Here is a 72,089-nt window from a genome sequence, read left to right on the forward strand (position 1 = left end):
ACAACAATTCATGGCTGCGGCAGATACCAAAAGCAACTAGAACAAAAGGGACCAAAGGAAGAAGCAAAGTAAGCCTCTTTCCTTCCCTTATATTATAAGCAGGCTTCCTGCCCCAGGGCGGGTACAGCGCTCACCATCAGTTGTAGCACTAGACAATGAACCAATCACAAACTCTAGATTGAGCCACCTTGGAAAGTAACCCCCAGGACCATCAGGTGAGGTCCAAGCTTTTAATTCATGAACTTTTGGGGGACATTTAATTGTGCAAGATAGAGAACTATACTACTAATTCTCTGTTAGTTCATCAGAAAGAACAGTTTGTGCTGTCATTGCTTGTTTGATCATTTTTTTATGCCTAGATCTTGTAATCTGAACAACTATTTCTAGAATAACAATATGCAATATATTAACTAGTGTCAATTTCTTTCTGGTTGTTTAAAAATTCTGTATTATTTCTATCTTTTTTTCTGTTTTGCTTTTTTAAAATAAAAAAAAAATTTTAAAGATTCAAACTATAAGAGAGTTACATGGTGATGTTCCTATAGCGAGGAGGTGTTTATTCAGTACACACGGAGGCTGCTGCCCCAGTAACTACATACAAGTTTATTGCTCGCCTTTGTCTTTAAGTGGTATTTAATCTCAACTGCCTTTTGTTCCTCCGACATCTGTTTTCTTAGTAAAAAATGATTCTTTGGAATTACCTAGTGCCAAAAACAAAAATGCTAAAACAAGGCATCAGGTATCAGGTGCCTATTCTTTTAGAAAAATAATGTTATGGAAGCCAGGGCAGCCTTAGTGCCTCTGAGCATTAGAGCAAGGGCCACATCTTCAGCGACCCAACAAGCTGGGTAAAGAGATAACGGCCAATTATGCTATTACTTCTTTTCTCAGGTGAGAGTGGATGGATGCTAGGGTGTGTCGCTAAGAATTGCCTTACCAAACTGTGTACAAAAAGTTAGAGGCTCTGACTGTGGCTTTTATGTAAAAGTTAGTAAGTTATACAGAACAGTGTATGGACACATGTGAAAGGTTTGCCTTTATGATTCTACACCTACATGAACTTGGTAGACTAAACTGCTCTTTAAAACAATTGTCACCAGTTGGATTTCAGCATTGTATACAATAATATTGAAAGTTTCCTCCATGAAAATGCCTCAAATCTCAATATACAGAGAGTTTTAATCATTTGTGAAGAGATCTCACATCAGTGTTGAAATTCTTTTTTTTTTAATTTAAGGAAAAAAAGAAAAAAATAGAAAAAGGGTACAAGTTATACAGAATTTCAGAAAAAATAGACAGTAGGAAATCACTAGTTGATAGATTACATATTGTCATCTTAGAAATAGTTGTTCACGTTACAAAATTAAAGCATATAAAGTAGACATTCAAACAGTGAGACTATAAACAGTTCTGTTCAATGATCCATCAAAACTCAGTAATATGGTTATCTATCTTATACACTTAAATATACATGCACTTATATCCTATAGAGCACTTTCTTTTCCTTTCTTTTGTACAATGACAATTACACATTTTGGGTTTTATTATTCCCACAGTTCTTATTACTTTTTTTGAAGAGAGTAAAACCAAATGTGACATAACAAAGCAGAGTCAGTCAAATCAAAAGGATGGACTTAATATATAATGTAATAACAGAATACAAGGTGATCAACAATGGTTACCATAATGCCTGTTGCTATCCTAAAAAGAATTACCTACATCATCAGTTATAATAAAATTGAACAAAACAGTAAAGAACAAAACCAATAAAACCAAAACATTGGAGACATTAGAGGACTTCAAAAGAAGGTAATAGTTGAACCAGAATGGGTGTCATAGTGAATCTTATTGTCTTCACAGTTGTTGCCTATACTTTCGAACTTGGTACTATCAAGCAAAACAGAATAGAGGAAAATCAGTCAAAACAAGATGGTGAGAGCAATACAGGATTTCAAATCAATTTAATAGGAAATCAAAGTGGGTTACTATAATATATCCTGCTATTTTTTATTTATTTTTCCCTTAAAAAGATAAAAATAAAAAAGTAAATAATAGAAAAATGAGGCAGAGAAGATTGGGTGGTAAAAACAGCTATTTTGGAGAAAATAAGACATCATAATAGCAAGTACTGATTTAATATCATCTTGTTTTGAAGTCCCATCAAGCTTTTGCTCTTCTGTCCCCCTTGGTCTTAACATGTTGTATCTTATTGGATTTTATTAAATGTGATAATATAAACAAAAAATGTATAGACAAGGAGATTATACAGAAACCATTGTTCATTTTCTGTTAGTTGATTCTAAATGCCCTGTAATCCTATCACTCTCTTGAATGGTTTTACATTGTCTTGATATGTTTGATGCTACAGTACACAAAGTAGTATTCAAAGATTTCAAGGAAAGAGATACTATGGTAACTACTTTTATGTTGGGATATCTTGTGGTGAAACACTATTTTGCTCAAATGGTTATGTTTTGACATGCGCTGTTTTGTTGTTATGCCCTCTTTTATCTCAATCTCCTTTTTTATTACTTTTTTATTTTTGTCTTTTTAATTAAGGGAAATTCTTCATAGAAGTATTTGTTCCTGTTTTCTCAGATCTTGTAATTTCTTAAGCCTTCATTTCTTATTATTCACTTGGAAGTAGTATATTTAAGATGTTCCACAGTTAATTATCCTTAGAAAATTCTCTCATTTCTTTCTTATTCCTTTGGAATATGTTTAACATAGCTTATACTATTTTTTTCAAATTAATTTAGAATTCAATGCATATGCTTAATTTTTATTGACTAATCTGCACTTTGTGTCATTGAACTTTTGGTCTCATCACTTTGTAAGACTAATTGGCTATTCTAATAAAGAGCTTCTAACAGTCTTTTCCCAATAGGTCTTATGTTTTTGAGGTTAGGCACAGTAATCACTGTTTTGATTCTTCACAGAGCAGTTGTTCACAGAGCAAACTGACTCCTCAACTCCACTGGTGGGTGAACTCTGGCAGCCACTTCAACCAGGAACCAAATGCCTTTCTGCTTTCCTGCCTTTAGGGCTCTGGATCTCTGAAACCTGTTCTCTACTTTGATGTCTGCCTCCTCCCTGCTGCAAAGGGAAGAACAGGGTTGCCTCTTCCCTTGTTCTGAATGAAAAACTAGTTTTTAAAAAGGCTAAAAAAGAACAAGAAGTCAACAAGAATCAAGCCCTCCCTGAGAGTCAGCACCATGCCCAGGCTGCTCAGGGGAGAGCCAGATGCCAGCCTTTTTCCCATGAGTCAGCACCAGCCCTTTCTGACATGTAGGATGGGAGACAAAAAGAACCAACCACCCCTACCCCAAGCAACTGGCTGGGCAGAGAAACACAGGTTGCCATGATAGTTATAGAAGTAAAATATAATTTAATGCTTGTAGTGTTTAGTGTTTTACTGACTTTGCAGATCTAAAAGTGTTAATCTGAGCATCTATTCAGAGGATAACAATACATAATGTAGTATATATGGGAAATCTTCTGAAGGTGGTAGTCATTGTTAGTCCCCTATTACCTTCTTTTGAAGTCTTGTATCATTTTTATTGTTTTGTTGGATTGGGTTGTACTCTGTTTTGTCTTGTTTGATTTTATTGTATCTGATGGCATGGACAGCTATTTCAAAGATAACAGGATATATTATGATAGCCATTTGGGATTTACTATTATCTTGTTTTGAAGTCCTTTATCGCATTCGTTGTTTTGTTTTTATTGGTTCTATTCTGTTGTCTTTTGATTTTTACTATATCTGAAGGTATGAGCAGCTATTTTGAAGACAACTAGAGGCACTATGGTAACCATTGTTGGTTTCCTATTATCTTGTTCTGAAGTCCTGTATCACTTATACTGTTTTATTTTGATTGGCTTTATTTTGTTTCATTTTGCTTAGTTTTATTCTCTTTAAAATAAAAAGGTACAAATTAAAGGGCTAAAAAATGATAGTAAAAATCTAAGTATAAATTATGCAGTAAGTGAAACCTATGTAATTCAATTAAAAGCTGATGGGAAGGAAAAGAAAGAAAAAAGCTAGAAAAAAATAATTCAAATGATCTATTGTTGGAAAAGCAATATCAGAGAAAATAGAGATTGTTCATAGTTATGTATATTCCTGTGTAAACAAATATATAGAGAAATCTGATCTGAATTTCTCTGAGAAAAGAGAACAATGGATAAAATTAAAGGGAGGTTTAAAGAAATGCAAAACTGTAGCAGGCACTGTGTCTTTTGCAATGATTGCCCATTTCCTCCAACTAAGTGTTCAAAGCTCCGTTTTAATATAATTAAGATTACAGAGAAATTGAGAGGACAGAAGGAGAGAGAAAGCACATAATTCACTGACTGAACACTCTGGATTTCTTAATACATACTATGCAGAATCACAGATGTCCTAGATGGAAGAGAAGAAATCTCTTCTGTTAAAAAAGAAGCGTGCTATGACACATGATTTAAAATCTACCTCAACCCATTTCCATCAGTTTAAATTCTTCCTGGAGTTGTACAAAAAAGCATCATAATCATAGGAAATGTTATTTGAATTTCTACTATAGAGAGAGATATAAAATTCTAAAATTAAACCAGGCATGGTGGCACAGGCCTGTGATTCCCAGCACTCAGGAGGCTAAGGCAAGAGAAGCACTCCAAGTTCAAGATCAGCCTGGGCTGCAAAGTGAGTTCAAGGTCAGCCTGAACTGCCCAGTGAGACTCTGTCTCAAAAATACAAAAAGACAAAAAACAATTTTTTAATGTATTATAAAGCTAAAATAATCATAACAAGTACATATAAGTAGACTAATGGATCAATGAGACAGATGTCTAAGAAAGTGGACTTGAAAACGCATAAAATAATTTAATGAAAACTAAAAGGTGGCATGGTGAACTAGTGGGGGAAAATTGATCATGCAGTAACTGGTATTGAGATAACCTCATAGTCACTGGGGAAAGAATAAGCTTATTTTTTTTGGTCTAATTTCTCTTACTAAATGAATTAGAGATAGCTAAAATATTTCTGTGCATATTAAATATATTTTTATAAAATTTAAACTATGTTCTGATGCCAGCTATGCCACTAATCAAATAAAAATTCTGATCTATAGGTCAAACCCAGTTTTCAAGGTATTTTTATCTTAAAAATAACTGTACTCTTTAACACACTTTTCATTGACCCCTGAAGGAGCAATAACAAAGGACTTGGTTTATCAATGGATAAACTCTATCTCCTCGGATCAATGTAGCATCCATTTATATTTAAAAATAAAAGCTGGGGACTTAGCTCAGTGGTGTAAGTGCCTGCCTGGCAAGTACAAGGTCGTGGGTTTGATCTTTCGCACCAAAAAATTTAATTAGTTAATTAATTAGAAATAAAAATAAATGGCCTTGTTAAAGCTAAATCTTACAAGTGAAGTACCAGGAACCTGGTAGTTCTTTGCTTAAGGAACTACAGTTAAAGTTGATCTATTTCTGACATCCATTAACAGCAAACAAAATCAGTAGACTATATCTACATAAAGACTTTTATGATTAATTTTATTTTCTTGAACAAACATATATACAGGAAAATATGCATAAGTTATAGGCAAATACTGTGCCACCTTATATAAGTGACTTGAGCATCTGTGAATTTTGGTATCCAGAGTGGGTCCTGGAACCAGTCCCTTAAAGGGATGACTGCATTAATTCATTTCATCCTCAGAGCAACCTTACAAACCAGGCATGTGATCCTCTCAGTTTTGTAGATAATGGACTCAAATAGGCTGAGCAACTGACCCAGCTTCACAGCAAGGATTTGAACCTAGCTATTGGATCCCGATCCCAAGCAATATTGCTGTTGTCAGAATTGGGCTACAAATCTAATTCTACATTTTCCAGCTGAAAAAGTGAGAGAATGTGATTACAAGTCACTTTACCAAGGCAGAGAAAGACAGCTTCGTGATGAACATAGCCCACAGTACCTGTATGTGTCTCCCTTCATTCCAGGTGGCCTGAATTAGTCTGTTTTTCATTACTGTACCAAAACACCTGAGGGAGGCTAACTTTATAAAGAGAGAGGTTTATTTAACTCATTAGTTTAGATACTTAAAGGCCTGGCATTGGTTCAGCTCTGGTAAAATGATGTCACAGTGCCAAGAGCATTTGTAGGAGAAAGAAATCCTTTCTCCAAATAGGGAGCCAGAGAGCTGAATGGGACCAGGCTCACAATAGCAATCCTCATGCAAGAACAGAACTCCATGAGAAACATCTTAATCCCTTCTTAGTACACACCCCCAAATGATCTGAGGACTTCCTGATAAGCTCCGCCTCTTACTGATTCACTTCTTCCCACCACATGCAGGACCAACTTTCCAACCCATGATCCCTGCGGGCACACTTAGACATATCCAAGCCATGGTGTGGTCAGGGCATTTGTGCTCTAATTGCTCACAGAATAAAAATGCCTGGTGTTCCGACTTTATTTTTCAGAACTTTTTAGATTTACAGACAGATTGAGAATATAGTACAGAGAGTTTTCATTTATCTCACACACAGTTTCTGTGGTTATTACTCTTGTACACATTATAAATAGTGAGCCAATATTGATACACTGCTGTTGCTGACACTGAGCCTATATTTATATTTCCTTAGTTGTTACCTAATGTCATTTTTCTGTTCTAGGAACCCATCTTGGATTTCATGTTACATTTAATTTTCATGTCTCTACTGGCTTCGCTTGGCTAACACTGAGTTCTAATCTACTTTATGCAAAGCCTGAGGACTTTAGCATAGCTTTCTTTGAAACTATAGTTCAGTATTTTCAAGCACTTGCATGAGTATCTTAATGTTATAATGGCTCCTAACAGTGTTTCAAGGTTATAAACATCTCTGTCTTCTGTGTGACTGGGTACACAAGAACATTCCTCTAAGTAAAGCATATTTCATAAACTACAGCATTATATACAGTAATTGTCCAATTACAATCACATTTTAGGCGCTCTTTTTTCACTGTGTATCAACTTTTGAAAAGTAGACTTTAACCATTCAAAATTTTTAACCCGAGTAATTTTTTCACCATCACTTTCCTTTCTATTGGCTTTTTTCTCTTGCCCTATTGTCTATAAGCATGCTCAGGATTCTCTTAGGCTTAAAAAAAAAAAATGAAAGAAAAGGTTTATTTTAATCTAGTTAGCATCCTGTTCCCTTTCTAAAGCCTGGCTACATTTATCGTTATTTCCTTTTCTTAATCATCCTTTTGTTTCTTCCTCTAGGATAATCAGACCTCCTTTCTTACTGTTTGACACTGATCTTTTGAAGGTAACTGGTAAATACCAAACATGATGACTTTTTCTTAGTTCTCTTCTTTCTTATGCTACTGACCACATGGGTTGTTCCCCTCCTTTAAAGTGTCTCTCACTGGTATTTATGACATAAAATGATTGTGGTTTTCTTTCTCTTCTCTAAACATTGTTACCTTTTCAGCCTCCCCTCTGCCTCCCTTCCTCTCAATGTCCTTGCTTTCCAGAACTGCCTCACCTCACTGACTTCCCTGTCATCTTACCCATGTGCCTTAATTACATTATTATAACTGCCAATAACTAGTCTTTCTCTTTACTTGTAGCCTCCCATTTCCAAGTATCATTTACAACTTAGTCTGCAATGTATTTAACTTGCTAAGTAACACAAGATTTCCCCATTCCCTCAGTTTCTCTTGACCTTTTTCACTTCCTGTTATTTTCCCCAATTTCTCCCACTTTTTTGAAATCTTGAATTTTTTTAATCATAACCCTCTTTTTTGCCTCCCATAATCACTCAGTGACAAGTGTTATTTATTATTCTTTGATGACACCTCTTTATTTCTTGTTGTAGGACTATTGTTTAATCAGCAAACACTTACCACCTGCCTACCATTTAGCCAGTGCTTCCTTCTGCTTTCCTGTCTCTTGACTGTTCCTGCCAGTGATTCCTCCAAGAGTGATGCCGAGTGATTCTCTTGAATATTCTATTCTAATTTTGTTATCTCCATGCTTAGAAATTTTTAATGGTTCACTTTGCCTCCTGGAAAATATATGTCTTAACAGAGCACTCTACAGAGTCCTCAGGGTTCTATGAAACTCCTTAAAGGAAGCTCATAAATAACTTAGGAAGAAATGGTTTCCTATCTCATTGAGCCAAGAATGCTCTGTTCCCATTTCATAATCTTTAAAAACAAAGCTACAAGTTTTGAAAACTAATACTATAAACTTAACCTGGCATCTAGTGTCATCTTCAGCCAAACCTTAATTGACTTTCTACCCTAACCAGCTAATAGCCTAACTAGACTACTAGTTGTTTCCTGTGGAAATCAAGTATGTCACCCTGCTATACATCTGCTCACACCATTATCTCTTTCTGCAAAGTTCTATACTCATTTTTCCATGTTGAGTTCTGTCTCCAGCTGTAAAAAGCTACTTCATCGAGAGACTGAGACAGGAGAATTGCTGAGTTCGAGGTCAGTCTGAGTGACATAGTGGGTTCAAGGCTGGACTAAACTATGTAATGAGATCCTGTCTCAGAAAACAAAACAACAACAACAACAATAAACCTCAAAACAAAAGCTACTTCAAATTTCACCACTTCCATTCAGTTTCAAAAAAAGCTTTCCTCTTTATGGAATCTATAAACTTTCATTTCATGAATCTTTCAGCACTCCTTGTATATTCACCTAATTTTGCTACTTGAATCCATGCCTTGTATATTTGTAGACTCCTTCAAGGCAAAATTGATGCTGTAAACATCTTTCTACCTTCTATTACTGTACCTAACAAAGTCCTTTATCTATGGAAAGCAGTGGATAGACATGTGTTGAATAGAAACCAAATACGTTTTCCTGTGTTCTTGCCCTGGAATAGTCAGTATAAGTTCCTGTTGAAAAGAGAAAAAAATTACATGGATAAGAGAAAAGAACAAGGAATCATGAAAAGGAAAGGTTCAAGAACAGTACTTTGGGGAGAAAATCATGCTTTGTTACTTATCTATTATTACTGAAGAAGGTAGAAAAGGTAAATGTAGAGAATTGCTTTCTCTTCCTGTTGCCTTTCCTTCTCTTCTTTGCAACACTTTTTAATGGACTCACACAGAAGAAGTCCACTCATTCAGGCTGCCAGTACCCATGGAGACAATAAGAACTGCTGTATTTGTTATGGAGACAAGAAAGCTTGTATCTAACCAATTTAAACAAGCAGGCATGGAAAGAAATAGAGCTAAGATGCCAGGTGCCAGCTGCAGGAATTTCATTCCCACTTTTGTAAAACTTCACTTTTTGTGACTTTCCCTACTATTAAGATCTTTAGGGTGTGTATAAAAAATCATACTGACTTCCCATTAAGCCTCTTTATACATCTGACAACATCAGTGGTAGGTGTTCTTTGAGTACTCATGAGTGAATATTGCATAGCACCCACAGATCCCAGCAAGGACCAGCTGAAGCAGGAGGAATGAGCAGCAAAGGGCTGCAGTGCTGACCTTCAGAGCTCAGGGGATGCAAGCTATTCCTTTCATCGTGATTTTTGCTGACTTCTCTATTTTGTGCATGGAGGGGCGCTACTGCACCCACATTGTATAAGTGTAATGTTGGACTGTCAAGCATCTCTCGGCTATTTCCCAGTGGAACTTGTAGCCGATGACAAGCTGTTGCTGAGAAAATGGATGTTTTTCTGAATTCAGTTCTGCATGGAAACAGTTGACCAATTTCCATTCCTCTTATATGCCCCTTTTTCTCTTGGTTGATTTTTGAGTAATAGCTTCATGTCTATAAAAAGGAAATTTTATTTGAAGCCTATTCAGTGATTTGGTTCAACAAAGTATACTATAGGTTTCAGAAAATCTCTTTCGCACCTTCAAATTTTCTCATCTGTTATTAGTGAAACACTCTGACTTTCACACCTAAACGTGTAGCTAGTTTTGTTTTTTGATGTATTCTGTTTGCCATTTGGACCTGTTTTTTCAACTTGGGATATAAATAGAAAAAAAAATCTCTCATTTTTCTAATTGCTTGAATTGCTACTTTCCTTCATTAGCAGGAAGTACAGTGTCTTGCTGAGAACTTCCTCCTCTCAGTAATCTTTGTCCATAGGTATCAGTCTTACTTCTAAATATGAGGAAGAGATTGATCTAGAGCCACGTGACATCACCTTTAGAAACTGGTCCTTGGTAAATCTGTGGTTTCTTCTTTTAGTCCATTCTGCTGCTATAACAACGTTCCATAAACTTGATAGAGTATTAGCAATAGAAATTAGTTTTTCACAGCTCTGGCAACCAGGAAGTCCAAAGATAAAGACTTTAGTAGATGTGGCATCTACTAATGGTTCTTCTCCTCATAGATCAATGGCTTTGGGTTGTGTTCTCACTTGATAGAAAGGACAGTATAGTAACCATTGTTAACTACCTACTATTTCATTTTGAAATTCTGTACCATCATTTTAATTAAAAAAATTTTTTGAAATAAAGAATTTGGTGACTACATGCAGGGTTTCAGCAGCTGCAACTGGCTGCATCCCTGGTTTCTCCCTGTGGCCTCATGGGCCAGTCTGTCCTTCTTCAGCTGCTGGCCTCAGGACAGAGGGCTCACTGCACGGTGGCTTCATAGGTGAGTATTCCCACAAGCAGAGTGGCAGCCGTGGTGTCTCATGTGGGACCTAACTTTGTAGCATCTCTTTCATGTGCTCTAGTGGATTAGATGGTTATAAAACCCACCTCATGTCAAAAGGTATATAGGTCTCCCCTCTCAGTTACAGGGGGAGTCACAGTCACATTCTAATGAGCCCACTAGATGTTGCCAGGTAAGAAAAGCATTTACTATCCCTGGTTCTCTTTCTCTGGAGCACTCATCATCACCTCTATAAGGAGCACATCTATTATTTTCTATGCTGTTTGTCTTCTGCACTAAAATGTCGGCCTGGTTTTTCCGTGTTGTATCATGAGAGCCTCCCACAGAGCCTGGCACGTAGTGATATTCAGTATAACTTTGTTGAACTTTGTCTTTTAATCCTAGCTATAAGTTCCTAGGTTTGATATTAATATAATCATTTCACTGATGAAAGAAATGGAGCTCAGGAAGGCTCTTAACTTACATGGGATCCCAGGCTACACATGGAGGAGCCAGGTCTGAAACTCACATCTGCTTTTTCTTCTCTTCTAGGCTGCACCTCCGTCCCTACACAGAGGCTCATGCTGGCTCAGTCCACTAGCAGGCAAGATTCAATTTTTCTCCAGTTGGTTGCACTCAAGCTGAAAGCAAAGCAATTGCATTTTAAATCCCCTTATAGCAAATATTTCAGAGCATGTTCAGGAATAGCCGTCAAGCTTGGCGTTTAGATCTTTTTTCTGGTGTGTTACAAAAAGGCAATTAAATGAAAGGTTAGGCAGCTTTTCAAGTGGCCAACTAAAATTTTTGGCATATGTTATTGCCTTGCTGTCTTTGTAGGCATTTCACCAATATTTATCACTGTTTTCCCTAGGGACCCCTCAGGTCTGTGGTATTTGAAATAATAATTCCTCAGCTCTGTGATATTTGAAATCATAAAGCCTCTCTATTGGTTCTTTAAAAGGCCATGGTAAACTGTACCATTAACATTCACAGTGGCTCATTTAGGAGGCCTGATTGTACTTATTTCCATATTCTCCACTGTTTCCCCAAAGAGATCACACATAATAGTGTTTGAAGGCTAAAGACTTCAAAGCAGATTCTTTACCATTTTTATCTTGAAAAATATTCATTATTTGTATAATTAAAGTGTAGTCTTCTTGGAGAAAATGACAAGTCAAATAATTTTAAATGTACCTCCAAGGAGAAAGCTGTCAAGATGACATTTAGTTGTAGAGTCACATTCTCTAAGGCCTTTGCTTCTCCCTCAGATTTCTTGTAATCTTTGAAGGTTATGTCATGGCTGACTTCAAATCACTTTTTAAATTATTATGGCCTCTTTAAATGTGAATTCTAAGGGTAAGAGGATCTATTTTTACTTTGACCCAGATTTTGTCTACTGCAATGTAACCAAGGATTTTAAACAATAAAAGCTGACAACAAAATCTTCCTTGACCCTGGTTTTCCTGCTAGCTAACGTCCTATATTTTACTTTTTCACTAAAGGCTTAAAAGCATCTTTTATGCCCTCTCTCTCACTTTTCTCATTCTGCTAAATTGTGTGACATAGATGAACAATACCACCCAGTTTAATTGGCAAATCTAAGAGAATTTGTGAAGTTCTTTAATTGGCCACCTCCAGTCTACCTCCCCAGCCTTGACACTAGGCCTCTCACTTTGCCTCTCACGTTCATCAGTATTCAAGCAGTATTCTTACCTAGGCTTCTGAATTAGTATAATACTTTATCCATCTTTGTACATAGGGCTTCCTGGGACCTCAAGGGAGAGGGAACAGCTACAAGTGTTGGAGACCAGAGCTAAAAGAACTGACCCATTTCCAGTCCTCAGCTCTACAGGGGCATAGCTCATGACTCACCATGTAGAATCCACAAAGGCTTGGACAACTTGTGCTGGACCAATACCAACCAGTCCGTAGTTCCAATCCAGTGTTTGTGGGATTTTGCAGAAAATGGCTACCTTCATTCAGTAAAAAGTTTCCATGGGTCAGCTCTGTGTTGGGCATCGTGCAAGGCACTGAGGCTACTCATATGATTAAAACACTGTTGTTTTCTCTAAGTTGCTCACTGGCTCAGTAGACGGATTGGTGACATATAGGTGAACAGAAAAGTACAAGTGTAAATCTATAATTCAGTAACAGTGTTCATATAGGCCATGGAGATACATATCATTGACTTTGTTTAATCAGTTTTTCTTCTAAGGGTTTAACAAGGCTTAATTAGGTATTATATTGGAGAAGCAGGTAATTGCTTCCCACAATTAACCATGTGAATAAATGAATAAAATTCATTAGTAAATGCATTTTCCAAATAGCTGTTAAACACTACTAGAAAATCTAGGAACTCTTAAATCTTTATCAAACTGTGTCCTCTCAAGCCTTTTATTTTGTAGTATCTTGCACATGTCCTTGCCTCCACAAACACTGTTTTTTTTTTCATTTGTTGGTTCTTTATACTTCTGATCCTTTCATTTCTAGTTATTTCCCCCATCCATTACTTCTCCCACCCAGAGTGAAACAATAATGGCAAAATATATAATTAGGAAGAGTAGATTTTTGACAGGCAATATTGAGAAGTGGAAAGAAGTAGCCAGGACCTATGACAAATAACAACAAAACAATAATTTTATACTATAACAACTTCCAGCCATTTGTTTTTAAAAATATCAGTATCAACCAGAAAATCTTATTGGCAACATTTTTGGACGTTTAAAGCAAAGATTTTAATCTGAGAAGGGGCCCATTTGGGTCATTTGGATCCTAAAAACAGAAACTGCTCTGTTAATTCTGTTTCCTGGCTTTGGGGTATAGAGGAGACATGAATTCAATTAGCACCTTGGCGTTTTCTTTATCCCTGGTTTTGGAAGAGGAGGCTTTTCACATGCACAGTGGTGTCAGGTCACATCAAAATAAGGGGGAAACAATTTCTTGGTTTTTAATGCTTTGCCCAAAACAGAAAGGCAGCTATTTTGTTTCCAATGGCTGGTACATGATGTAGGGGACAGCCTGGAGGTTTAAAGACTGACACAGCTCTCTGTCAATCTCTGAGCAGGACCTTCTCTTCTCCTGTGTCTCTGCTGGAGTAAATAGCTCAGAAGGTAGCAGTCTCAAAGTCCTAGCCAGCCTAAGGCAGGTGGTGAGAAAAACAACATTGTCAGACTCTCCTACCAGCTTCTACATCAGAAATACAAAGTTGACTATTTAAGTTGGTATTTTGGAAATTTTCAGTTTTTATCAGTACATGTTTGAATAATGATTACATTTATTGTGAGGCATTAGTACGTATAATAACACCTCTTATTTCTTTTTTCTTCCCCTACGTCTTCTACGCCTACCTGTTCCTTCCATATCTTAGTCTTCTTCCCATTTGCAGTTCTATTTTCATTTTAATTCTTTTTTTTCCGTCTCCTCTCTCTCCCCTTCTTAAAATTACTTTAACACCACTAACAGTCTTAATTATAAAGACAGCCACTAGAAGGTGCTGGAATAACTAGTTTACAAATGCTTCTCTTGGAGGAACCCAGGATGGGTTGTGTCACTGATGAATGTTTCCTCTAACAACAAACTCTTGTTTTCTAGTGAAGAAACTGAGGCCTTCAGTGGTAAACTATCTTAACAAGGGTGAAATAACTTAGCACTATAGGCCTTTATTAAGCATTGAATTCTCCATCCATTAATAAATCCAATAAAGGAGGATCCCTGATGTACCAGCTCTTTTCTCACTTTTTTATTTTTTAAAATTAATTGACAATTCAAAGTCTTTGCTTTTAGAACTACCAAAAGAGCACCCATGGATACATTGAACAGGCTCAAAATGTCCATCTCCACCACTAAATACAAAAGCTTTCTCCCATTACTGAGTCTTGTCCCATTGGTACTATCCAGAAGCTATGTGAATGTTTATGGAGTACATGTGTAGGACATTTGCTCAACGGGAAGTCACAAGTTTTGTGCCCCTTGTCACAGTGATCCTAGATTCCCGTTGGGTGTGTTGTAAACAGAGAAGCCATTCTTCAGGCCACTTGCTCTGAGTACACCCCTTGATGTACCAGTTCTAACCTGTCCTCTTCAAAAGAGCCTGTGTCTTATTCAACATCTAGAGGAGCCTTCTCTACCACCACTAAGATAGCTGAGCCTAAACCAAAACATTGTTGGGCTCATGTCCAAGGATCTGTGTGTCTGAGTATAAGCAAAGCCACTCAGGTTGTACATCTGCCCAGATGTTTAACTCCACTTCACAGATGGCACTTCATCCTGGTTAAGTGAACAGCTACTTAGTATATGACCCTATGGGGGTTCCGAGATGAATAGAGCAATGATATTACACTGCATACCAGTGAAGTCATAGTTCAGTTTATGGCCTCAGGTGTATTTTAGTAGGAGATTTGCAAATAACTAATCTGAGAGTATTATTCAGTTCTCCTTCCTGCTGATTGGCTGCTGCCCTGTAACCTATCTCTGACAGATGTACAGTGTCCCCTTTTCCCCCGTCCTAACAGGTTAACACTTGGCTAATTCCAGTGTTCATGATTTTGTTCTCCTTTGAGCCCTAAGATCTCTAAGATGCCACCAAAATGCCCTGCACCTTCTAAGGCTTTAATAATACAGTATTTTATTTTATTAAATCAAATTACATAACTACTGGAGATATAGCATATTTAAGGTTTAAACTATAAAAATGGGCATTTATAGGCATTTTTCTGAATGTATCTGACATTCCCAGTTTTTCACAATTTATGAGTGCTTTAGGAACATACTCCTGTGAATTTCAGGGGTATGCTGTACACTGATCCTATAAATCATCACTTTGGAAAACTTTTAAAATGTGGGTAAGCTCTGGAGTTTTTTTCAGGCCAGAAGTCACAAAAGCAAATGACTGCAGAAGCCTGGCTAACAGCATAGAGTGATTCTGGTTGGGAATAAACCAGCTATGGCTGGGGTCGGAGCACTGTTTCCGCCTGGAGACTGCACACATGCCTGTTTTGAAGGGGGCAGCTGCTACTCATTTCCAGCTAATTGCGTTCGAATGAAGAAATGTGGGCCCAGTGTGGCCAGTACTAAAGATTTCTCAGGAAAAGCCAGAAATCTCAATTTTTGTATAAAGTCTCTCAAATTTCCAAAAGTATTGCAGAAGCTAAATGCTTCCAGCTCAGTTTGCAATCCCTCACTCAGCGAGAGTGAGCTGTCGCAGAGAATACTGCAAGGTGCCCTTCATGGTGATTCCTTTTCATTTCCTTCCGTAACTTCCTACTTCCTGCCTGTCTTTCACCTTCTTCTCCCCCTTCTCTGCCCCAGTTTGTGAAGGAGCACAGAATGTCCGTTACGGGTGAATTACAGATGACCTTGAGAGATGTTCCTCTTGTGATAAATACCTACTTTAGTGCAGATATTTAACTTTTAAACAAGGTAATATTTATAATTTTCTTTTTTCAGGGAAGAGCTTTATTAGGTTTAGTCAACATTTGAAGGCTGAACTACATTAAGATCGTTGTGTGCATTGCACAGTAAAGAATTCCATTTTAAAGGGAGTGAAAAAGCCTCAAGAACACATGAAAGTTGCTGCCTGGAGGGTTGAATTAATATTAAAACTGGGTTGGAAAAGGGACCAAGTAGGTTAGCGACTAAATGGACTCCATACAATTTTCTCCTTCCCTCACTAAGAGATAATGCAAATATGTGTGCAATAAATAGAGAGCAGCCTGTTGTATTTAAAACATTGCTTCCTATACAAGCATCAGGAGCTGAAAATAAATTTCAACGGTGGAAAGTGCATTGGGAGTTGATGAGAGATGGATAACAGGAAGAATAAATGAGTAACAGGTAAGGAGGAAGAGGTCTGAGGTTATCCATAAGAAGCCAAAACAGGAAAACCAGTAGACCATGGCATGCAGCTGAGGGGCAATTTTATACTCCTGCTGTACTTTGTGTCCACAACATTTATGTGTTAGAAACTTAATTCCCAGTGCAACAGTCCTGGATCTTAAGAGATGATTAGGTTATAAGGGCTCCACCACCATGGAAGATGAGAGTGGGATAGTCACGGTTGGAGTAGATTTCTGATGAAAGGATCATTTCAGCCACTTCTCCCTTGTGTGTGCGTGTGCTCTTGCCTTTTTGCCTTCTGCTGCAGAATGTCACAGTAAGAAAATGCCCACCAAATGCAGGCCCCTTTCCTTGAAGTTCCTACTCTCTAGACCATAAGAAAACAACAACAACAGATGGTAAGAAATAAACTTTCTTTCTAAATTATCCTGTCTCAGGTATTCTGTTGTAACAGCAGTAAACAGAAGAAGACAATGTATTGTTATAAGAACTCACTTTGGAGTACAAAGTAAGAGAGTAAAATTAATAAGGAATTATGGAGGGCTTATGGGAAGATGGTGCATGGTAAATAGCAACAAATCGACCCCTCTGAGATTCAGATATCAGATACTGGAAAATAACAACTTGGAAAAGAAAAAGGGGGCGGAAGTGGATCCCTGGGACCCAGGACGGATCTAAAGGGAAAAATTGGGGCCCACAGAGAAAGTAAAGAGTCAGACCACAGTGCAAAACAAAGAGAGGGCCAACTGTACTTTCTCCCCACCTCCCAGGTCACAGGGAGAGAGGAGGGTCAAATCTACAGAGGGTCAAATCTGCAGAGACACAGTGAGGGTGTTCAGAGACTTCCAGGTAGAAATGTACCAGTGGAGTGGAGCAGTGGATTCTGTGTGCTGTAATAGCTGGTGAGTAAGAGGATACTTGGCCAAAGGTCATTTTAGGGAGAGGCCAACAATGCCCAGGACTTGTAGCAACTCTAGGTTGGCTCCATCTCAGGGTTCCTAGTATTTAAAATCCCATAGTAGCTGGGTGAGAGACAACCATGAGAGACATCCAGAGTCAGGGAGCTAAGGTCAAGTAGGCAAGAGACACTCAGAATGTTATAGGCTGAACAATTCAAGCCCCAGCCCCACAACCAGAGCCCATGATCAGCCTGAACTTCTGTATAACTGAAAACATTGGATTGGCACTCCACCCTTTTCCTACTTCAGGCTTGGTGGGATTATCATGCAACCCACTCAACCCACCAGAATCATCCAGCCTGGATCTGGGCTCTAACTGCCTCCTTTGTCTATCAGTGACAGCAGAGACATACCCTGAATTGCATACTAGCACAAAACTGTAGACCCCAGAAGATAATCACAGCCTTGAAATCACAGAAAAATCTTTTTAAAAAAATTTTTAAAGATAATACAATCCAACAAAATGAAACAGAACAAAGCCAGCCAAAACAAAGCAGCAAAACTTGTGCAGAACTTCAAAGCAGGATACTAGGGAAGCAACAGTATCTTCCATAACGTATCTTGTTAGATTCACAACAGTTGTCCATTTCATCAGGTATAGCAAAATCAAACCAAAAATGAAACAATAAAACCAATCAAAACAGAATTTTGAATAAAGCAAAATAATCAGAACAAAGCAAAACGGTAAGAACAATATTGGATTTCAAAGGCAAGATAGAAGGGAATCCTCCATATTTGCTTTAGTGCACGCTGTCATCTTCCTAGTAGATACTCATACTGCTGGCGCTAGGCCTGCATAATCAATCAAACAATACAAGCATTTACTTACTTTTTGTACCTTAGTTGCTGTCAACATAGCCTGTCCATCGAACCAGCTGGTTGCTTCCAGCTGGTTGCTCAGAGTGGGGTGGGGGAGAAGGGAGGGTTTGATTCTCAGCCCACATACTTCTAGGCTCACAGGAGGTGCCATCTGAATTTCTACTTCCTGGAACCCACACAGCTTGCGTGGTTTACAAGAAAGGCTGGCTAGTTGGCTTTTTGGTCAGTTCCTCCCAGTCTCAGCGTAGAAAAATCTTGTTTTTGTTTGCTTTTGTTTTTCTTCTTGCTTGTTTTTTCTTAAGTGTGAACACTGTTTTTAGCTTTAGTGTTTTGTTTTGTTCCTTTGCTTGTTTTTTGCTTCTTACTTTCCCTCTTTTCTTTACCAGTTTCCCAAAGCTTGAATAATCTTCTTTTGTCCTTCAGTCTCTTTCTCTTCTTCCATTTCTTTTTTTCCCACTTACCTGTTTTAACTTTTCTCCCCTGAGGATAAAACCACTTTATTGAGAGAATATTTCTTGTTTATAATTTTCTGATTTGTTTTAGATCTTTTAATATGACTATAAATCTTGTGCCTATGGTTAAAGGTAAGAAATTAAAGTTATCAGAGGGCCAAAGATTTAGCTCAGTTGTATAACACCTGCCTGGCAAGCATGAGTTCCGGAGTTCAATTCCTGGTATCCAAAACTAAATTAAACAAATAAATAAATAAATTTATTACAGTTTGTTATTTTTTAGACTGATGTCATTATTATTATTGACTGTACCATTTTTGCCAATGTAACAGAGTTGTGATCAGTTGCTGTTATGGCTTGTGTTCTAGGTATTCCTCCAAAGCCTCATGCAGTCCTGGGTGGGACTTTTTCAGAGGTGGCTGAATCTAGAGTGTGTGACTGATTCATGATGCAACGCTAAGATTAACAGTGCTAGTATTAAATGTAGGTGATTGCTAAATCAATGCACCAATTGGTTTGGCGCTACCCTAATCTCAGTAGCTTGGATACAGTATTCGGGCCAGAAAGAGATTTGTCTTATACCTGGCTTGCTTTGCTACCTTCTGCCTACCATGATGTACTTCTCTGTGATGCTTGTCTGTTATGCTACCTACCTTGGAGCCAATTATGGACTAAAATAAACCTTTTCAAACTGGGAGCCAAATAAACCATCCTTTATTATAACTTTGAGTATTAGGTATTTTGTCTCAGTGGTGAGAGAAAAGTAACTAACACAGTTGTTCTTTAATATATGCCAATACTGAGATTGTCTGGGGGTCATACATACCATGGACCAGTACCAACGAACAGGATACTAGGCCAAGCAGGCAGCAAACCTTCACCCCCACAACTGGTTGAAGAGGTGAAAGTTTGGGGCAGACTCAGAAGCCAAAAGGGAGCTATACCTGGAAGATATTTCTGAAAATTAGTCATTTCCTAAAAAGGACTTACTAGTCGTAATAAAACTACTTATGGTAAGCAGTTTAGAAGCATCACAACAAATAATGCATCATATTAATAGAGCCAAGGACAAAAACCATATGATCATCTCAATAGATGCAGAAAAAGCATTTGAGAAAGTTCAGCACTCATTCATGGTAAGAACCAAAATAGAAGGTCTTGATTTCAGTCTAAAAAAAGTCATCTATGACAAACTAATAGCCAGTGTCACACTAAGTGGTCAAAAACTGAAAGCTTTCACTCTATAATCAGGAATAAGACAGACTGCTCACTATCACCACTTAGTATTGTTCTGGAAACAGAGCAATTAAATAAGAGAAATAAATAAAATTATTAAAGATAGGAGTGAAAGATATTGTTATCATTCTCTGCAGATGACATATAGTCTACATGAGATCTCTAAAATTCAACCAAAAGACTTCTTGATTTAATAACCAAATTCAGTAGCATAGCAGGGTCCAAATTCACTAGCATTCTTGTACACAAATAACAAACTTACTGAGAGAATAACTAGGGAAACCATACTTTTCAAGAAAAAGGAAATACTTAGGAATTCATCTAATGAAGGATGTACAAGAACTTTACATTGAAAAGCACAGTGCTCGGGTGGCAAACTGCAGCCTTTCCAGGGGGAGAACCAGCAGTGTCTCCTGAGATCCACGCCATGTTGGAACTGAGGACGCTGTGAAAACAAATGACTCTAGGCCATGTAGCAATAGTGAACCTACTGCTACATGGCCTAGAGTCAAATATCCCACTTCCCTATCCTCCTTCACCTCCCCACCCCACCCATTAGCAAATGGGAACCAGAAATGTGAGCATCTCCTGGGAGGTTGGCCATAGCAAATAAGGGGGACTTCCTTCTACCATTTCTTTGAAGGCAAATATTTTTACTACTGTTTTGCTCTTTTCTGATTAATGGTACTGCTCTATTCAATATTCTGTTTTGATAAGTTCTATATTTCATCTCATTTTGATATACGTGATTGAAAGAACAACTATTACAAAGATACCAAAATATACTGTGATACCTATTACTGTTATCCTGGTAACATGCTGTGAAGTTCCGTACCAATTTCACTGTACAATCTTAGTTGGCTTTATTCTGACTTTTTCTGTTGTATACTTTCAAAATAAAAAAAAAAAAAAGAAAGAAAGAAAAGCACAGTGCTCAGAAAAAGGAGATTGAAGAGAATATTAGAAAATGGAAAGATACCCATTGTTCTTGAATAGGCATAATGACTTCAGTGAAAATGACCATACTTCCAAAACTGTTATGCAGATTTAATGCAATCCTGACCAGAATATCAATAGAATACCTCACAGAACTAGAAAAACTACTAAAATTCATTTGGAACCAACAGAGATCTAGAATAGCAAAAGCAATCCTGGGCAACAAAGACAAAGCAGAGGGCATCACAATTCCTGACTTGAAATTATACTACAAAGCTACTGTGATAAAAACAAAACAACAAAAAAAGCATGATACTGGCAAATGAACAGACCTGAGGCTGAGTAGAACAGAAGAGACGATATGGAAGCAACTCCAAATATACTCAGCTACTTTATCTTTGAGAAAGAAGCCAAACATCTTGACTTAAAAGATAGCCTCTTTAATAAATGCTGGCTTCCCACCTGGTGAAGATTAAATCTAGAGCCGAATCTCTCACTGTGCACTAAACTAAAATCAAAGTAAATTAAAGCCATAAACATTGAAACATAAATAATATGGAAGACAGAATAGGTAAAATTTTTGAAAACATAGCTATAGGCAAAAACTTTTGAAAACATAGCTGTAGGTAAAAACTTTATGAACAAAATCTCAATTGCACAGGAAATATTATAAAGAATAAACAGCCACCCCCCCCAAAAAAAAAGAAGAATAAAGAGCTGGGAGCATATCATAATTAAAAAGCTTTTGCACAGTGAAAGAAACCACCAGCAGAGTAAAGAGATAACCTACGGAATGGCAAAGAACATTTGCTAGCTATTCAATAATAGCTATTGCAAGTTTGTTATTTGTGTACAAGAATGTTAGTGAATTTGGATCATGCTATGCTACTGAATTTGGTTATTAAATCTAGACAGACAAAAGATTAATGTATAGAATATATAAAAACTAAAAAAGAGAGAGAGAGAGAGACCCCTTCCAAATGTAAAGACTGCATCCTGAAATGGGTAAGTGAAATAGTAAACGTGTTGCAGATGAAGAAATACAAATAGCAAAAAATATATGTAAAAAGTTCAACATAACTGATCACTCAAGAAATGTAAAATAAAACAATGCTGAGATTCTATCTCTCCAGAAAGAATAGCTATCGTCAAGAAATCAACCAGAAACAAAGGCTAGCAGGGCTGTGGGGAAAAAGGAGCCCTTCTCCATTGTTAATGGGAGTGTAAACTGTAAATTTCCACTAATATGGAAATCAGTGCGGAGATTCCTTTATAAACTAAAACTAGAGGTTCTGTTCAACCCAGCTATTCCCCTTCTTGGTGTCTTCCCAAAGGAGTTAAAAGTATCACACCACAGTGATATATGCATGCCCACATTTATAGCACCACAATTTGTAATGGTTAAATCTTAGAAACAACCCAGATGCCCATGAATGAATGCATATGAAAAATGTGATTTTTTAGATACAATGGAGTACTATGCTGTATAAACAAGAACAAATTTTAGACATTTTTAGGTAAACTGATGTACTTTGAGAATATAATTTTAAATGAAATAAATCAGGCATACATGTTTGAATATCATATTGTTCTCTTATGTGAGAAACTCAAAGGGTAAATAAGGAAAAAATGGGAAGGAGAATAAGGGACCTAGTGTAAAAAGGGAAGGAATAACAAAACAAATACAATGGAAGGAAAAAACAATAGAAACAAAGTTTTGTAAAGAGAGAGGGGAAGAAGGATTGAAGGGAAGGGAGGGGAATGAGAAAAAAGAAGAATTGAAATATATTATGTACAGATGCAAAGTCCCTGTGACGAGTGTGATTATTATGTGTGTCAAAAGTGTACCAATAAAATTAATTTTAAGAAATAGGAAAATGCTGAGGAATAATTATGTGCAGTTGATGAGGGCTTATGACATAAATAGATGTAATATATGCAGTGTTGAACTGGAAAACGGCTAATTAGTTCTCTTGGAGGTGAAGAGAAGCCTTCACTTGTAGCATTTGCTTACTTCCTTGATGGAAACACTCCCACCACAACTGGTTTCAAGCTGACAACCTGAAGTTGCTGAAAGCAGAGTTGCCCACACTTATGGTTAGGTAAAAGAAAGGTAAATTCAACAAGGTCAAGGAAACTCAGGACCTTCAGGTGCTTAAAATCTGAGGAATGAGGAAGTGTACCAAGGTGACTATGCTGGGGTGGCTGAATTAGACTGACCACAGAAGTCATGAGACTGAAAAAAAAAAAACAGATTAGAAACCTCCCTTTGTAATCTAGGAAGGTGACCGAAGAGAGAAGGGTGGAAGTTAGAGGTCAGGTCCCAAAGCCACGGAGGCAAGTGTGCCAGGGCGATGGAAGTTAGCACATGTCAGAATGAGATGCCACATGACATGTGGAGAGTCATGTAAGGGCAGTTATAGGAGACCTGTCCTGAGTATGAAGATGTATAGGGCAACATTCTTGCCCAGTTAGTAGGGGAGCAAGGCCTGTACATACATGGGACATAGAATGCCACGTGACTGGTACAGGCCAAGTGTGCTAGACATGAAAAGATGAAGCTCTTAATAGTAATGATAGACGCCATGTAGTTGAGCCCTTACCATGTGCCTGCCGTTGTGTCCAGTGCTTTGTCTGCATTCTATTTAATCTTTAGAACATCCATTTTACAACCAAGGAAACTGAGTTGGAAAATTTAAAGAACGTATTCAAGGTCACACAACTGGCTGTGACAGCGCCAAACCTGGCACGTAGGTCTCTCCAGCACAAAACCCTGTGCCCTATCCATAGTACTATACTGATTCCTCTAGAAGATGATACTCTCCTGGAGATGAGGAATAGCATAATAAAAGATTTCTTTTTTAAAAAATTATTCAGCTTGCATATTCCTAAAGAGTAAATTCATGTTTTAAAAATTTTCCCTTGTGCTTGCATGTGACATGTATTTTTAGGATGTGCAGTTAGCGAGTGTATTTTTGTGTGCTTGGGTGGGAGAGTGGGAAAAGTTTTGCAGAGCTGTTTAAACAGAATGCAGAGGGCACAGCAAAGACTGTAAAAATCTCTGCCATCTAACATTTTGGATAAGCCACAGAGACCTGTTCTTGATTTATTATTCTATGTACATCCCTGGATGAATGACTAGTTAAAGGTATTGTTAAAGCATTTTAAATGACCTACTTCCAGCCGTGAACAAAATCACTTACTGTGCCAAGCCAACTGGCGTTTCTGAGATTATAAAACCACAAAGTGAGGAAAACATTAAAACAGCTAAAGCAAAACAATACACAATACAGAGAAGGAGAAAAATGCAGCTTTATTGTCTGCCCAGGCAGATGGCTGACCACTAGGAGAGCCTCAATGATACCCAAGGTAATTGGTTGCTGGGGTTTTTCTGGCCAGGATGATTTAGGCGTCAGCTTTATCCACAAGATCCTAGCTTGTTCTTTTCTAGCCCCTGCTCTCTGCCTCCTCCCTATGACTAGATCAGGCGGTTGATCTGAGCAAGCAATTGGAAAAAAAATGTTACCTTTACCTTAAAATGATTTTTCTTGGAAATAAGGACATGAAAAGTAATTAAGAACCGGATTTCCTAACAGTCTTTCTCTCCTGCATGTACAATTATCTGCAGATATAAAATTGCCTGCTTTGATAATTATACCCTTCAAATGAGGGGCAAGTGGCTAATTATGCCCACATGTGGCCAATTGCACTCTCCATTAGCCAATTATGTGCACAATTATTTGTGCACATAAATAATTGCACTCATGGAAAATAGCAGTCCTCCTTTGAAATCGTGCTGCTTGGTGTGGCTGATGGAGTAACTGTCATATTGGAATTGTATTTTGTGAGGAATGAAAGAGAGTTAGATACCAGGAAATGTGTAAGTGAGCAGAACTCACAGATGTGCCCTGCAGCAAATGGCATTAGGAGTCAAAGAGAACAGGGGACCCTGGGACCAAGCAGGGCTAGTCTGACATTAGGAAGCCTGCTGTTCAGGTTGGCTGGGCTGCAGTGACCTTGGGCAGGTCATTAACCTTACTTCAGGGTCTTCTGGCTCTGCATACACAATGAGGATGATAATAACATCCAATCCTCAGCACTGTTGTGGGATGGATCAGACAATTCAAAAGGATTCAGTCTCCTTCCAGTTATAGCAGTTACATAAATATGAGGCATTATCATGTCAATTGGCACATTTCCAACTGTGAAGGAATGGTAATTACCCTCAGTAGCAAAGCAGGGGCACTAGTTTAGAGGGAAAGAGAACAAGAGGCTTGTGGTACTGTGTCTGATGTTTTTGCTCATAATAGACCAGAAAGTGACATATGGTCATTCAGAATTAATTCATTCAACAAACATCTAGCAACTCTTACACTGTCCTGGGTGTTTGGAAACATGACAAACAATTCAACCCTACCTTAGGATATCCCTGGAACACTGACCTGGGCCACTGTCCAGCAGGTCAGCCTTGTACTTTGATTTGTTTCAATTAGCAAATGAGGGGAAGTTTCACCTCACATCTAGGAAAACTGGCCTGGATTTTCACGGCTTAATTGCCATTTCAATGATAGTGAATCTTGTGTGTTAGGGTTATTTTTAGTAACCTCAGAACTGTGATATTAAGCACTCTGCTGACAAGTGGACTGTGTCAGTATTGGGGGAGATTCAGGGACACGGCTTAGGTGTCCCCATTCTTACCTGACTAACACAACAGTTTCTGGGGAGCCACCACACTTTTTTCCTCCTCTGGTTCATCCTCTGTGCCTGGCCCTTTTTGCCTCTCCAGCTTACTGCCTTCCTCTGGCTCCATCCCCCCTTTACATATAATAGAAAGAGGCTTTCTACTTCGAGATGCAGAGAGAGGTGTCACAGAGACAGACACGTTAAATTAGTCATGAAAGATAAGGAGATGTTTGTTACATGAACAGGACATCAGAACTGGGGCCACAGTATAGGAAGCCAAGGTATGCACTAGCCTGGTGGAGGGTTTAGAGCATGGAATCAAACTAGACTTCGCCTGGGTTTACGTCATGGCTGTGTGATGTTGGGCCACGTAGTTAATTTCTCTGTGTGCTTTGGCTCAACCATCTATGAAATGGAACTGTAATGAACCTGCCTTAGGGAGTGATTATAAAAGTCAAATTAGTAAATATAGAAATAGAAGTATGTGGAATGATAACTAGCATGTAATGAACATTGATTTTTTTTTGCCCTTATTTTTATTGCTTAAGTGAAAATACACAAAATGTCTAAGAAAAGCAATACAAGTATTTTTCAAATTTTAGCATGTCTAATAAAGGAAATACTTGGACCTTAGAGATTCTCATGTAGGAAGTCAGACCACTGCTCAGGCATCTTTACCTTAAAGAACCCCCTCACCTCCCACCTCATAAGATTCTGGTGCAGGTGACCTGAGGACCTCACTTTGCAAATTGGAATCACACAGAAGCGTCTTTGATTACATTTTATGTCTGGCCTGGTATATGTAACACTGGATAAGAAGGTTCCAAGGTCTTTTTGTCAAAGGTCTTTTGCTAGATTTGCCACTTGACATGTCTTCTGTGATACTGAGATCCCTGACCTGCCTCAGCAGTGTCCCTTGCACAGGGCTGTGTCTTCGCAGTCCTGGTCAGATGTGTATGTATTGGGCATGCTTGGCAACCTCCTTAACTCTTTCATTTTTCTAAGAGATTATGTTTTTTAAAATTTAACATTTTTTACTAAGAGATGAATCCTATCTGATTCTGTAAATAAAAAAATCATAAGCACTTGCACTTAGAGAACAAGCTACCAAGCTCCAGGAGATTCACAGCAGCAGAATGGAGCTGGACTTCAGCCACAGTGCAAGCATATTGATCTGTTGCTGGATGCTCTACATTTTCCAAAGAGAACTGGTTGTGCCCGCTATGCTTCAATGCTTAAGGGAAGCGATTCTTCAAAATGCTGGATTTTAAAGCCCAATTTCCTTAAGTAAGCATGTTCTAATTGCATCAGAAATTAAAATTGCCACTGGATTACAAAGGGACCCAGCACACAAGGGCTGCCACATACCTTTCTTCTCAGGTGATGGGTAAATGAGGGGACTTGCGTATTTCATAGTATCCTACAGGGTCCAAATGCTAAAGCAATTGCTGAAAATATGGCATGCCTATCAAACACTTTCAGATGTATTTTTTAGCATTACAAAAAGCAGTCATTTATAATAAAAATTGTTCCATTTTGATACTACTGAGAAAAGAAATTTGCTTTCCCCACATCTACATCCTGATCTTCATGAAGACAAATTCCCCTGAATACCCACTATCACCATCACATCTGCTGTCCCTTAAACACACCCTGAGGGGGACCTCTACCTGCTGCTGAGGGCACATTTGTTCCAATCAGAATTGAAACCCATAGCTATCAAATAGGACCATCATGACAACGAAAAGAGCTCAGGCTAGAGGGAGGGAGTGGACCTAACAAGATAAAGCATGGTCAGACAAGCATGAAGCTAAACTCTAGGTCCAGAGACTCCAGTCTGATGCTTAGGAGAGTGGGGACAAACTTAGGTGGATGGAAACTTGTCTGTCTGCCAAAGCAACACTTTCTGCTTGAGTTTCTCAAACTGTTGGTAAGTTCTCCACAAAGCAAAGATAGACCTTCCACACATTCATACTGTGCTCTGAAGGCTCCAGGTTTGCATGTCCTTGTTCCTGCTTGCTATAGCTTGGGTTTTAAATAGCTCCCAAAGGCCCATGTGTTATAGGCTTAAGCAGCAGCCTGTGGTGCTATGGGAGTGGGTGGAGGTGTAGGATCTTTGAGAGGTGGGCCACTGGGAGGAGGGTACTGGGTCCCTGGGATTTGCCTTCTAAGTAGATTGGGGGACCCTGTCTCCCACCCCTCTTTACTTTTATTAGTATATGGCTACAGTCCATAATGTTATATTCCTTGTGTAGAGTTGGTACATGTGCGTACATTTCTTTTTTATCCCCTTTCCTCCATCTCTCATCCCCTTCACATTAAAGAAAGATCATCTGCCTCTTTCCTACTGTCATGGTTTATGTCAGTGACGCTCAAGCCTCATGCAATTATGCATTTATGATTGGTTCATTGTCTAGTGCTCGGATTGGTTGTATGAGTGCTACACCCACCTAGGAGTAGAGCCAGGATACGATGTAATGGCAGGAAGAAAGTTTGTCTCTTCCTTTTGCCGGTTTTCACCTTGCTGTTTGCAGCTGCCATGAATGATGGCCTGCCATGCCACCCTACCACTTGGAGCCAGCTGAGTATGGACTGAAACCTCCAAGAACTCTCAAGAAATAAACCTTTCTTTCCCTAACTTTGGGCATCAGGTATTTTGTCTCAGAGACGAGTAAAAAGTAACTAAGATACCTAGTATCTATATTTAATTTCACTCTTTAGTTATTCCCCTCTCTCTTTCTGCTTCCCAGCTGCCTAAAGGTAAGCAGATTCCTCTGCTGTGCTTCTGCTGTGATGTTTTGCCTTCCCACAGGCCCAAAAGCAAAAGAGACAACAGACTAGAAACTAGAACCTCTGGCACCATGAGCCAAAGTTAACCCCACCTCCTTAAAATCCACTATGGTGAGGAATTCCTCAGAGATGGAAAGTGCACTAACATACTCCTTTTTGTGCCACTTTCTGTCTTCCCTCCTTTTCCCTGAATACCGAATTCTAGCGGTACTGCTCTTCCCTGTTCATAACCAGCAATGCCTTTCCTGCCTCTATTTCCTACACCTGCTGGTCCTCTTTCTCTGAGTGGCATCCATACCATCTTCCCAAAGCTGGCTTCTTCTGCTCCCTCACGACTCAGGTATCTTTTCCTTAAGTGACCTTTCCCAGTTCTCACTATTGGCACTCTTTAAATTTGATTCATAGCACTTTCCTTGATTTACATTTATTTTGATTTCTTCATTGTGTTGCTATTTGCTTACTGACTCCATGTTATTTGCTCACTGCATGACTTTGTATAACAGTAATTTAATCTGATATTATATACTGAACATGTTCCTCCAGATGACTGTGCATAGTTTTGGTTCATCCTGAGTAAGTGAATGTATTTTAACTGTATTATTGTATAAGAAGGGCAAGAGTACTTGTTTACCTATTTTTAGTCATTGCTGTATGTGTGTGATTCAAAGAATTTATTTGGGGAATTCAATACGTGGACTCTTCAGAGTTGGCAAGGTGGATTAGGATTCACCAGTTTAAGCTTTACATATTTAAGCTATGCATGCACACCTATAATCCCAGTACTTGGGAGATTGAGGGGAGCCTGGGCCACACAGTGGGTTCAAGGCCAGCCTGAACTACACAGCAAGACCCCGTCTCAAAAAGCCTAAACCAAGAAAAAAATTTTGCCTATTCATCTTTACACTGAAGTAGCCAGTTCCATCTGCCTTGGTCAGTTGGCCAGAATTACCAGGAGCCAACAGAAGTGCGTAGTGGCTGCTCTGAACTCCTCTTAGAAAGACTGCCAAGTAGCCTTCAGACAGTGTTAATGACTTTTGATTTAAGTGTGAACAGAGTAGTCCCTTAGGTCACTTACCGTGCTGCATGGTCTTCTTTGGAAAATATTCTTCAAGCAACTGCTGAGCACACAAAGTTTCACTACTCAGAGCACAATATACAGATCTGAGCTAGGTTGGGGAAGAATGCTGAAATTTTCTGTAGTCATTACAGGGAGCACCCACTTATTCCTCACTTCCCTCTGCTACCTGCTTGTTCTGGTCTGTCACTGTCTTTCTGTACACACACATGCACACGCACACGCACACACACATACACAAACACACAACTATTCACTGCCAATAATGATAGAGTTGCCTCTCTACCTCTTTTTTTCCAGATCCTGATTCTTTTTTTTATTTAAAGAGATTTAAAAAAAAAAAGAAAAAAGGGTATAAATAATACAGAATTTCAGAAAAATAATCAGTAAGAAATCACTAGTTGATAAGTTACATATTGTCATCTTAGAAATAGTTGTTCAAGTTACAAAATTAAAGCATACAAAGTGACATTCAAATAATGACACTGCAAATGATCCAACAAAAACTTAGTAATATGTTTATCAGTCCTACACACTTGTTTTTTATCTTAAAGAAGGTAAGATTAAACATGACAATATGGAACAGAACAGTTCATTAGGAAAAAATTTAAAGAAACATAGATTTCAAAGCAATTCTACTGGAGATCTTCACTGTCTATCTTACTGTCTATAGTTTTTTTCCAGATAGTTATCTCCATCTTCACACACATTGAATATATACTGAGCATTATAGAACTAATCAAGTCATTACAGGATGATGAAGGCTTTTTAGGTCTTCAAGATCTAATTTTGAGGAAGTCAATAATGGCTACCATGATGTCTCTCATTCTCTTTGCAGTAGCTATCTTTATCTTTACGTGCGCTGAAACAGAACATAAGAGACTAGACTAATATCACTGAACAGTGAATAATAGTTTTGCTAGATTTTATCATAATGCTACAGAATTAGCACTGGGTATCTTAGTGTCTCCTCTTCTTCAGAGTATCTGTTCATTACATTGTGCATTATATATGATCTGTTCCCATGAACTGTTTAGAAATTCTCCCCATGTGTGAATCTTTACATGTATATCTATCCTTTCTGTATTATAGGGAAAAACAGATCAAAACAAGACAACAAAACAAATTCCTAGAAAAACATGTAATGAAAGACATATAAAACCACAATATTAGGTGATCTACAGTACTTAATATGCTTTCTCTTGTTATTTTCAATAGAACTGTCCACATCATCAGGCATCATATAGTTAAGCATAGCATTACATAGCTATTTTTATAAAAACTCAACTTTGAAGACATTGTAGGACTTGAAAGCAGTTAATAATCAAAACTGGGATGGATATCTTTTACATCTTGTCATCTTCAGAGTAGTTGCCTCTACTCTTAGACTTGATACCATCAAGCATATCAAATTTGAATAAAATCAATCAAGGCAAAATAGTGGTCTAATAAGCCAGCTTCAAATAAGATCAGTCATAGTAAGACAATGTAAGTAATACAGGGTTTCAGTTTAAGTTAGTAGGAAATTAAGGATAGTTACCGTGGTATAACCTGCTATTTTTGAGTTAGCTGTCTGTGCCCTCAAATCTCATATGAGTAGACAGACCAGAACAAAATATAATCAAACTAAACAAAGCAATAAGACTACTATGACTTTTAAATCCTGATATACTTTTAACAATGTTCTCTGCCTTCTTTTTTTAGGCAATTCTTCACCCTTTCCCTTTCTCAGGATGCTTTGTATATTTTGAGTCCCACTAGCTCCTTTAGTTTTTAGACTAAGGGATGAACCTATTATCTATTTGAGTGTTGCTGAACCTTTTTACTCCTGAGCTTAATCTTGAGCTGTACCCCTTTACTTACTGAAGCCACAAGGTTTTCCTTCCTTCCAGCTGTATATTTCTACACTGCACGAAAGAGTCATAACTTTCCAATCTATCTGAGGCTGCTGGACGAGTTGTCCCTATTTCTCTCTGGTTTCCTGACACATACAGCATTGTTTTCTCATCTTTGACTCTCAGTTTATTAACCCTCTTTCAGGTTGAGTGTATTTCCTATTCAGAGCATCTCGATGGATCCTGCTTCCTAATCTACTCTGCCTGTGTTTCTTTTTTGTTAGTGTATCAAGGCTATCTATATTAAAGGTTATAGCTTACCATCTCTGCCTCATCTCTGCTATTGTATTCTCCTGCTATTATTTGTCCACTTTACTCCTTCATTCCACTGTATTCCCTGTTCATTGAGGCCTCTCTACCACTGTTACTGGAATCCTGGTATTTTTTTCCTCTCTCTCTCTGGAATGTCCTTCAGTATTTTTTTGGGTTGATGGCCATGAACTCCCACAGTTCCTCCTTGTCTTGGAAATATCTTACTTCTCCATTAATTTTGAGAGAGAGTTTTTCCAGGTTTATCAGTCTTGGTTGGAAGTTATTTTCTTTCAGGGCTTGGACTATTTCCCCCCAAGCTCTTCTCGATTTGAGAGTTTGTGTTGATAAGTCTGTCGTTATTTTGATGATTTGTCCTTTGTAGGTGATTTGCTTCTTTTCTCTGGCCACTTTTAAATATTCTGTTCTTATGGTGGATTTCTGGAATCTTGATTGTTATATGTATGGGTGTAGATCTGTTTTGGTTGTAGGTGGCTGGAGTTCTGTATGCCTCATTTATCTGGATATCATTTCTTTTTCCTATGCTTGGGAAGTTTTCCTTAATTATATCTGTGAATAGTCTTTATAGTTCATTTGTAGTTACTCCTGCTTCTTCCCTCACATTTTTTATTCTTAAATTATAAATCCTCTTGTCATCTTCTAGCCTTTGAATTGTTTCTTCCTGGTTCCTTGTTATTTTTAAGAGATCTTTTCTTTCACAATCACACATCATAAATCTCTCTTCAAGTTTCGAAAGGCTAACTTTAGTTTCTGTCAAGGCATTTTGCCAACTTTCAATGGAGTTTTTAGTTTCCTAGTAATCTCTTTGGATCTGTTTCATGTATTCTAGATTTTGTTTATATTCTTCATCAAAGGTTTCTCTTCCTTTTCTGAGTTTCTCTGTTCTTCCATCTATGTTCTCTTGGGAGGGGCTTCTCATTTCTTTAATTAATCTTTTTATATCTTGCCTCACTTGGATCAGAAGTACAGTTTTAAATTCATCTATGAGGTCACAAAGGTATTTCTTTATGTCCGCTGATGCTGTGTCTAATATTGCGTGATTACTACACTGTTTCTCTTCTGTATTTACCTCTCCTGGGCTTATTTGCCCAGGGTCAGAGGCTGGAGGTTTTTTTTTTTTTTTTTTTTCTATCTCTTGTCATGTTCCTGGTTTCTTTCAGACTGATGTGCCCTGGGGGTCTCTGGCCATATTGCTTAGGGTCTTTGCGAAGCATGCTGACTGAGGTTTTGCTGCCCTCCCATGAGGTACACACAGGGATGCAGGGACAGTGCAGGCTAGCCTCCAGCCTCTGAGCCAGTCGACCCACAATTTCCTTCAGGGACTTAGGCTGTATCTTGTGGACATCACAGAGTTTGACCTTTTAGTCCCTGGCTACTGGGTCCCAACCAGAGGCATAGCTCAGCCCCAGCAGAGCCCACCAGTCCTTTCTGCGCCAGAGGGATGGCTGACTGACACCGCCATGGCACCAGGTTCTACCCAACTCCAGGATGTCCTCCAGCCAGCAACAGCAGCTGTGGGACCCAATCCACAGCACTCACTGGGAATCAATGCAGTTCTCCATCTTGACTCCAGTCCACGCTCCGCCAGGTCTTCCTGCCAAGGGCTCGGGACTCAACAATTCCCATTATCGGCAGCTGTGGCTTCAGCTCGACCTTGAATTGCCTGACTCCACAGCGCTCCCAGCAGAGTGCAGGCCGGTCTCAGTGAGTGCACAGGGTTCCAGCCCTCCACTCACATATTTCTTTCCTTTGCAGAGGTAGATTGTAGCTTGATGTGGTTTTTCCGTGTCTAGATATGCATCCTGCCTCTTCGGAAAACTGCGCGGCACCCAGGCGCATGGTCCTCTTGGCAGCCTCCTCTGGCATAGCCAGGCAGCTCCGACTGCCCTGCGGGACCCCATGGCCCAATTTCTAGTACTCACCGAGAGCCAATAAAACTCTCCACCTTGGCTCCACTTCACACTGCGTCGCATCTTCCTGTCAAGGGCCCAGGACTCATCGATTCCCATTATCGGTAGCTGCAGCTTTAGCATGACTTTGGATCATCCAACTCCATGGTGCGCCCAGCACAGCGCAGAATGGGTCTCAGTGAGCATGTCAAGCTTTGGCCTTCCACCTGCGCTTTTCCTTCCTCTTCCTAAGTTTATTTTTCCCTTCAGTTTCCTCCTGGCTTAATAAGAATCATCCTCCAATCATTTGGCCCTCTCCATGTTGTCAAATTCTAGCATCTGAGCTGTTTTCCCCACAGAGGTCTCTATCCAGCTTCCTATCTATCAAGCTGCCATTTTTTTCCAGTCTGTCAGATCCTGATTCTCATATAAAGGGCAGCCTGCTCTGAGTTCAAGAGCTCAGCTGCGCCAAACCTTGGTGAGGTTCCATGACCCTCAGTTTCAATTTGCCGCTCTACCTCTTGGAAAGAAACCTCACTCTGAAGGAAACTGTGCTGAGTAACTTTGCTCTTATTCACAGAGTGAATGTTTTATGACTGTATCTTTGCACAGCTGAAAGGTCTGATGGAAGCAGTCCTCTAAAGGAAATCACATAGAAAGGGTCCTGCCAGAAGTTGACTAGTCTACAGTCTTTGAACTTCTCCTCTCCCCCACACTTCTGAAAGAGGCAGGGAACTGCCTTTCAGAGGTCGAACAGCTGGAAAGCAGGACAGAGTCACTTGCAGGGAGAAAGGGCAGAGAAATGCATGTGGAGGTCATGATGGCTGCATGGACTCTGAAACAAGGGATCTATACCTCCAGCAACTGTCCTACCCCTTTAGTAACTGCTCTTACATGACAACGTGGGAGAAGTTCAAAAGGACATATTGCAGGTAGTAGAGGAAATTTCTAAGGTTGAGGAATTTATCCTGCCCAGACACATAAGAATGTTCTGGTGTCATGCTTTATGTCAGTGGCCCCCAGGCCTCATGTGTTTGCATTGTACATTTGTGATTGGTTCATTGTCTAGTGCTTGGATTGATGATGTCAGTGATATACCCACCTAGGGGTGGAGCCAGTATACAATGTAATGACAGGAAGAAGATGTGTCATTCTCTCTTACGGGTTTCCACCTTACTGTTTGCACCACCATGAACTGCGGCCCTGCCATGCCACCCTGTCTTGGAGCCAACTGAGTATTAACTGAAACCTCCAAAAACTATAAGAAATAAACCTTTCCTTTCCCAACTTTGGGCATCAGGTATTTTGTCTCAGCAATGAGTAAAAAATAACTAAGACAGATTTTGGTACTGGGAATGGGGTTGTTGCTGTGGCTATAACTGACTATGTTTTTCAAGAGGCTTAGCAAATGGCTTGTGGGCAGAATTTGGAAAGGTTTGGATATGTCACCTGGATGCATAGAGCTGGAGCAGTTTAGGCTGTTCTGTAGAGGAGATTCTAGTCAGAGCTCAGGAGACCAGAATGCTGATAGAAAGTCTCATAGTAAAGAACAAGCGTGGGAGGTTTCTGCTAGGAACAAGGACTGCATTGGTTTTGGACTCCCCATGATGTGTGTTATGGCTTGGAAGAAAGTTTGTCTGCATTTTGCCCAGAGACTTTGCCTGAGACTGAGACTAAGGGCAATGGACTGATTAATCTGGCAAAGGAAATTTCAAGGCAGTCAAATGTTGAGGCTGTGGCATGGCTATTATCGGGGGCTTTTAGCCAGCTCTATGTTGCAAATCAAGAGCAAAAGAGCCCAGCAAGATAATTACAATGCTGTGAGTTTGGCCAGAAGGAAAACTCCAGTAAAGCTGTGGATTGTAAAGATAGAACTGAGACTTTGATTGCTGAGAAGAAACAAAGAGATAAGAAAGATAGCTATGGGGCATCCCAGGAAGTAGTGGGTCTCCATCCTTTGCAGCCTCAAAACTGCAAAAGTGAAAGAATTTTCTCAGAGGAGAAAGCTGCAGAGCATCATGCTTCAGATGGCAATGGAGGCCACAAGAGGCTCCAGAATGGCAGCAGCTACACCAGGTTCCAGAATGGCAGCAACATATAAAAGCTTTTCCTCACAATCAGGTAAACAGAGCCCAGTGATCCAGGCAACTGATCCCTACAGCTAAGAGGGAAAAAAGCCTGGCTGCTGTTCCAGCTGGCAGCAAACCTTGGGGGCATCCACATGGTGCTGATTTTAGGTGTGAGGAAAATGCATAAATTCTGAGGGTAAGATGGCTTGCACCTTGATTGCAAAGGGCCTGAGAGACCATGCAGTGTGTCCTTGAGAGGGCAATTTGTAAAGATGTAAGGGTGAAGCCAAAGGTGCAGTGAACACCTCAGAAGTTTGGAAGAGCCAAAAATGTGGATCATCCAAGGAAAGCTACAAAAATCGAGCAGAGAGGGTTTAAGAAAGAAACTAAGCTGCGGGAGCTGATATCCCTGGAAGTGCTGTGGGGGTGGAAACACCCAAGACTTTTGGAGCTTGCAACCAAATTGCTTCAAATGCTGAGCATGGAACTCTAGGACTTAATGTTTGCCCTGCTAGATGCTGGACTTGCTTTGTTTCCAATGCTTTATATTCCCATTTGTAACTTTTGGAAAGGTAATGTTTATCTTGTGCCTTGCATTTCAGAAATGTTTAAACTTGTTTCATTTGTACAGGGGTTACATTTAAGAGTTTGCCATAGATCTTGCAGGAGACTTGGGGCTTAGACTTTTCAGCCATGCTAAACTGATAGGACTTTGGCAACTCTTGGAGATGGACTAAATGTCTTTTGTATAAAGGATGTGCATAAGTCCTGGGGGCTGGGATGGAATGTAATGGTATATGTTGATGGCCTCAGGCCTCACGTGTTTGCATTGTACATTTGTGACTGGTTCATTGTCTAGTGCTTGGATTGATGGTGTCAGTGCTACACCCACCTAGGGGTGGAGCCAGCATACAATGCAATGGCAGGAAGAAAGTGTATTATTCTCTCTTACCAGTTTCCACCTTACTGTTTGCAGTACCATGAACTGTGGCCCTGCCATGCCACCCTGTCTTGGAGCCAACTGAGTATGGACTGAAACCTCCAAAATCTGTAAGAAATAAACCTTTCCTTTCCCAACTTTGGGGATCAGGTATTTTGTTTCAGCCATGAGTAAAAAGTAACTAAGACAACTGGTATACTTTTTTTTTGAGACAATGTCTCGCTATATAATTCAGGCTAGCCTTGAGCTCACCATGTAACCTGCCTGGCCTCAAAATCAGAGCAATTGTCCTGCCTGAGCCTCCCCAGTGCTAAAATTGTAGGCATATACCTCTGCCTAGCTAATAATGTACTCTTGGCATATTTTATTAGCATTCTTGCTCTTGACAGTGTTGAAAGGAAGGGTGGAGGTCATGACTATGCTCCTAGAGTCACTAGAGTAATACCTTTTGAGTATTTACCATGTGCCAGAGGTATCAAGCACTCAACAGCATTGTGATATCATATCCATCGTTGTGTGATTCACAAAACCAAGTTAATAGGTGATACTGGAATTGGGATCTACACTGGGCCCCTCAAATGCGGTGATGTGTATTATCTTCTCCAAATCTTACATACTGCTGCCAATCCTATTCATTCCTGAGGTACTCACTGTGGAATAAAGTCACATAAAATAATAATGTAACAGTGTGCCAGTCAAGACAGCAATTAGATGTCCACTGAAGGCTGGACTAACAGCCAGCTTCTCTGTAATGACCCCAGAACCACAGGCCTACAGGCAGTGAGAAGTGCTGAAATGATTGGATAGGGAGATGCAAAACTGATCTATCCACAGAGCAGTAATGAACTACATTTCACCCCGCAGGAATCAATTACATTTCTAAAGACAGAGGTTGTTTCCATCATTATCAATGTTCTACAAGTAACAGTTAAAGAAAGACAATGAAAAGCAGAGATAATCTATAAGGGCACAATGATATACAAAATACTCAGGACTTTTTTTTTTCTCATTTCAAAGTCTTTCATATTTTTCCTGAAAATTGAGTATCAGTGATTCTGTGTGGCTAAAACAATACCAGAAAGATGGCTGGGGCCAGGCTTTAGGATTACTAAATCTCATGTTTGGCCAGGCATGGTGGTGCACACCTATAATCTCAGCACCTCAGGAAGCCGAGGCAGGAGGATCACTGTGAGTTCGAGGCCAGCCTAGGCTGCTTAAGTGAATTCAAGAGCAGCCTACACTACCTAGTGAGACCCTACCTCAAACAAACAAACAAAGTCTGAAATTGTGTAAAAAGAAGCCCAGTCAATTCTAATGACCTTGGGAGACACTGGTGGAAGTAAGTAAAAAAGAACAAGTGGAAGTTTCCATGCCATGCAGCTGGCAGTGTTGGGGCTGAGAAGACTTCACTGGACCTGAGAGTAGGATGGTCTTAAAGACTGCAAACTAATATCAACAAGTGCTAATCTTTGAGACCTTCATTGGCTGGGAGATGCACTAAGCATTTAATGTGATGGGAGCCCGAAGCCATTAGTAGTGGAGAATAAAAGGGACTGGAAGTAAGGCAGACTTTTTACCTGTCCTAAGAACTCAGCCTCCTCCCAGATTCACACTGTACGCTGTGCCTCTGCATATGCCACCAGGCTGTTCCTGGGAGTTCGGATCCTGGTAGAGACAGGAGACTCCCCATCAGTGTGAGGCCTGGACTTGGGAACTTCCTGAATGCTGCTTGGACACGTTGCAGAACACATCATTGTGCAGATCTGAACAATGAAAAATGCTCTAAGTTCCTTAACTCATAAAGCCATGCATCATTTGGATGGAGTAGAACACTTAAATTACAGTGAACATCCCTATTTTCAGTCATTCATATTATGAAAATTCTGGCAAGATGCAGTAAGTTAATATACCACCCTTAAAGAAGGAAAAATGAATATCCATCAGGAATAGTTGGTATTTAAAAAGGAAGGATAAGGCAAAAATAGTTAAGATGGACAAACACTTTCAATAGATTTCCTCCAATCATACTCCGTTAAAGATAATTAAATTATCACTTTAATTTGGTAAGCACTCATGGAGCCCTTATTATTTGAAAACAAATTGCCTGCTAATTTTTACTGTGCAAATATTGTATACTGAATATAAGCTATTTTAATAAAGCATCAAATTTTAAAAGCCATACTGTAGTAGGTTCTCCAGGTCAGACTTGATAAACCATAAAGAATAAATGCTGACTCATATTTTTTTCATAGTCCTGGAAAATAGAATAAAATAAATAATTGAAACCAGTAATTTAATTTTAGTTCAACTCTCCTCTATATTCTTAGATTTTACCTAAGCTGGCACTAAGTAATCACAGTGGCTGTCTTAAACTTCGCTGTTCCTGTTTGTTGTTTCCCTGACCCTCAGTACAGAGTGTGCATCTGTTAAATTTTAGAGTGATCATATAAATCCAGGTGTGGTGACACACACTTGTAATCCCCACACTTGGGAGATGGAGGCAGGAAGACTGCCAGATTGGGCCACACAGTGATTTCAAGACCAGTCTGAAATACGTGAGACCTCAATAAACAAAACAAAACAAACAAAACACTGTTGTGTAATGGGTTGGGGAGGAAAGGGTGGTTATCCTGAACTAGGATTTCTAAGGCCTGGGTTCTGAGTCTCTTCTTATTGTTAAAACTGTGAATGACCTTCAGCAAGACACCTAAAGATCTATGAAGAGTTGCAGGTTTGCGATGACAAACCTCAGACAGAGTTAATAATTCTATCTCGATCCCACATTGAGAATAATTGAAACCAGATTGCAGTTATCTGAGAGTCTCATGGAAAGATGCCTTATAAATGTTATAATTAATGTTATCATTAAATATTGCTTTGATACAGATCTTCTAAATATAAATATCATCAGAGTATGAAGTCAGTTTTTCCTGAAGCAAAATTAAAATTTGGAAGCTTATTTTGCATTATATGATTCTGGAGGTTTCACAATATGATCATATTTTTTTCTACATGGACTATTGACAGCAAAATTTGACTTAAAATGTTTATTTGCTGTTATGATTGATACATTGTGTCAACTTGAGCAGTTTAGAAGTTTAACTGAGAGACTCAGTAAGAAGCCAGGATCCTTACTTTGTAAATATCATCATCCTGTGAAAGAGAAGGGCACAGAGATTTTGTGGGTGCTATGCATGCCCTGGAGAGGGTTGTGGCCTGTGTACAGTATAAGGAAGGAGAAGGAGCTTGCTCTTCCTTCCTTTTGCTCTGGCTGCTTTTTTTTTGGCTGCTGCCTTTGAACTGTTGCCACTTGCCTTGGAGCCAGCTGATTATGGATTGAAAACTCCACAAACTGTAACCTAAATAAACCTTTCCTTCCTTCATTTGGGGTGATGGGAATTTTTGTCCCAGCAATGAGAAAAAATTATCAAGACATTTACAGGAATGACTAGACACTCAATAATAAACCCCAGTGCAAAGTTTCTAAAATGTTTTTATCTAACAATTCTCATAACAGTTCAATTTTCTGTATAATATCAATTCATACAAAAGCTTAGGACTACATCTTACATCAATCGATTAAAAAGAAATACACTAGAAATATACACAATATTGTCTACTTCTGGTTAGTTTGGGAGTTCGAATAAACTTCTGCACTATGTTGTGGTGGTGTAAGAACTAGTAGTCAGAACACCAAAGTTCCCAGGAAGCATTTAATTGGCTGTGTAGTACAGTTTGAAGCTATTTATAGTATGGTTCCTGGGCAAGCATCTTGGTTATCCCCAGGGAGCTTATTAGAAATGAAGATTCTTGTGTTTGAGCCTAAATCCCCCAAATCAAAATCCCTAGGTTTTGGGACACTGAAATCTGTGTTTTAGCAGGCTCTCCCATGGTTGTGATATGTGTTATAGTTTCAGGAGCATCAAATAGTTGATCCAGATTTAGATAGACTTACAAGGGATAAGATTTTCAATAAGTCATATAATCTGACTAAGTTCGGTTTCCTACTATTTCATGTAGGCCCAATAATGTTTTCTTCATAGGATGCTTTGGGGGATTAGAGAAGACATCAGTGTCTCCGGACTACAGATTGGCATTCAATAAATGGTACAGTTGCCCTGTTTCTGGGCTGTGTCACACACAAGATGGTGAACCATGAGCAAGTAATTTGATTGTTCTATCTTGTTTCTTCATTAATAAAATGAAAATAGTATCTATTATATGCAGTTTACAAGGTGATTGTAAAAATCAATTGAAAGTATGTGCTGAAAGTTCTTCATACTCTACACAAGGACTACACACGTAAGGGATTAATGAGTTGAAGTTGATGGTTTTAAGTATGGAGGAAGTAATAAAACTGAATTTTATCTGTGATCTTTTGAAAACTCAAGAATATGTGCATGGAAACAGGTACTGTTGCAGGAGGTGATCTGCTCACCCAAACCAGTCCACAGGGATTGGTTTTCCAGAGATATACTGAAGCCCACTCTAGCAGCCCAGTATAGCCAATGCTTACCCAGAAATCTTGTGAGATAGTTTTTAAAGTAATCCTTATTTAAAATAAAATTATGCAAATAAACTTACAATAATAGTAGGTAAATTGAAATATAGTTACCAATCTTGTTGACTCTTCTCCTCCTATTTTACATTCTGTGCTTTTGAGATTATTTACACTGGCTGTTTCCATTTGGTGGCAATACTGTGTAGATGTGTGCTTCTCTTCTCAGCTCCACATAGCTTATCCCTGAGGTGTCAAGGTAGGAGCTTGAATTTGGATTCAGTGGGAGTGCAAGTATTTGCACCATGAAGATTAATCAGTGTTGCAAATCTAGGCTTATCCTACTCCCAAGAACTGTTTGTTAATACCAACATGCCCTTGGTCTTATTTTTATTAGTCACACAGAATTCTGACCCTAGAGTTAGAGACCTAGATATTTCATCATGCTAAGAAAATCAGGATATCAATTTATTAATTTATAATGACAAGAATTGCCCTACTGCAGAGCTGGTTATATGTTTAGAATACTTAATGACATGAGACTGTGGTGACATGGAATATCCATTTCTACACTGTAGACACCAACTGCCTGAAGGAAGACTCAGGCAAGCCCTTGGGCAGGACCAACCCTCTCTTTACCCCTAGGTGGACCCTGTCCATTTTGTTCTGAGACCCTCCCTTCAAAGGATGAGTAGAGCTCTGCCCCTGTAATGTACTAATGGTTTTATTCTTTCTTGACTCATGCCAATGCCTAAGGGCCAATCTTTATCTTCAGGGAAGTATTTTTCAAAGAGAAGTTTATTGACCCTATGGATGGGGATCATTTGGATGTACCTTAAAAATTCAAATGCATCAGCCTTCTCTAGATTTATTTAAATCAGAATCTCTGTCGCTGGGACCCTAGAATCTGCATTTTAAGCAAATTGCTTGGTGATTTTTTTTTTTTTTTTTTACACATTACAACATGAAGACCACTGCTTGGAGGCTCTTTTACACATTTCCACTTAGTATAAAATACACTAACTTCTGGATTTAACTCCTGAAGCACTTGTGTTTTCAAATTCCTGGCACACTGTATTGTGATTCAAAATTCATATGTTGCAATATTAACTCCCAAGGCAATAGCATTAGGAAGTGAGACCGTTGGGAAGTAATTAGGTCATGAGGATGGAGGCCTCATGAACAGAATCACTGACCTTATAAAGGGACCTCAGAGAGTTCTCTGACATACTTCCTGCTATGGAAGGTTGTAACGAGAAGTAAGTAGTATACCATCTAGAAGAGGCCCTTCACCAAACCTGAGCATGCTGACCCTGGATCTCCAACTTGCAGCCTCCAGAACTGTGAAATCATACATTTACATTGTTTAGAAGCCATTCAGGCTGTAGTACTTTGTTACAGCAGCTCAAACACACTAAGACAATGGACACTGTGCCAAACAGTGGTATACTGATACACATTTACCCCTATTTAGGAAAACTAAGTTCTAATCCTGATTTCAGGCCAGTAGCCACCTCCAGCCAATATTCACTTTTTCAATCACTTTCTTGGAGGGACCACCCAAGTATCACTACCCACAGGGATGGAACTAGAAGCTCAGAAATGGAATTTGCTTCATTGGACATCCCAGTGCACATGGGAGGAAGTGTATGGGTTTGGAATCATCTCCAGGAAGCAAAAGGAATAAAATTTTCTTAATAGAGATAGCATATTTTCATGTTGGAAATATTGTTTTCACAGAATATTTTCAAGTTCAGTGAGTCTTAATTTGGAGTCAATTTGACTCCAGAGAATAGTTGGCAATGTCTGGAGACATTTTCTTTGTTGTAGCTTGGAGGTAGGTAGATATGTGAGGCACTGCTGACAGGATGTTGCTTAACATTGTGCAACAAAGAAATGTCTGGCTGAAAATGTCAATAGTGCCAAAGTTGAAAAACTCAATCTAGCTTCCTTCTGCCTTTTCCTCTCTAGTCAGTGGCTGCCCTTTGAGCATTAGGATTCATCCAGCAGTCTTTTGCCTCCAGCAGTCTGTGGAGAATTTTTAAAGGGCTGAATCATTTTAATGTCACGAGAAAAGAATAAATTTATATGAAAGGACAGGTCATTTTATTTAGTGATGTTTTTTCCTTTCACATAGCAGGAACTCCATAAAATATATTTTTAATTAAAAAGTAAGTAGATTAACACATTAATTTCACATGTGTTTTAACAAATAATAGGAAGATGGCTACAAGTTGCATTTGTCTGAAGTGGGTCATCAAATGTAACTACACGTTTTTACCTTTGAATGGATTCAACAATAACATTTTAAACAAACAAACAAAAAAAAATACAGTGGATAATATTTGCTGAAAGTGTAATGCTAATAAAATCCAGCCCAGAATCCAACCCACCAGATCTATTTAAAGAATTCAAAGAATGTCAGAACAACATGTGGCTTCAAGGTTAATGTGTAAGATTTATAGAAACTTGAATAATCATGACTAAAAAGAAAATATGAAGTCTTTTTATGGTTTTTAAATTAGAATGACAACCACAACCAGTCAATTATAAAAACAGTTAATTTGACAGGTTTTCATATTTTCTTCCTGCTCCAATCAGCATTTAATCAATAATCTTTAAGGGAAAATAACAAAGAAAAGTCAAATTTTCTTTGTTGTACACATTCAGGTCAAGTGCTGAGTTTTCTATCTGCAGATTAGGTGCTTGCATGGCTTAATAACCACAAAAGATGAGACTAGAAAGAAAGGTATAACCCCAGGCTTGATTTAATTGTTGAGAATATTAACTGTGAATGATCAGGGAGACTTTAAAACATCAACTAGAAAAAGATCCTTATAACTGTCATAAAGTCATGGGCTCTTAGTATTTTACAGCTGATAGGATTTGAAATTAAAAAACAACATTCATTTTAGACTAGGAAAATAGATGGTCAAAGCTAAGTATAAGAGCACAGGGCACAGACCACCCTAGAATGCAAACTCCTTAACATAATCTACAGAGCTTTTTTTTCCGTGGATAGAACTCATGACCTTGTGCTTGCCAGACAGGTGGGTATGCCACTAAGCTAAATCCGCAGCCACCCAGAGTTTTTGATTGTACTCAGAATAGACTAATGTTTTTTCAGGTATCATTTCTGGCTGTTTAGCATGTTTGTCAATCTATCTAGTTTTGTATTTGCTTAAATGTCTATGCCTTCCACTGTGCCATAATCTCACTCACTTTCAATCTTCGATGCCTTGAACTCTATAAATGTTGAATGAAAAAAGCTGACTGGAACTAACTTACTGATTACAGTCTGGTGCACTTTGAAACTGTCGACTTACTGGGAAACCAGAATACACTGTGACTTATTGTTAAAAATAATTTTTTTTTGCTCTTTCCATAGATAGATACTCCATAAATGTTATTAAAATCCAATATAATGCTATACTTGGCCTCTTGTGATTAGATTTCTTAATGTGTCTCAGTGATCTTTATACATCAAATTTTTTAGAACTTTTAACATGTAACTTGGTAAGGCTTGAGATATGTAAGATCTCACGTGTATTTTAGTTAATATTTTTTTCCTTTTCAGTCGTATCATGATTCAAACCCAAGGTGACTCTACCACTGAGCTCTATCCCCATTCCTTTTTTGTTTTAAGACAGGGTCTTGCTAATTTGCCCCAGCGGACTTTAAATTTGCAATTCTCTTGCCTCAGTCTCCTGAGTAGCTGATCTTTTAATCTTTTTTAAAATAACATTTTTCTTATTCTTATTCATGTTCATTGCAAAAACTCTAGTAAATAATGGATACAGAAATAAAATTAAAATTACTCATAATTATAACATACTTTTTAAAAAATCTTACAGGAATAACCCTGATTAAGTATAAGTACTAGGAATACCATGTAGCAGTGAAGGTTAAAGTTTAGAGAAGCAGAGTTGACAATAATTTTCTGAATGACAGAAGTAAAAAGATAAATGGCTTGCCAGCCTCACTCAGTGAGGAAGGCACTTGGGAGGATGTTAGATCCTGAGTTTCAGTTTCCTGTGAAAGGGAAAGTGCTAAAATCTAGCAATATCCCTCTAGATGGACATTTATTCCATTACCACAATAGACCACATGGTAAGTCATGAGAAGTGTTTCGTTCCCTTAATACGTCTCTCTGTATTTAGAATCTGATAAAGCCCCTATTAGAATTCATCTCTTTAAGAATAAAAGGAACTACAGAACTAAAGAGAGGGTTGGAATAATCCATTAATTATATCCGTTAAGCTTCAGTTACAGCTAATAAGGAGTATCACGTGACCACAGTGTGTGCTTGTTCTGCACAATAAAGAACAAGACAAAAGATAAGGTTCAGCACTGAAATGTCCTTCAGCAGCACTCTGTAGGCAGCGATGATGAAAGTCATTAAAAGAAAAATTGATTGAGGTATTTTAGTAAACAAAAGAACTCTCTGCTTCCCCATCAGGTAGTGTATTGTTAGTATAGTGCTGCTTAGCCTGCTGGAAGAAAACGTTTCTTCATGTTTCTCCCTTTAGTGTTATTCTTAGCCTGTCACTTTTCTGACAAAAAAAAAAGATTGAAAATGATGGTCTTATTTTATTTGCTTGAATAGAAACAGGCTGTTGCTTTGTGCCTGAAACAGTTTTACTCTTGGCCTTGATGTGAGTGTGAAAAGAAGACCATGTAATTGATGAGGCAGTCTCTGGAAAGCAGCAGATACAGTGTGAAGAAAACCAACAGGCATGAGAACAATGGTTGTTTGGTAAAAGTAAATACTTTCTGCGGTTAATATGTCTCTAGCATATTTTCTTTGATATGGACTTGCATACCGTGACAACAGCAGAGCCATAGAGGTTTGTAGGCATTTCCTTTCTGATATTTGGTTTTTACATTGTTGAATTTATCATCACAAGCATTTGTATTACCTCTGGCTTATACTGAGAGCCTGTATTTTTATGAAAATATGGAGTATCAGATACCCGACATATTCTTGCATCTGAAGTCTTAGGGCTGAGCTAGAACATTATGGTGAACATCAGTATAAAATATTAAAATGGAAGCTTCGTTTAGGATGGAAGATCTTAAAAATGCCATATTTCATGCATGCCAGACCACCATACAGGAATTTTAAAAATGTTTGTGTGAGATGAGAAGAGGTGAGGGAAAAAATATTACAGCTCTTAAGTATTTCACCCCTGATAAGAGCATAGAAGGGTAGAAGTCAGAAATCAAGTAGACAGTGCAGTATGCTGGGGAGAGACCTTGTTTGCTATGAAAGAGTCCCAGCCTACTCTCATGGGGACAGGAAAGAGAGGCCCATATTTCTTCTCCAGTACAGTTAATAAGGGACCTCAACAAGACCACTCCAAGAGTTTAATATGTGAAAACTGTTGCTGGGTGGACAAAATGATCTAGTTTCTGATTTCCAGGGAAGGCGGAGAAGCAGATTGACTGTTGTGAGGGTGGAGATCAAAGATGGCCAACACTGAAAAAGAATCATAACTGTTGGCTTTGATTTTTTCTAAGGCGGTGGGGTAGATTCTGGAGGAACAAATGCTAAGTAGCAGAGAGCAGATTCAGGCACCTTCAGCACTGAAGAGGAATAAGCAACCAACTGGAACCTGGATTCATGTTCTAGTGACTTCTTTTAGTCTAGAAAACTTGGACAGTAAATAGCCTCCACCAGCACCCCTGTCAGTTAAGATCCTTCATACTCTCTTGATCGCTTCTGCAGCTGTATCCTCTCACCCCAGCATTCCTAAGACAGTGAGAGGAAGAGGAAGAAAAGAACAGATTTTCTTCTTTTCTTGACTGCTGGGTTGTCCCTTGCCACAGTACCGAGCGTGGACATAGAGAGACATATTCCTTTGAAAGTTGAAATTTTGATGTTATATAATTTAAAATTTTAAAATTTGATATTTTAATTGTTAAGTCTATCCAGGTTTTGTAGCTTGAAGTGATAACAGAATGGTTTTAATTTTCTAAGAGCAGCCTGAAAAGTTAGGGAGTCTGCCTGAGTGTTCACCCTACAGGGCAAAGATCGAACTCCCATAACAGAGGTATGAGCCAAGAGAGACTTCATAACCAATGTAATAACAGTGGTTACCTATGCGCACTGTAGACCATGGCTTGTATAAAGGGGGAAAAAAGAAGAAGAAATTGCCTTGTATTTTTCCCATTCTTTTTTTAAAAAGAAAGATCAGCATAAAAGTTGAATTCAAAAACCCAATGAATATATTTGCATATTCAAAGCTAGGACATATCTTGTAAGTACTGAATTACTGTGTTGTGTTCAGTATTTTAGATGACAAGCTGGGTTTTTTTTCCTTTCAAATTTAACAAATTAATTTTCCTTGGAACCTTTGGTTTACATTTCAAGACTCCAACCTTTCATCATGAAAAGATGGCAGCATTGAAGATTAAAGTGTGTGGATCTTCTCAAGATGTTCTTAGTCCTACAAAGGCGGGATCTATGCCTATTTGGGCTTCCATCTTTCTTACAACCTGTACTTCTTGATGTTCTCTTTATATTCTGTAAGATTTTCTTAAAAGAAAAAATTCTGTGGTTGAAGGACATGTCAGAGAATAGAGCACACAGTTTTATATTAAAAGAGTTTCATGACTTTTGAAGCTCATTTGACTTACAACACATCTTTTCCTTCTGGAAGTGTTAAATAGTTCCGTACCAAAAGGTTGACAGTTTTTCTGTTAAATATTTTTTTCATCTCTTGATATAAAGAAAGTGTGTACTGCAAAATATGTATAACAATGGTCAGAAAAGTTTTTTAAGCAATAATATTTATATTTCAAGGCCCTCAGAAACCTAAACTATGAGCACTTTTTCTCTACAGATTGTTTCTGTTTTTCCTCTCTCCCAGAAATTCTGAAGTTTCTTTGCATAACACCAGGACCAATGACTTTTTTAATTACCTAGAGAAAAAAGAGTGGTGCTACAGTTCCAGCTAGACATATGAAATCCTACAACCCTTTAAAAATCATTTTGAGAAAAAGATCTTTGTTTTTGGGCAAGGTAATTTGTTATTCACAGTTTCCTTGTCCTATTATCAAGGGGAAAATTGTAGACATTTTAGAGATGGCTCTAGGCAGTGTTTTCATCCCAGAATCTTTGGGGAGTTATAAAAAACAAACAGATTACTAAACCTACAAGAGAACCAGTTGTGAAGTCATTACCTTTAAACATAAGCAAAATTTTCTCTTGGATCATTAAGTTATAGAAGAACAGAAAGATTGCATTTGAGAATCAGAGAAAGCTAGGCCACTTGTAAGGCAAAATCAAACAAGTAAAATTCTACCGTTCAGGGATACTGACAGTTGAAATATGGATGGCTTACATTTCAAATGTCATAGAGGTACTACCGCAGTAGACATTTAAAAAGAAAATAATAGAGTGAATCAACAATTCAAAGCCATAGAGTAATTTTTTATTCATCTTCCTTATTCACATAAATTTTTGTTGGTGGTGGTGGTGGTAGAGGTGCTGGAGGTTCAATGCAGGGCCTCACGTATGCTAAGCGCGTACTAAGCTACACACCCAGCATTACATAATATTTTAAATGAGCATAAAATATATGAAAGAAGAAGGAGCATATCGCCCACTTTCCCTCTCTCCAATTACTTCCTTCAAATTTCTACCTTCTCCTGAGATCAAGGCCACTCTTTTTTGCATGGTTTATACCCCACAAAAGGGAAGTCTAAGCAACCCAGTGCTGCTTTGACCAAAACCAGTGAGCATCCCTCTTCCTTCCCTCCGACTTGTTCTCAGCCCCTGGCTTCAGGTATTGTTTCTGTGCAAGTCCTTCACCTATTCTGACTCATCAGGCCAGGTTATTACTGTCTTTTCTCCTTTCTCACTGCTCCCAAGCTCTGACACTAACTTCCTGTGATGAGGAGTTGTGACACGATCTCCTTCAGAACCAGCTCGGAGCCTCAGGCTTCTCTCTGGTTTGAGTCCGTGAGGCAAGTGCCCTTATTAGGTGAGCCTAAATCAGGCAGAAATACAGCCAGGCACAAAGATTTGAGTGAATTTCCTTCTAATCCTTCCTATATCTTTTTTCTTTCACAGGCACAATCATATACTCAAGTACGTATTTATTGGACTGACCTGCCTTTTTACTTAAAATGGCATAGTAAACATCTTACATAGTTATTTTTGAGACAATAAAATACTAATTGATTTATAATAATTCATTTTGCCCGTTTAGTTTCTACTTCTCTTTCCTTTAGGGAAATGCCACTCCCTCTTTGCATGGGATCCGATCACTGGGTCTTCACCCCTGTTTTCCCTTACCCAAAGGTAAACTGGGCCCAGCCCACCTAAATCTGATCTCCAGATAACTGGGCCTTGAGCATAGTATCACCTCACCCAAGGTTTGGGTATCGAACAGATGATAAGCTGGATCATTCTAACACTGTACCTGCACTAGAAAGGAAGACTTGTTGGTGGAGACCTTGCTATTGAGACTCTTGGAGACAGACCCAGTTCTCATCCTGGAAGATGGCATTCATTCAAGGAATCAAATGAATATCTAATACTCTTCCTAAAGATAGTTACAGTTGCTTTCTGTTCTTTGCATCTAGGAATAATTCTAAATAGTAGATTAGTTGCTAGGCATTTTGGTTATTTTTATTATTTTGAATATTCCTGTAATAAATATATTTTACATGCTTGTGGGTATGGATGTGGCTTTTTATATATTTTATATAATTTTCCCAAAGTGGAATTACTTAGTCAAAAAGTATGAACATTTCTCTGATTCTTAACATAAATTGCCCAAATTCTCAAGAGGATTATACCAATTTACATTTGGTATTATATGTTACAGAAAACAGTGTTGAAACTGCTACAAAAATTTGCCTCTGTGCAGGAGGACTTTGTAATAGATGATATGTCAAAAGCACTCGAAGGAGGAACATAGAGTTTAACTTTAAAATAATTCATGGAGTCATTTATGGGATCTTACAGAGTTATGCCAAACCTGCATTTACAGGTTGATATCAACTCTAAGTTAATAAACAGATTGCTTGTTCCACAGATTTAATAAATAGCTGACACTGAATGGTTGATATATACTTGTTAGGAATGTTTCATTATTCAGTAACATCCTCAAAATGATCACGTTGTTACTTCTATTTTTTAGGTAAGGAAATAGGATTTACAATTGGGGAGTTATAAAAACAAAAAAGATTACTGAACCTTCAAGAGAACTAAAGTGCAAAGTCATTAAACTTAAGCATAGACAAAATTTTCTCTTGGACCATGATGTTGTAGAAGAATAGAAAGATGGTATTTGAGAGTCAGAGAATGCTAAGCAGCTTCCCAAGGAAAGAGAGGACTGTGTCAGGGCTGGAGCCCAAATGTACATGGCTCTTAGAGGATCTATTTCTGTAGAACTTGAGGCCAGAAAGCCAGATTGGACTGATTTCACCACTTGGTAAAGAACATGAAGGACTTTGTTAAACATCTTGGAATCTTTACTTTATGATGTATAAAACCACGGAGATAATAATACCTGCTCTACTTACTTCATAGAACTTTACCAGGCATATAGAGGTAATGTGGGCTATACAAATGCAAAGCATGGTTATTTAAAGCAGTGACCATCATTCATAAATATCTCTGACTGCCAATAGAGGTCATAAAGATTATTGGAGCTTTGGAATATCTAGTCCTCTCTTTCTATTCTAACTTCTGAAACCATATATATGTATATGTGTGTATATATATATATATATATATATATATGTAATGTGTAAAGATCAAAATATAGCACAATTGAGGAATACAGCTTCCAAATATTTCAAGGGGCTTCTTATTCATGACTGAATGATGGGACACTTAAGTGTCCCACTCACTATTTCTTTCCTTCTTGGAAACCTCTTATTGTATGGCAGTGGAAGAAAAAATTTCCCACTTCAAAGTTGGCAGCTAAATCCAAAACAAAGCACAACAGGAACCAAAGCCACAGCTAGTTAGTTCCCCTTTTCTAAGTAAACAATCACATAGCTCATTCCAGACCAATCCAGCCAGGTTGGATGGAGAAAGGGAGAATGCTTAGAATTATTTATGGGAATGTAAGAATATGGAATAATTAGGTTTTCTCTTAATAATGAAAAATTACTGCATCTATTATTAATAAGAAATATATTACAGTGATTATGGAAGATCTTTTGCAACTTCTTCTGCCTCAGACTGGGCTGAGTTGAAAGCAGCCATCTGTCACTGCTGCATATGATACTGTCAATTCTGCACCCAGTCCTGAACGCTCCATCATGTGCCCAGAAAACTCCCTTTAAACCATTGTTTTAGAAAACAAAATGTTTCCTTTGCTATAAAATGCAGCTCCGTGTGAGAAGCTACAGGCATGTAGCTTGCTCTTTGATTTACCCCTTTCACACTGTTTGAGTTGCTTGCTCTGTCTCTCTTTGGGGTCTGCTCCAGGCTAAAGTATGTGCCAGCCTTATGTGGACAGCAGGCACCCTGTGGAAGGGCATTAGGAGACAAGAGCTAATTGGAACTTTGCGATTAGCTGTCATGGGTGCTTGGGCCTGTCAATAGTGTTCAATAAAGCCAGAAGGCCAAGTGTTCCCTTCTGCATACTGATTGCTGAATCAGATTTCTCAGAGCAGAAGGGCTTTCTAGGCAGTCAATTTAAAAATATTACTCTTGGTTCTTAAGTGGTTGAAATCCCCAGCTGGTCTTTAATCTGAAGCTGAAGAGTTCTTAGTTATGGCGGAGAGTCTGCCATGGTATTTTTGCTCTCAATGTACACAGATTTTGTCCTGGTTTCTTAGATTCCTGGAACAGTTAAGAGAGCTGAGCACCCAGTTCTTTCCAGTCTCAAAGAGTGATAGGTATACAGTCTGTCAGGTTTAGAGGACTAGAAAACTTTTAAATTCCTTGATTGTTATCTCTCTTTTTTTTCCTCACAGATATCTTAATCCAGGCCATAGTCTACAAGTCTACCATTATGGTAGCTATTGAGGGATCCTTTGGAGCTTTCCTTTTTCCTGTTCTCATGAAACTCTGTCATTAAACTCTTTCTTCAGTCTTGTGAGCTGATTTTACATTAAATTCTTATTTTGGCGCTAAAGCCTGCCTGGCAGAGTCTTCTTACAATGAAGAGCTAATAAAATACCAACTTGCAGTTATATATGCTGCTTTCAAACTTATGTGTGATTTCCTGTCTAGTTCACCTACTAGTCATTAGAATTTTATTCCTTTATTTGGGTAATTGTCAGTAGGTGTGCATGGCTCCTTTCTCCAGATAGAACATCATCTTCTGGACATGGTAGGCCATATTCTATCCACCTGTAGATACCGTACTGATACCGTACATGACTGATAGTACATGGAAGTACATGACGGATATTTCTTTTTTTATTTAAGAAAATAAAACCAAACAAAATAAAACAGAATAAAGCCAATCAAAATAAAACAGTGAAAGTAATACAGGACTTCAAAACAAGATAATAGAAAATCAGCAATGGCTGCCATAATGCCTCTTGTTATCTTCAAAACAGTTTTCCATACCATCAGACATATTAAAATCAAGCCAAACAAAACAGAAGAAAACCAATCAAAGCAAAACAGTGAAAGTGATACAGGATCTCAAAATAAGATACTAGGAAATTAACAGTGCCTACCACTTTCCCTTTATAGACGTTTCTTCCCTTTCACTTTTGCAATAGTCATTGTACATTTTAGATCTCATTAAGTCCTTCCATTTTTTTATACTAGGGAAACAGCACAATGCTCACCTATGTGAGCCTGAACCATTTCACTCAAGAGTATGATCACACGTTGCATCGATTTAACTATAAGAACCTCATGATTATCCTTTTTTATAACTGAGTAGCCTTCTATTGTATAAAAATGCCATGTCCTTGTTACCCATTCTGTGGTTGGTGGGCAAGGTATCTTTGCTTTTTTCTAGTTCCTTGTTGCGTGGACATTGTTTACTCTGCTCTGACTTTTAATCTATGAATTTTTTAACGTTATTGTATTTCTTGCATACTGCATATTTGTGGATCTTGTTTCTTGATCATCTCTGTCTGTGTTCCTTTTTATTTGTGAATTGAGGCCATCTCTATGGTAATGGTTATGGCCAGCATGCACTGGTTCATCTCTGCCATACATTTTTCTGCTATTGGCTCTCTATATTTCCCTTCCATTCAATTGTCTTCCCTGCTCAGTGATCCCACTTTGCTACTGTTCCTGGGACCAGGGTCATTTTTATCTTTCTCTAGAATATCCCTCAGTAGTCTTTGAAGAGTTGGTTTAATGATCATGAATTCCTTCAGTTGTTCTTTGTTATGAAAATAACTTATTTCTCCATGAATTTTGAAAAATAGTTTTTCAGGATACATCAATCTGGGTTGGATGTTGTCTTCTTTCAAGGACTTGCGCTTTGCTCCAAGCTCTTCTTGACTTGATGCTTTGTGTTGAGAAGTTGGTCATGATTCGATGGGTTTTTCTTTCAAGGTGATATTTTTTTTTCTAACAACCTTTAATATTCTGTTCTTGTACTGAATTTCTGGGATCTTGATTATTATATGTCTGGCTATGGATTTATTTTGATTATGGCTAGTTGGAGTTCTATATCTGTCACTTACCTGTATGTCAGGTTCTTTTCCTATGCTTAGAAAGTTTCCAGCTATTACTCCTGCAGATAATCTCTTCATATCATTTCTGTTAACCCCTACTTTTTTGATGACACCTATTATTCTTAAATTACTTTTCTTTGCAGTGCCTTGCAGCTGTTGAATTGTTATTCCTGATTCCTTGTTATTTTTACAAGGTCTTTCCTTTTACAGTCACTAGCTGCAATCCTGTCTTCAAGATCTAAAACATTATTTTCAGTTGTGTTCAAGTGGTTTTGCCAGCTTTTAATTTCCTGAAAAGCCCTGAGTCCATTTCATGCATTTTAATTCTTATTCATTCAAAATTTCCCTCATTTTCCTCTTTTTCATTTCTCCTCTTTTTTTTCTGTCTATATTCTCTTTAGATACACTCAGTAACTCTTTTATTATGTTCTTCTTCTATCTAAGATATTACTTCTGATCTGATTTCTTTTATAGTCATGAAGCAGTTTCTTTATTTTGGTTGCCAACATCCCAGAAATTTTAGGTGTGAAATTTCTGCTCTCTTCCATGTCTCTGTCTCCAGGGCTTGTTCTGTTTGGGCTGGAGGCCAGAGATGACCTTTTGTTCCTTTTGTCTTGACATTTTCCTGGGTTCCTCTGGATGAGCAGCTTTGGGATTCCAGGTACTTCCCACATCAGCTAACTGTCCATAGTGTAGGAGGATGGGTTCCGTACCTGGGTTTCTCCCAATCCAGCTTCCCCAGGAGGCAGTGGGCTGTAGGGCAGGTCTCTCTAGACACTGACAGTTTTACTAAGGAATGGCTGGCTGGTTCTTCTGGCTCGCACTGGGTACCCACTGGATTGTCCCAATGACAGCTGGGAGGCGGGGGCTGGGCTGGTTGCTTCTCCTCCCAGATTTTTCTTGATTGATTGCTCCATTTTCTCTTTCTTTATCTACAGCTACTCCCTAATCATTTCAAACATCACTATGGAGATACAAGAGAAAGCACTTAACATTAGCCACGGCTATGTTTCTATCTTTACAGTGATGAAAAGAGAACCCAGAAAACAAATTTGAATCCTGCCCTAGTATCGGGACCTTAGCCTTCTGATGTTCCTTAGCTTGTGGGGGCTATGTTTGTTCATTTATTTCTCTCACCCACTTTATGTACCCTGTCAGGGGTCCTCACGAGGACCAAGTTCCTATTGTAAAGGAGTTGGATATAGGAAAATGTCCCTATTTAATCATAGTGGCATAACATTGAGTACTCTGCTGTGCGTTTATGGTAAACACCATCTTTATTTTTATGAGAAACAAAAAAATTTTAAAATGAACACCAGATTGCCATATGTGTTATTCAGAACTCTTGGGTTACAAGTGACAGGAGGCTGAGGAGGAGGATTGTTGTAAGCTTGAGACCAACCTGGGCTACAAAAGGACAAAAAAAAAAAAAAAAAAAAACTAAATTATTCAGAAAAAAAATAGATAAGGACAGGAAGTCATCATATTATGCTGAAAAATTTCCTTTGATGCCTCCCTACATTTTGCAAATGCTTCCAAAAAAGTAGGATGCAGGAGAACTATACTATTAAGTGCTTGTATCTTGAGCTGAGGATCTTTAACTAGCTTTCTGCGTGTGCCTAAGATAATAGGCACCCTATAAAAAATGTCTACAGGGTTGTTGCCAAGATGAACCACTTGTATGGTCTTTTCTCTTCTTGAATTACAGTAAATTATCTCTTTTCCTGAGATCTGAAAGTGGGACTGCTAGTTTTGTTTTTTATCCTGCACATGTCTTCAGATTATCCTAAACCAAACACACTATAGTCACTGAGCCATGGTCCTAAGGCTCTTTACCTCTTTAGCCCAAGTCAAGTATCCTTTAAAAAGGAAAGGGCTATTTCACAATGACATTCTGTATTTTAGATACCTACCATATTCTTCAAAAGATTTTCTGAGAGCACAGCACTGAGTTAATATCATTAATCCATCATGTCCGCAGAGTTCATCTCTAGCTATGGTTCATGCTAGTTTTGGCTGGATGTGGTTTGTTATCCCCAAAGTTCATGTTGAAGCTTGCTTGCCACTATAGCAGTACTGAAATGTGTGTGCTACCTTTCTGAGATGTTTGAGTCATGGAGGCAGAGCCCTAATGCATAGCTTAATACTAAATTCTCCTGTTTCCGGGGAATGAGTGAATTATCACAGTACTAGACTGTTACGGAGTCTGTTCCTCTGATTTTTCTCACAGTGAGGTATTCATTTGCCCTTTTGCTTTTCCAATAAGAAATTAAGCAGCAAGAAGTCTTCACCAGACACCAGCATTATGCTCTAGAACTACTTAGCTCCAGAACTGTGAGCTAGAAATTTCTCTTTTTATAAATTTCGGTTTCATCTATTCTCCTGTAGTACCAGGAAAAAAGCCTAAGAAACATATGGCACAGACTCAGAAAGGGAGCTAACATCTTTTATGTGCTCAGCCTTCCTTCCTTCAGAAATCAGCTGTGTTTTCTGCTGATTTCACACAGGAATGCCAGTGCCTAAATCCTCAACCATCCAAAGGAGTAAGTCCTCCTGACACACTTTAAAAAAAAAAAAAAAGAAAGAAAGAAAGAAATACACTTACCACTGGTGACACAAGAGAATGAAACTCCCAACCTACTATATATGTGCTATGAATTCATAATCCTCTAACATTGAAGAATGAATTTTAGGAGAATGGAAGTTCAGAGCGGAACACGTTTATTGAGAGAAAGCTTTTGAGAGAGAGACAGAAAGGGTCCTGAGTGGGTTGCCAAAGACGCTGTCTTTTCTAGGGACTTTTAAAGAGCAAAATTATGAGGTTAGACAGGTCCAAGATGGGGAAAATGGAAACTTGCAAGGTAGGCGGCATGAGGTGGGACAGAACTATGGTCAACCAAAAAGGCTAATAAGTAAGAATGTAATTGCTCAGGTAAAATTGATTAAAACAGGATCAAATGAGGAGGTAAATCATGTAGCAAGTGAGCATGAATTCAAAACAAAGTCTTTGGCTGTAAGGGTTGGGATGGTGACTACTGGCTTCCTCAAAGTAATCCATACCTTTTTAGAATATCTATTCCTGATGTTTATACTTAGAGTGTGGTTGCATTTGTTTGATCTTTTATCTTGAAGTCTGGCCCACAGCAGGAGGTGTCTGTTTCCTCCACTGTTACAAGATATCTATGTGGGCTACTGTCCTGGCTCCTCGAAGGCCCAGGCTTATCTGACTGCCTATAATATTTTTATCTAACTCAGCTGCCTTTAACACTGGAACTCCAAAGCCTATGACTATGAGAGAGAAATAAGAAAGTTTAAGTTTTCAGATAACCTTTCCTTTTTTCCAAGCCCCTAATTGTACTGAATAATTATTTTTTAATCCAATGATAATTTATACAACTTTCTTGTAAATCATTTACACACAATTCCCTTTCATGCAACATTTGGTTTCATTATTATATTTCTATTAATGAGAACTGTGTTTCTCAAATATAAACGTTTTACATGCTTTGGCTTACAAATAAAGCAGTATTGAACAATATGGCACAGAAATCTTTTCTCTAAAACTCTCATATGCAGTAGATTCACTGGATTGGCTGAAGTAGACTGGTTTGTCAATTTCTGTGCTTACTTGTATTAAGAAAATCATTATTTAAGAAGCAACAACAATACTATCCATACAATTAAAAGAAAAGGCTGGCTTTGCCAATATAAAAATAAGATAAAAGAAACTGTGTGAGAGACAAAGCATTTCTTTAATCAGGTCAATTAGATTCTATTAAAATGTACTTTTTTCTTTATGATGAGAACTACCTTGATTCATTTGGGCAGAGTTAACTTCTTTGGCCTTTGCACACACAGAGAAAGGTAAGTTTCCCATCAAATCTCAACTGGCACAGGTGTTTTGAGCTAAGTGTCCAGGCTTGCTCTTAAAAACACCTTCATTATGGTTTAGTGGACTAAAAGGGATAAACAAATCTTTCTTTGAAAACACTTCTTTCATGCTAGTGTTTTAGCTAGTAGTTATTGAAAGAGTTTTGCCCTAGAATAAATTAAAGGACATTATAGCAGTAGTTCAACATGGTGGAAGGCCAAATTGGGGATGCTTACCCTGATGGCCACTTTCCCCATTAAAACTTCTTCCCTTCCTTTCCCAGCGCACTTGAAGAAAATTGCAATCAGCTCCTTGTGCGTCATCAATGCCTGCCGCAAGCAGTATATCCAGTCAAAGGTCACATATACCTCACACCCCCATATCCGGGCAGAGAAGAAAGCCAAACCCTTGATGATTGTGGGCTCCTCTCCACGTCCTTTAAATAAAAAGGCCACTTTTATTTTTTTTCTTATATTCTGCTCCTTTATTGTACCAGAAAACTCAACATTCAAATGTCCCAGGCCTAATACTGGTTAACTATTGTCTGACTTGTGATCCACTTAGTTATAAGGAATTAAATACTCAACTTTTTGCCTTCCAGGATAAACTCAGTCCCATCCTAATGTTCTTCCAGGAAAAGGACTTACATTATTTAAAGAACTTCCCCACTTTTACCTACACTTATTCAATTGCTAATTCTGTCCACAGACTGTGGGAGACCTGCAAGGGCAAATGGGCTATAGCAGAATATATCCTGCTCCATTTTCAGAGCAGGAAAAAAGCATTTGTGGCAAGTCTGACCTCACAAAGTTTTATTAATGCCCAATGATAGTCTGTGAGTCATTTCTTTAAAAAGCATATACATACATGCACACACACCACCACAACATCACTGCGATGGTGGTTTGCATATTGTGCCAGAAGGTTTATCCAGCATCCTCTCTAGACTGTGACTTGGGTTGAAAAAGTGCATTAGCTTTTGATTAATGATTGGATGAGGGCCAGTTAAATTTTTAAATCTGAATGAGCTTGCTGACTCAGGCTCCTTAGCAGCCTAATGGACAACCAGTCCTCAAAGCTTTCATTAAAAGTGTTTCTGGTAACTGATGTCTGGAGAAATGAGTTGAAATACAATTAACCAAACTACTCAGCTTTCATCTGAAACAGAATAGATAATTTTAGAATTGAAAAGGTCTCTTGAAAATTTCAGGTAAAATTAAATTTAAAGAAGCTAAGCTTAAATATTTTGAGGAAAGGAACCTCCAGTAGCTTTGTGACCATATCCTTTGTCCCTTTGGAAGTTGGTACCTAATTATATTTATTGCATTTTAAAATGTAGCTGGAATCACAGATCTGCTGATAACAAAGTCTGTACTGGTTTGTGGGAGGTTCTTAAGATATATCAAGATGGATTTGATTTGAGTTTTATTTTTAACTGTATAGGTCCTCTCTGAACTCCACCTTATAATTTTTGTCTTTTTTCTTTTGCTAATAGGAACAAACTGACTTTGCAGAAATCTTCCCAGAAAGTCTGGCTATAGAAAGACCCCTGAAGCTGCCTTGATCTTAGAGGTAGATTCACACATCATACTAACTGACTCTCAGGCTTTAGGCTACAGCCTGAGATATGTCCGCTGTCTTTGCAGTGACTAGAGGTGACCAGTACTGTCCTTTATATCTCATAACATGAATTATATAGTTTAGCTTCCTTTTCCATCCCAGTAATATCTTGTTTAATTTAAAAGATTCTAGCAGTACCTCCAAAAAGAGACAGCAAAATACTACTTTGCAAATGGCTGAGTTTTTTCCAGTCAACCCCGGAGTTCTTGTATTAGGCTTCCTGATTAGACTGTCAGCTTCTTACGGGGGCAGCAACTATATCTTTTTGTCTCCCCTGTTCTTTTTCTTAAATGTGTTGGAGATGCATTTTAGAGTGTCTTCCCAATTCATAAAGTCCACCATCCTCTCTTGAAATCAGCCTAGCTGCCACACAGTATGTTCTATACATATTATTCTGTATATATGAGTCTTTCCTGAGGCAGTAGCTGCTTGCACAGTGACAAACAACTGCCAAAAGTGGGATGGTTCAAATCATCCTCTCTCGTTACACATTAAGATCCAGAAATAGCTATATATTCTATGCGTGTAGCCAGCAGTATAACATATGAACTCAGAGACAGAGAGATACGATAGTCTAACAAGAAGAGAGAAGCAGCAGAAGCCAGTTTCCCACAGAGAAGCAGACATAAAGAGAAACCTGATACATTCCTGATTGATTCTAGTCAGTTCAGAAGCCCAGATGCATTCATGTCCAGAAGCATCATGGAAGTCTTTTGTAAATCTACCATAAATCCCTTCCTATTCCTTTGCTTGTTAGTTTAAGTTGTGTTTTGTTCTTGAAATGTTGGGGCACAATTATTATGTAGGAACACATTTATGAGACAGTAAGCTTATAGACATTTCATGATCAGTTAGTGGTCTCTGACCAAGTTTCTATTCTGCTGTTTCTGCTAAATTCAGTTGACCTCCATGGTATCTATAGCCCAGCTGCACACATGAGCACTGAGGCAGAGTAATTGTCTATACCTTAAGGCACCCTGGGCTAATTCAAGGGCCCCTCCTCAGAATGTTTCTATATTATGGTAATACCCTTAATTGTGCTCATTCTGTTAGGGGCCTCTACCGTTGTTTCCGGAGTGTTATACTTGTTTCTATATTATGATAAACAATTAGCCTGCCAGTCAAATTGCATGTAACTAATTATATAACATTTAGTCATTTGCTTTGTACCTCCCACTTCTAAATTCTACATAAACTAAAGTCTTCCTAAATTCAGCATAGTTGCTTTTGAGGAATTATCCCCATAACAGTCCACAGGCCTGAAGAGCCAGCATGCTGCTGATATAAAGATTAATCGCGGCCTTCTTAGCTCTTCAGTGCAAAGTCTTCCTTTTGGCTTGGTTTGTTTTGACTTGGCTTGGGAATTTTCCTGCAACAGAAACTTGAAGAGTTCTAAATGATGTAATTTTTCTTTTGTACAGAAACTGGAATGATGATTGTCAGGGGTTGGGAGGAAAAGGAAATAGGGGAATTGTTTCACAGTTATATTTGCAGTCTTGCAAGATGAAAACACATTGCTGAGACTGATTGCACAACAATGCAAATACACTTACTACTACTGAAGTGTATGCTTATAAATGTTCAAGATGGCAAATTGTATATTGTGTATTTTTCCACAATTTTAAAAAGTTTAAAATATCTGCTGCAGTCAACTTCTTTTTCTTCCTATTATAGTCCTGCTGCATGTATGGATAATTTTAGTCACCAAACTGGTCTCCCATTTCATTTCTCTTGGAAATTGGTCTCCAGCAACTTACTTTGCATACATGGGGCAGTTAATAGTCCTAAATCAGCCCTAAATCTGTTCTATTCTCCAATATAGAAACCATAGATACCTACTAAATTCAGGATCAAGTTTTCTAGCTTATCATGTGGAACCCAACAAACTTTTCTAACTTTCTGATCTAGTGATTCCCAAGAGGAAGCAAATCCTAATCAGATTGCTTCCACCTTTATCCCCAGAGTAGTACTTACTCATGTTGCTTGTCTGTTGAGGGTACCTTCCTTCCCCTCATCATATGTCATCCTCCTTTAAAAGCCCAGTAAACATCTTTCTGAACCATATACCCAACATCATGGCTCTTTTTCCTCTGGGGAATTATTTAAGCACATGTTCACTTTATACATGATAGTTGATACATTTTCTCTTTTCCCACTCTCTGTCGTCTAGAACTTCTTGGCTTCCAGCCTACTTTTAGTTTGTTTTTAACAGATAATACATCACATTCTTCTTGCTGCAACAAACCCATCTCCACCAAACATGTAAGTGGTACTCAGAGAGGTGGAGGGGACCAACTTATTATGCCAGTGGAGCTAGACACCCTAAAGTCTGAGCCCTGAGCATCTTTTGTTGTTTTTCATACAGGAGTTTTAGACAGGGAAAAAGCAGATTACAATGTAGTTAGGTAGTTGTTTTGTGCTTCCTGGCCATTTGGAACTTAAATTTCAGTTTCCCAAGTATTGTTTTTTGCATCATTTCCCACTTTGATGCCCTGCAATCTTATAAATCATCACCATCTCCCAAGGTGGAGTGCCATGATTTGGGCAGTGGCATTCCTAGAGATTGTGGTCTCTATGAATCTCATTAGGGTACTTAGGAGATATTGCCCTATTGACACAAGTAACAGGAAGGTCAGCAGTGCGCAAGTAGGGGTAGGAGCCATAATACCCATTGGCCTGGGATCTGATTCCAGCCATTTCTTAGTTCTGCCCTTTTCCACTGGATCCTGTCTCTCAATACTCAGATCATTGCGGTGACTACCCCTGACTGGTTTACATAACAGGAGTTTTTTTCTCTAAAAAGATGGATATCCACACTTATCTGAACTGAGAAGGCCTATGGTATACCTGTTTATTAGGGATACAAAAGACAATGTATTAATATAGTTTTAGAAGGACAATAGTATGTCAATCATGTGTTCCATGCCATTATTTAATTCCAAAGAAACCTAATGGTACAAACCTAACAACCTAGGTTTCCCAGAAAATGTTAAAAATGCTTGTGACTATTCCTAATATAACTAAAACAGGCTAACAAAGCTCTTTTACTGCATGAGATTTTGCCATGATGCAACTGAACTCCATTTCATGGGCTGTATAGATGGAGATTTCAGGAGAGAGGAAACTCTGCACCCTAACCCTAATCCAAACCTGAACCCTAACCCTAACCCTAACTGAAACCTAACCCTAATCCTAATCCTTTGTGTCATGTTGGCTTTTGAAAGGCTAAGGAGGACCCCAGTGGCCACCAGCCTGATCAATGTGCTCACATGTACTTTTGAGGGATTTCTCAGGAGGCTCCAATTGGCTGGAACTGGGGTTCCCATAGAGGCCTTTCTATGGAGGAGCAGACACAGCCAACAGAACTTGGGTCCTGCTCTGTGAAGCAGACTAAAAATGACATTTAGGAACCTGTAACTCCGACAGGTGGGAGCGGTAAACTGGGTCAGTGGGTAGAGGCTGGACAGATCTATATGTGTGTAGGGCTGTTGTTCTCAGCCCAAGTTTGTCAGTTGCTTCTGAACCTCCACTTTTTTTTAATGTGCTCTGTCTTGTAGCCTCCTCCCACCCCCACCCCCTGCCCATGTTGGAAATGCCACTGTGCGTCACATAGTCTCACAGTTGATTTTTCTATACTGGTTGTAACAAGTCAACCCTAGGCCTATGATTTGACCAGACCAAAAGAGTGCACCCTTGGAACCATGGCTACCAGCATATTGGCACAAGGTGGCCTTCTGGTAGCAACTACCCAGGATGTAGGTATAGGAGCTAAACCCAGCAAAGTGGCACCTGCCAATGGTCACTGGGCTATTATAGGCTTCTGGGCGCAGGACAGGTGCAGATTGGGATGTCATTAATGCCTGCAAAATCCAGGGCCCAAGGACCAACAGCTGGGGCCACATGCTATGGCAAGAGGGGCTAGGACCTTTAAGCAGAAGTAGTCTGGGAAAGACAGGGGATTGGTAGATGGCTGGACAGAAGCAGGAGAGAAGAAGGTTAGGGGAGGCAGACACATTTCACCTGGTCCCCAGTTGGCTATAGCAAAGATCAAGGTTATAGATCCAAGGATTGTGAAGAACCAGAGGGGGACAACTCATTATAGTCAGCCCTTCCTGGGGGTAGCCTTTTGTAAATGGTGTCCTCAGGCTTCTGCTGTGTATAGAGTATTTAACCTGTGCTGTGACTAGAGCAGGGCAGCTTGCTCTTGGTGATGTCCTCGGGGTCACATTGTGTCCAGGTGGTTGCCACTGCGGTTGAGTTTTCAGAAAGTCTTGCAGGTTGGGAGGGATAAGTGATCCAGGTAATCCTTTTCTAGCCTCAAACGGGATACCAAAGGCATGATACCTGCAACTAACAGCAGTTGAAGTGCAAGCACAGCAATGTGAGGCCCTGTGCACACAGGCTGAATGGGTTCCTTTTTCTAATCTTTGACCCATACTGAATCCCCTGGCAGGAATAGGTGTGCAAAGGTGCCTGAAGAGACTGAGATTCTCTCAGTGACAATCTTATAGATATAGTAGAACACTTTTCCTAGGGCCTGTATTTCAGCAGTCAGATTGATTTCCCTAGCTGTCTTGTATCTCTTTGAAGGCTTAGATTATAGGAGTGGGCCTTCAAAACAGGATTTTGTAGGGAGAGTAGCTGGATAACCTCAGTATACATTAGTTCTGTAGTATGGCCAGGGACAGAATATCAACCCAGGGTAGGTGAATCTCCTGACAGAACTTAGCTAGAGCTGTTTTTAGGATGTGATTCATGTGTTCTATGTTCTCCAAACTCTGAGGTCTACAGGCCAAGTGGAGATTCCCTCTGCTTTTCAGCAGATCCACAAGAGTCTGTGTTATTCCTTCCATGAAGCCTGGTCCATTGTCACTCCTGATAATGAAGGCAGCCTCTACCAGGGAATGACTTCTTACAGTAAGACCTTGGCCACATCTCAGGCTTTTTCTGTCCATGTGGGTAAGAGTTCTACCCAGTCCAAATAAGTACAGAGGTACAGATGAAGGCCAGCATGTATTTATAGCCAAGATATGGCTTTATCTCTGTGAAACCTACTTCCAAGTCTTTAAAGGGAGAGGTCCCAGTATGTATCCCCAGAGCAAGCCTTGGCCATTGAAGGGGTTGTTTTGGGCACAGGCTTGGCATCAGTTGCTTACAGTGGCACCAAGAGACAACAGCCAGGAGTTGTAGAAATATCCAAGTCCCACCAGTCCGATTAGGCCTCATACCTCGGGCAGGCTCCGGTTGACATTTGTTGCTGTTCTCGTGGGGGACCCTTCAACAACAGCAATAAGTGGCGTACTTATGCTTTGGGCACTCATTCAACTAGTGCCCTACTTCCCAGAAGTAGGTGCATTGATCTGAATGCCAGAGAGTCTGCCTCGATTTTCTTCCCTTAGTTGATGGCCCTGATTTCTGAGTGGGATACAGTCTCTCCATTACATCCATGAGAAGGGAAACCTTGTCTTTTAAAAGTTTATCAGTCTTTCTCTCTGTGTGTCTTGGTTATAATTAACAAAGACTTTGCTGGCCCCTTCCAGGAGCTGGGCGGCATTCATCCAGTAAAGTCAAGCTTTTGGAGTTTCCTTCAGATATCAGAAGCCCATCAGGCCATGAAAGTGGTATTCGCCATGCACTGGTTTTCAGGAGCCTCAGGATTGAAGGGGGTAAAAATACAGAATGCCCCACAGAGCCATTCATAAAAGTCTCCAGGTGTTTCCTTTGGTTTCTATGCTACTGGGGCAACCTCTGACATACTGTGAGGTTTCTTGGGCTCTTCCCGGACTCCCCTGAGGATTGCTTCCCAGTATCATAGAATGATGGATCTTTCCCCTTTTGAATTTAGTCTCATTCTGACTCTCTATGGGGGCTGTCCCTCCTGCCCAAGACTTGGTGTCCAATATTCCAGCTGGACCCCGAGCCAGGAGCCATTGCCTTGCCTAAGTTAGAACCCTGTGCCTTTCCTTGGTGTTGAACAGGTTGAGGAGCAACTGGCGGCAGTCGTCCCAGCGGGCTGGTGGGTCTGGAAGGTAGATTCCATGAGGTTCGTGCATCCTTAAGGCTTTTCTGAGTAAGGCAAGGTGTGGTGCTTCCAGAAGGTCAGTGGTGCTGGAGGGATGGTAATAAACCATGACCTGGCCAGGTTACTTAGGTCAGTCCCTACCGCTCCCTGCAGATCCCCAAGCCTCAGGGAGAGGCATCTGGAGAGTCCAAGGTGGTGGTGAACAGACCCTTTGGCAAGAGGCTCATCCATGTGGCCTGGCTCTTTAGTGGTGGTGGGCTTGCATTAGGGAAGTCTGGCTGAGGTAGAGGATCTGACAGGAGGTTGGAGTGGTGGTAGGAAGGGTTGGCATTGGAAGCATGGGTGGTAGTGCAGAAAAATATATGGTAGAGGGCTAGAATTCTTCATCACAAGAGCCCCAGTGAATCAGCTTATTTTGGTCCTTTCAGATTTGGTCCAGGATCTGGGCAACGAATACTCTACTCTGTTGATTCCTATTCATACAGAATGAGACCTGGCTTAAAAGATTTCCAGCCACAAGTCTAACTGGGAATTGGTCAGGGTGGCCTGGACTTCCTGGGACTACTTGCCAAACTGCTCAGGCTGTATGGACATCCAGGGTCCCTTTGAGAGGTCACCTGACCTTGAAGAGAACTCAGTCAGCCTCACAAAGAATTCACAGTTTGGCAGGCTTTAATTTAATACCATACTCATCACCAAATCCCTTCCTGAAAATTTATGTCATGCAGTCTAAGACAGTTGGTTTGCTCTGTATAGTTCCCATGTTCTAAATTTCCTGCCCTGTGTACAATGTCACCAAAGGCGAGAGAAGAAAGTTCCCCAAGGGAGACCACTCAGATGCCTACCTGGCTCCATCCCTCATGGGAGTTTAGGTGTGTCTTGGCCAAAGGTGTACACATATAAACCCAAGTCTGGTCAGTCTCCTGAGATGGGATGAATCCCGCAATGCTATCGGACATCACCTCAGAAACACAGGTTAGGGCCTACTCAGACTCCGTAGCTATGCTCGGAGCCACAAACACGTCCACACTCATTCACATGATAATTCAGAGGTTAAAATATTCTTCCTGGATTACAGGAGTTCCCTGCCTGAGGTCTCTGGTCTGAGACTTTGGGAGGTGAACAGTTTCCCATTCATCCACGGATGGGCTTGTCTTGGAATGGCCTCGGGGCCATTGCTTTAACCAGAAGATTGCACAGGGTTCAGGTCTCGCTCTCCACCACATCCAGCCAGGAGGGGGCTGGAACATCTGTCAGCTGTCCTTTTCCAGGGTAGGAGGTCCCACCAAGGAGGGTATCTGACAGCCGTTCTCCCAACTCAGAGCCAGTGGCACAAGGGACCAGCAAGATTGGCCCCCTGGTCAGGGAACCAGATGGTGCCTTAAACCCATCACCAATGAAGAACAGAGTGGCACTAAGAGAGGTGAAGGGGATCAATTTATTATGCCAGTGGACTCAGAGGAACCAGTTGCCCCAAAGTTTAAGGCCTGAGTGTCTGTTACTGGTTTTTATACAGGAATTTTAGATGGGGCAGGGGAGTGGATTATGGTTACACAGTTGTTTTATGCTGGCCCATCATTTAGGTATTAAATTTCAGTTTCCCAAAGTTTTGTTCTCATCAGTTTCTGTCTGGAAAATGCTTTCTTAACCATCAAGTATGCAGATAAAAAGCAAAATATAGGATTCCCTGAAGAGCTCTGCCCCCTGCAACTTTCACTGATTTTGCATAGAGAACTCTAGTATGGATAGCAACAAAGTTTATGGATGGGTGGACAGATAACCTTAAGTTACAGTGTATGAAATTATAGTATTGGAGACTGTTTTTGTTGAACTTTCACAATACCATGTCTCAGATTCCCTATCTATAATAATGGCTATCATAAGAATTAAATGAGTTTATTGTATAATATCTTTAGCATAGTACTTGCCACTGAATAAATTGTAGTGAGAAATAACAATAAGCACCATTGTTATTGTTAGGAGCAGTAGTAGTGAGAAAGCATGTGACATTCTGGGAGAGCAGTACCTTAAACCAGGATCCATTATGAATTACTTCAAATCTATGAGGCTTTTCATGCTATGTCCTAAAAGAATGTTTGATCAGGATGAAGCTCATGTAGAGATGGTTTATTGCAGAGTCAGTCTGGAGTTGAATGTTATGTATCCAAGAGCTATGTGAGGAGGCAGGAGGGAATTAATAACTCTGATTTACAAAGCACAGAAAATAAATCCACCCCAGTTCAGGCCATAAAAGATTTCATTAGAAGGGTACTGAGTAACAGGCCCCTACTTCAGTCTCAAGGCTAGAGGCTTCTTAGTTCTACAGAATTTTATTCATCCCCACAGTTGTGATGATAACTAACAACATTCCTGAAATCTCACCTTCCCAATTTAGTGAGCAAAAAATGCAAAGTTTCTTTTCTTGCATCTTCAGAATTTAAAAAAAAATCCCACAGCAGAACAATTATTGGCCACATCTGGGTAACGTGTCCAACCTTGCAGATATCACTTCAGTATGAGAATTAGAAGTTCCTCAAGACACAGAAATGGAGCAAAGTAGCAAACAGTTAAACAAAAAACAAAGATCTTCACTGACCTTACAGTGAGTGGGTCAAAGAAACCATGCGCTCAGAGCCAAGACGGATCTGACATTTTTTCTGTAGGCAGATGAAAACCTACATTCTCCTAGCTAAAAAATTTCTATTCTTTGTGAAGGGTTTCCATGGAGAGGCTAGCTTTGTGAGAGAGTGGGAGGAAAACAGCTCATGCCGTTTCTCACTGAGGCCCATCATTATTGCTACTTGCATCCAGTTCTGCCAAAGCTCAGACATTATTTCTTACTTTTGTGGGTTCTGTGCTTTTTCCTTTTTCTTTCCATGTTGCTCATATTCCATTCTAAAAGCTCCCCTATTAAGAGAGAGATTAGCCAATAGTCTGGCTTGATTATGTGCTGATTTAACTCATAATCATATCCCAAGGAAAGAAAATGTCAGACACACTTTAATAGCTCTAGATATAAAACATAGAGTACAAAGATCTCTTTAGCAAACTATAGCTTTGTTATTACCTATATATGAATGGAACTGATTCTATTGGAACAGGTGTTACGGCTTGTGTCTAGAAAGCCTCATGCAGTCATAAGTAGAGTTTTTTCATAGGTGGCCGAATCTAGAGTGGAATGCTTGAATTAATTCCTGGTGCAATGCTAGCTCAAGGACAGTAAGATTAAGGGTGTGAGTGCCATCCCCCCTAGGTAGGCTGGATAAGATATAAGGAATAGAAAGTATTGTACTCATTCCTTATTGCTTTGCTACCTTCTGCCCACTATGAACTGTTTTTCCTCTGTGATGTCTGCCATACCATCCCGCCGTGGAGCCAGCTGATTGTGGACTACTGTGAACTAAATACCTTTAACTTTGGGTACCAGGTATTTTGTCTCAGTAATGAGAGAAAAGTAGCTAAGACAACTAACAAGGAAAGAACACAGTGAATAATATTTAATATTGTGACAGTGTCAGTTTTGTCTGTGATGACCATTGCAATAAGGAAATGCAAGGGCATGGCATCAGGTTCTTCAATGTAGTGTTTAAGCCAGTGTGGTGGTGCATGTCTGTGATCACTGCTATTCAGGAGGCTGATGTAGGGGGACTGCGAGTTCAAGGCCATCCTGGGCAATTTAGCGTATTTTTCAAAATAAAAATAAAGAACTAAAAAGCGCCAAGGATATACCTTAGTGCTAGAGCATTGGGTTTATCCTCAACACTCCAAACAAAACAAAACTCAACACATAATACTACAACAACACACACCCAGCGTGTACATGTTTAAGGCTAAAGATTAAATGATGAAAGAAAGAAAATGCATAGGTTAATTGTTCCTCATCTGAAATCCTTTGGACCAGAAATGTTCTTGGACTTCTGATCTTTTCAGATTTGGAATATTTGCACATATATGAGATATCATTGGGAATGGGAACTAAGTCTAAACACAAAATTTATTTATGTTTCATCTATATCTCATAATGAAGTCAGAAGGTAATTTTATACAATATTTTAACATACCTGCACCTTAGCCAGAAACTGTCATATGAGGTCAAGTATGGAATTTTCCAGTTGTAGTTTTGCTAGCACTCAAAAGGTTTTAGATTTTTGAGCATCATAAATTTCATACATTCAGATTGTGGATGCTCAACCTGTACTAAAGTCTCTTTGATTTCCTACCTAGGCCTGTGTCTGTGATGCTGTTGTACTTTGGAAGCACTGGACATTGTCCTTTACTATTTGGCAGAAGTTTGATTCAGTTGGAGAGAAATGAGGATTCTTTTATAGTTGATTTCCTGTACAATATACTACTTCAACCCCCTGGTTGATTCTAAAGTCAGGAATGTTATTCCCATTTCACAGAGGGAAAAATTTGAGCCTTAACCCAGGAACTTGCTGGCGAGTTTGGAAATCTGAGCATCAGTGCTTCCAAATTATACTGCTCAGAAAAATTTGGCAGACTTCTAAAATGCATGTTCCTATTTTCTTTTCCAAAGGGTCTGATTGTGTTAGTTTGTGGAAGGACCCAGGAAACTGAACTTTTATTACGTGCTCAAGGAAATTTTTAAGCGTATTGTTATGGTTCATGTGTTCAATAATGGGGTTTTGGAAGATGATTGTGTTGTGAAGTAGCTAACCTCATGTTTACAGCTGTTAGGATAGGTAAGGTTTTCTGAGGAAGTGGGTAACTGGAAGTGTAACCTGGAAGGATGTATCTTGTTTCTGAGTCTTTCCTGCTGTCTGCTTCCTGGTTGCCACGGAGATAAGCATCTTTCTTCTGCCACACCTTTGCATCATGATGTTTCTACCCTGCCACAGGCCTAAAAATGATGGAGTCAGCTGACCATAAACTGAAACCTATGAAACAGTGAAGCAAAATAAGTTTTTTCTCAGGTATTTGGTTATGGTAATGAAAACCTGGCTAACACATGTGTGGTCCAGTGAATCTATTATGAAACATTGATCCAGGCACTTGCTCATTTTTGGTGAGAAACTGAAACACATAGACCATGTAACCAAATTATTTAACCTTTCTGAATCTCAATTTCCTTATCTGAAAAATGGATGATGATTTTAATAATAAAAAATAGGCTCCGTGACAAAATGATTTGCATATTTTACCTCAGTTGGCCTTCCCTATAAACCTAGGAGCACAATGCTGTCATTATCCTTATGCGATAGAAAACCACATAATTTCCATTCCATCTTTTGCATAATAGGAAGATTAGAAGTAATTCATAAAAATATCCAGCATAAATTCCTGATTTTGAATGAATGGCAGGAACTGTTATGACTACTTTTAGTACTGACAGTGTAACCACTGTTAAAGTGCAGGCACTAAGCCAGCTAATCCCTTCCAAGGTCCCTTCAGTTCCACCATACTATAATTCCAGCATATCAAGAATATGATTTTTAAGGATTCCTAGAAAGAGTGTGGAGAAACTGAACTCAACTATACAAGTGACCCATCTTCCTTTAATCAGAGAGGCACTGATTTTTTGAGTGAGTCTATAGGCAAAAACTAGAGAAATTTCAGAAAAAAGTGAGGAAAACTATTGTTTTGATAGTAGGTACATGACAGTTTTTATTTTTAAAGTCTCATTTACATATAAAAATATAGTTTTATAAACATTTGGAAGAAAAGCAAAATATCTGATTTTTCTTGTATTTTTCACTTTTAGTGTATTTTTTTTTTTTTTTTTTTGTCTTTTTTAGTACCAGGGATCGAACTCAGGACTGCCTGCTTGCAAGGCAGGCGCTTATGCCGCTGAGCTAAATCCCCAGCCCCTCTAGTGTATTTCTTAAGAGCAGTTTAATCACAATCAACAAGTAAAAGTCTACTATAGTAAAGAAAAAAATCAGGACTGTAGTTCAATGTGTGTGCAAGGCTGGGGTTTGATTCTTAGCATGGGAAAAATAAATAAAAGAAAGGCATTGGAGTTATAGAACTTTAGAGTTGATGGACTTGAGCCTATTTACCCCACAGAAGAAAAATAAAATAAACTTTAAACTGTATCTCTTCCACAGTGCTGTGTTGTTAGAATAGAAAGTTCTTGAAACAATCTGTATCATCCATGAAACACTTCATTGGATTCTTGGGTTTAACCTTAATCTCCCCCACATCATTACTTTCAACTTCATTGCAGCCAACCATTTGAGACCCAATGCACTATATTTTACATGGCAAAGGAAGCACAAATATTTGTAATTCCATACCTAAATTCTCCCTCCTTCAGAATAAGAGATATTGATGAAAACCTAGACTATTAATCTTGTCTCAAGTATAAGAAAATAATCTAGAAGTGTTTTATGTATTGCATTCTTCACTGAAATCAGAATACAATTGCTTATGACATTTATTTTAATTTTCTCCCTAATGATTCTTAAATTATCAAATTATACTTGTAAAATCATATCTGAACTGAGAGAATATGGTCACTGTAAAGAAGAGGGGAACAGCTCATGTCTTAAGGTTCTGATTCCATGGTGCTCTGCTCTCACAGGAGAGCATAATCCCCTGAGCTCAGTAGGATGGCTGACAGCTTGGAGCCTGGAGTCAGACTGCCTGGATTCAAGTGTTAGCCTTCCTTCTTTGAGTAACCTTAAACAAATTATCCTATCTTGTGAGAATCAGGGGATTTCTCACCTTCAAAGTAGGGGTAGCAATAATGTCAATCTCACACAGATGTGAGGAGTAAATGATTGATGCTTATGAAAGACAATTAAGGAACTGGTTTTATTAGAACAGTGTCTGGCACATACTAAGTGCTGTTTGTTAAATGAATAAATATTGCAAAGCAGACTAGCTATTCTGCTAAGATTGAAATAGAAAGATTAAAACTGATTGAAAAAAACAAAAAAAGTGATTGAAGCAGAAAGATTAAAAATGATTGAAATAGGAAAAGTGCCTTCTCTTATAAAAAGAGGAAATATGCAAAACACTTCTCTAAAGAGAGAAAATA

General features: G+C 39.0%; 1 non-coding gene across 1 annotated transcript; it reads right to left on the reverse strand.

The window, feature by feature from the left end:
- Positions 1-14,532: 14,532 nt before the first annotated feature.
- On the reverse strand, positions 14,533-14,661 carry LOC111758436 (small nucleolar RNA SNORA11). Its single transcript, XR_002792611.1, has one exon. It is a non-coding gene; the product is annotated as a small nucleolar RNA SNORA11 (small nucleolar RNA).
- Positions 14,662-72,089: the final 57,428 nt, after the last annotated feature.

This window comes from Cavia porcellus, unplaced genomic scaffold (assembly GCF_034190915.1).
Source record: "Cavia porcellus strain 051 isolate PalLab524CR breed Dunkin Hartley unplaced genomic scaffold, mCavPor4.1 scaffold_2, whole genome shotgun sequence".
Classification (NCBI taxonomy): Eukaryota; Metazoa; Chordata; class Mammalia; order Rodentia; family Caviidae; genus Cavia; species Cavia porcellus.